A 72,089-nucleotide genomic window follows, 5' to 3' on the forward strand; every position below is an offset into this window, starting at 1 on the left:
CACCATCTTCCCCCTAAATTTGTGTGTTCATTTTCATTTGTTTACAGAAACTTTTTTATTTCTTCCTTGATCTCATTCTTCATCCATTCATTGTTTAATAGCATGCTATTCAATGTCCATGAGTTCAAGTGTTTTTGAGTTTTTTCCCTTGGGGTTGGTTTGTAGTTTCAGGCCTTTGTGGCCCGAGAAAATGCTTGATATGATTTAAGTTTTCTTGAATTTGTTGAGGCTTGTTTTGTGTCCTGTTATGTGGTCTATCATTGACAATGTTTTGTGTGCATTTGAAAGGAATGTATAGTTTTCTTCTTTGGAATGAAAGGTTTTGTATGTATCTGTTAAGTCAATTTGATGTAGGGCATTGTTCAATCCCACCATACCCTTGTTGATATTTTGTTAGGAAGATCTATCCATTTTGACAGTAGGGTATTAAAATCCCCTAGTATAAGTGTGATGCTGTCAATATCTTTCTTGTAGTCCTCCAGGATTTTGCTTGTATATTTGCATGGTCCTATGTTGTGTGCTTATATGTTTAGAATGTTTATGTCTTCTTGTTGAATTCTTTTCTTGAGTATTATGAAGTGTCCCTCTGGGTCTCTTTTTATGGTCTTTGTTTTGAAGTCTATTTTGTCTGATATAGGTATTGCTACACCAGCTTTATTTTCCCTGACCATTTGCTTGGTAAATTTTTTCCAACCCTTTCACTTTCAGTCTGTGTAGGGTTTGTTTTTTTTTTTTTTTTCCTGAGGTGGGTCTCTTGTAGGCAGCATATGTCCAGGTCATATTTTCTTATCCATTCAGCTACCCTATGTCATTTGATTGGAACATTTAATCCATCAATATTTAAAGTTATTATTGATAGTTACTCATTCATTTTCCCCACTTCAATCTGTGTTTCTCTCTGTATCACTCTTTTCCTTCCTCTTCTTATAGCAGTCCTGTTAGCATGTCTTGCAGTGCTGGTTGGAGGATGTGTATTCTTTTAGCTTTCTTTTTTTCTGGGAAACTCCTTATTTTGCCTTCAATTTTAATTTAGAGCCTATCTGGGTGGAGCAGTCTTGGTGTCAGGCCTTTGCTCTTCATTACTTGGAATATTTATTGGCATTCTATGCTGGATTGGAATGTTTCTGTTGAGAAATCAACTGCTACCCTTATCCAAACCCCTTTGTGTGTTACTTCTTGTTTCTCCCTTGTTGCTTTTAAGAATCTCTCTTTGTGTTTAAAACTTGGCATTTTAATTATAATGTATCTTGGTCTTTTTGGGTTCATTTGATTGGGACCTTCTGTGCTTCTTGGACTTGTGTTACATTTCCTCTCCTAACTTAAAGACATTGTCCATCATTAGTTTTCCATACAGGTTTTCTATGCTTTGCTCCTCTTCTTCTCCTTCTGGTATTCCTGTGATTTGAATGTTGTTGCATTTCATGTTGTCTTGCAGTTCTCTTAGGCTATTGCCATATGTTTTGAGGGTTTTTTTGTGCATCTGCTCCACCTTGGTATTTCTTTCTACTTTGTCTTGTGCCTCACTAATTCTGTCCTCTGCTTTATCTAGCTTGCCTGTAATTCCTTCTAGTGTTTTATTTTTAATTTCAGAAATGATATTATTCATTTCTTCCTGGTTCTTGTTCTGGTTCTATTTCCTTTTTCATACTGTTGTAGTTCTCACTCAGTTCTTTGTAGAGTTCCTTGAACATCCTTATAACCATCCTTTGAATTCAATATTTCATAGTTTGCTTGCCTCTATTTCATTTAACTCTTTTAGTGGGGAGTCTTCCATTCATTTTGATTCCAGGTTCTTTCTTTGTCTCCCCATTTTAGGTGACTTTGTTTATTTCTATGATTATTGATGTTCTGCTTTGCTAGCTGTCTTCGTAGGGTGAACTTATTTGACAGGAGCTCCATGGGAGTCAGTGGTGTGGTCTCTTTGATCTCCTTGCCTGGCTGCTCTAGTGTTGACCCATTTTTTTCTGTTTGAGTGGGCTTTCTATTGTACTTGGGTTTTACCTGTTGGTGACTCCTTTGTTCTTGGGATCTCTTCTCCATCAGCTTTACCAGTATTCGCAAGTCCCACCTTATCTTGTATGTGATTTGGGGCAGGGCAAAGGTGGAGTGGATTATGCCAGTGGTTAGGTATTCTATGGGGTTTAAAGTACCAACAAGTGTAGAACAGATAGGAAATCCTTTGGAGAACTACAGCAATGACATGATAGCTTATCCAAATAGCCACTTTTTGTAAAAGGAGAAACAGAGATAAGACCCTTGATAGAGGGGAAAAAGCATGTGAGCTGACTCCAGAAAGTGGATCATTTATGCTAGGTTAGATGGTATGCTATAGTGACAGTAAGAGATAGAAACTTGGTGTAGTGTGTGAGAGAATGAAGTTAATACCAACAGTAATAAAGCTCAGGAAGATAGTACAATGGACCAGGACCAGGGAAGGGTACTGTGTGAGAATGGGCACAACAATAATATGAAAAGAAATATATATCTAAAAACAAGGAACAATGAGTAAAAGACCAAGAATAGTGTGCTATGGGAATATGAATAAAGGAAGGGAAATTAAAATGTAATATGAAAAGGGGAACAAGGAAAATCAGTCAAACAATAAAATCAAACAAAAAGAAAACTACACAGAAGGAAGAGAAATAAAATAAGATAATAAAAATGATAACGAAAAATAAAAGTAAAAAAAATTACAGAATAAAATGCTAGTTCTGTAGGATAGCAAAGTGAATTTTGCCTCAGTTGTTAGCATTAGTCTTCTGATTTCTCTCTGGAGCTGTCTTTGATTCTTTCACAGCTCCAGGTCTTATTGTCATACACTTGGAAGAAAACAGAAAAATAAACCCAACACCTCCTGCTGACTTTAAACCCATCCAGTGGGTTCTGCTGTTCTTCCTGGTTGTTGCAAGCAGAGTGGGGCTGGGCTCCATCTTTTTCCCTGTGGTTCTGCATTGGGGGCTTGGTCTGGGCTCCAATATTCACAGGTGTCCATCTTCTAACCCAAGCCCTCCAGGTGCTGCAGGACCCCAACTGTCCATATGCACCAGGCTGGTACCTTAATCTACCTTGATGTGCTACCCTTTGATTAGTCCATGAGTGTAGCAGACTGTGGCCATAAGAATCTGCCTGTTGTGACTGAAAGAGAAAATAGATGCACAGGAAACAGAAATCCTGTGGATAAAAAGGGAATGGCATGGCTACTCTCTCAAGCAGGGAGTGCTTCTGAGTGCCTCGGCTACTCTCTCAAGAGGAGAGCGCCCCGACCCTTGCCTAGACTGGCTTTTATTGCTTTGCTTGGGTCTTACAGCAAAGAAGGATTTATTATCTATTACACAGAATATTATTGTCTACATTTTAGGTACATTCAAGGAAATGAAAAGACATGCAGAAGAGAAAGGCGATGAGCTGATTAGCTCTGTCCTTGGGAAAATTCACACAGGCTTTGAAAATTACCTTGAAGACAGACAATACACATTTGTTGTTTTAGACCAGGGTGATGGAGTTTTAGCAAGAGCAAGCAATAACAGTCTGTATGCATTTTCTAGGCCTGATTCCCATGGGAAAACTCAGTTTGAAGGTCTGGCTCCTGCCCACCACTTTGTTTCTGTAGGTTTTTCATACAGAGCTGAGTCACATTTGCCAGACTAAAAAAAAACTGGTTCCCTACATGTGAGGTGTACCAAGTGGGAGCAACTCACACCCCTCCTCCCTCTTTGTTGGTCTGGGCACCACACACTCACAAAGTCCCTTCAGAGCATTTTAGTTACCTGTTAAAATTAAGCATCTCTGGGGATTTCTACCCTTCTGAGCCCCCGCTGCCCCACTTTGATCAGTCTGTGTGGTGCCCTAATTTGGAGCAAATTGCACCCCGCCTCTTCCCTCTTTGCTGGCCTGTCCAGGCATGAGAGTTCCTTAAACAGCAGCTGAGAGCCTTATTTGAGTAAATTCCTCTTGTTTGCATCTGCCATTCTTAACAGGTGCCTGGCTTTTTATACAGCCCAACTCTCTGACCAGTCTGGAGACTATCTGGGTCAGGGTCCCTCATGGCCCAATTTTTCTCCCATCTCCAGGTGTCACCCAGCTCCCCAGTTTCTCTGTTACTGTCCCAGCCAGGTGACCACAGACCCAGCAGGGCAGCACCACCTCTGTGAGTCTCCCACTGCATTTCTCTTCCACATTGCAACTTCAAGTACCATGTCTCTCCTGGTGCAGACTGCCTTCCCTTCTCTGGGAGGGAAGGGAGCTGAGAAGTTACAATTGCTGATTCAGATCCCCTCCAAAGCTCCTGCAGCAGCTGCCAACTCTGGCACCAGGTGCCAAGCTGGGACTGCAGCAGCTTTGGTCTCCAAGCAGGACTCAGGGATTTTACTGTCTTTACTCAATTCCTTAATGTCTGTTTTTCAATGTCTTTTTCAATCTTTGGCTTCCAAACTTCATATAAGCTGGGATTCCATTGGCTGTTTACTATGCTCTTCAGAAAATTGGCTAGGTGTTCCAGTTGGGTGCATGAGCAAGTGGGTTCAGCTCCCACCTCCCTCACTGCCATCTTTGGGACCTCTATATTGTTGACAATTTTTTTTTTGCTGTGCCAAACCTTTTTAGTTTGATGTAGTCTTATTTGTTTATTTTTCTTTTGTTTCCTTTGCCTGAGGAGATATAGCAGAAAAAAGATTGCTATGAACAATGTTTAAGAGTTTAATGCCTATGTTTTCTTGTAGGATTTTTATGGTTTTGAGTCTAATGTTTGTCTTTAGTGAATTTTGAATTTATTCTTGTGTGGTGCATGAGTAGGTGATCCAAAGAGATGATACACCATAATCAAGAGGGATTTATTTTGGGGTATAAGGTTGGTGCACCATTCACATCAATAAATGTCATACATCACATAAACTAAATGAAGAATAAAAACTCCATAATTATATCAATAGATGCAGAAAAAGATTTAAAGATTTAAAAGATTAAATCTAGCACCCATTTATGATAAAAACTCTCAGAAAAGTGAGAATGGAGGGAACATACATAAACATAATAAAGACATATATGACAAACCCACTGACAGCATCATACTCAATGGGCAAAAACTACAAGTATTCCCCTTAAAACCAGGGACGAGACAGGGATGTCTGCTTCCAACTCCCTTATTCAACATAGTAAATTGAAAAGGAGGAAGTAAAACTGTCATTATTTGCAGATGACATTATACTGTACATAGAGAACCCCAAAGATTCCACCAAGAAACTACTAGAACTTTTAAATGAAGTCAGCAAAGTACCACAATGCAAAATGAATATCTAGAAATCAATTGCATTTTTATATGCCAAAAATGAAATGCTAGAAAGGGAAATTAAGAAAACAATTGCTTCAAAACTTTATAGAAACATAATCCTACAAAACTGAGTCAAGAAGAAGCAGAAAACCTGAATAGAGCAATAACAGCTAGCACAATTGAAGCAGTAATAAAAAACCTACCAGCACACAAAAACCCTGAATGGTACTGATTCACAGAATTTTACCAAATATTTAGGGAAGAGCTAACTTTTATCCTTCTCAAACTGTCCCAAAAAATGTAAGAAGAGGAAAATCCCCAAACTCTTTTTATGAGGCCAGCATTATCCTAATTCCAAAACCAGGTGAAGACACAGAAGAAAGGAAATGACAGCCTAGTATCTCTCATGAACACAGATACTAAAATCTTCAACAAAATATTGGCAATCTGGATCCAGCAATACATTAAAAAAGATCATACACCATGATCAATGGGATTCATCTCAGGGATGCAAGAAAGGAACAACACACAAATCAACATATGTAATATATCACATAAACAAAATGAAAGACAAAAACCATATGATCATATCAATAGATACTGAAAAAGCATTGATAAAGAGCAGTACCGATTTATGATAAAATACTCAGCAAAGTGGGAGTAGAGGGATCATACCTCAACATAATGAAGGCCATATACAAGAAACCTACAGCCAACATCATATGCAATGGGCAAAAACTAAAATCTTTTGTCCTAAGATCAGGACAAGGCAAGGGTGTCTGCTTTCATCACTTCAATTCAACACAGTACTCGAAGTTCTAACCACAGCAACCAGACAAGAAAAAGAAATAAAAGACATCCAAAATGGGAAAGGAGGAAGTAAAACTTTCAATATTTGCAGAAGACATGACAATGTATCTAAAATCCTGTAGACTCCACAACAACAACAACAACGAACAAACAAAGAAACCCAATTCAACCAAATAAGTGAACTTGGCAAAACAGCAGGATACAAAGTCAATATTCAGAAATTGAAGGCATTTTCGTATACTAGCATTGAGATATCAAAAACAGAAATAGGGGAAAAATCCTATTTATTATAGCAACAAAAAAAAATACTTAGGAATAAACTTAACTAAGGAGGTAAGACACCTGTACTCAGAAAACTACACAACATTGAAGAAAGAAATTAAGGAACACACAAATAAATGGAAGCACATACCATGTTCATGGATTGAAAGAACTAACATTTTTAAAATGTCCATACTACCCAAAGCAATTTATAGATTCAACACAATCTATAAAATAACAATCATATGTTTCACAGATCTAGAACAATTATGTCAAAATTTATATGGAACCATAAATGACCTCAACTAGCCTCAGCAATTTTGAGAAAGAAGAACAAAGAGGAGGGATCACAATTCCTGACATAAAACTATATTACAAGGTCATGGTATTTGAAACAGTCCAGTACTGGCATAGGAACAGACAGATGGGTCAATGGAACCAATATAGAGAGCCCAGAAGTAAAATAATATCTCTATGGCCTATTAATAGTAGACAAAGGGGGCAGGAATATAAAATGGAGTAAAAATAGCCTCTTCAATAAATGGCATTGGGAGATCTGGACAGCTACATGAAAAAAATGAAACTAGATCAACAACTTACGCCATACACTAAAATAAACTCAAGATGCATAAAAGACTTAAATATAAGTTTTTACACCATAAAAGTCCTAGAGGAGAACATAGGCAGGAAAATCTCAGGTATTCCACACAGTAATATATTCACTGATATGTCCTCTAGAAGAAGGGACATAAAGGAAAGAATAAATGGGATTTCATCAAAATATAAAGCTTCTGAACAGCTAAAGAAAACATTAGCAAAATGAAAAGGGAACCAACTGTATGGGAAAATATACCTCAGACAAGGGTCTGACTCCAAAATACATAAAGAACTCATACGATTCCACTCCAGGAAGATAAACAATCCAATTAAAAAAGGGACAAAAGACCCAAACAGACACTTCTCCAAGGAAAACATACAGAGGGCCCAGAGACATTTGAAAGAATGCTGAGCATCACTAGCCATCAGAGAGATACAAATTAAAATCACTAAGAGACCTGTTCACCGTGGTCAGAATGGCCATCATGAAGAATCAACAGACAACAAGTGCTGGCAAGGTTGTGTAGAAAAGGGAACCGTAGGGCAATGTTGGTGGGAATACAGACTGGTGCAGCCACTGTGGAAAACAGTATGGAATTTCCTCAGAGAGTAAAATTAGAGCTGCCTTTCACCATGGTAATTTTGTTGCTGGGACTATATCCTAAGAATCTTGAAAGACCAATACAAAAGAACCTATGCACCCCAATGATCATAGCAGCACCATTTATAATAGTCAAGTGCTGGAAGCAACTTAAGTGTCAATCAGTAGATGATGGGATAAAAAAAACTGTAGTCCATTTACACAATGGAATACTATGCAGCAGAAAGAAAGAAGGAGCTGCTACCCTTCATGACAGCATGATGGAACTGGAGGGCATTATGCTAAGTGAAGTAAGCCAGGCAGTGAAAGATATATACCATACGATCTCACCTATAAGTAGAATCTAATTGAGAAAACAAACAAGGAACCAAATACTACCAGAGACATGAAAATAAAGACCAAAGTGACAGTGACCTAAGGGAGGGTAGGGGGATTATTGGGAATAGAGGGAAGGGGCCAGGTCAAAGAATATGCATAAAGACCCATGGACATGGAGAACAGGGTGCAGATTGACTGTGGAAGTGAAGGGGATTGTGGGTGGGGCAGGTGAAAGCAACACAGAAAAAGGGGGACAACTGTAATTGAACTACAACAAACAAAAAACACTGTGGAGTAAATTTAACTAGAATGTAAAAGACCTCTACTTGGAAAATTATGAGACACTGAAGAAAGACATTCAAGAAGATACAAATAAGTGGAAGCATATACCATGTTCACAGATAGGAAGAATTATCATCATTAAAATGTCTATATTACCCAAAGCAATCTATAGGTTTATTGGAATTTCTATCAAGATACTAATCATGTAGTTCACAGAATTAGAGCAAATATTTCAAAAATGTATATAGAACCACAAAAAGGCTCCAAATAGCAATAGTGATCTTGAGAGAGAAGAACAAATTTGGAGGAATAATGCTATCTAATATCAAACTAATCTATGAGGTCATAGTAATCAAAACAGCATCATAATGGCATAAAAACAGACACCATATATCAATGGAGAGGCCAGAAGTAAACCCATGCCTTTTTAGTCAATTCATATTTGACAGAGGAGCATGCACATACAATGGCCTAGAGATAGTTTATTTGATAAATGGTGTTGGAAAAATACTTTTACTTCTTTTTGTTGATTTTTTATATTATGACAAAATTATCCAGGACTTTATTTCATAATAATTTACAGCTATATGTAACCAATCCATTTTACTTACTTGGAACAGAATCTTCAAATGTTTAGATATTTGAATTCTCTTTAATAGGTCCTCATGTTATAAACTAAACGTGCCACCATAGGTTTTTCCCTCCCACATATTTCAAACAAAACAAAACAAAACAAAACAAAACCCTCCACTCTCCTAAAGTTAAAAAATTCCTCAAACATATTTTAGTAATATAGAGTTAAAACACTTATTTTAAAATTGAATTTATTTGCAGCATTGAAATCCACTATAGGGTGGCCTGGGACATGGAGGCTGAGGGTAACTTTCCAGGGGGAAGAGGGAAGGAGGGTGATGGTGGGTGTATTTGGAGTCCATGGGTCTGAGACATGCTAGGGCCATAACTGGCATGTGGTTGCAGAAATTAGTGAGAAGACTCTTGGTTGTGAACATGATCAGAAGCACAACCCCCAAAGCAAGTAATTGATAAACTGGACTTCATCAAATTACAAACATCTGCTCATCAACAAATGGTGCTCTGGCATCTGGGTATTACACATTCAAAAGAGTGATGGTATGTGGTGATGAAGGTGATGTGACTTTGGGTGGTGGGCACAGAATGTAACAGACAGATAATTTATCATAAAATGTACTCTTGAAACCTATAGGATCCTATTAGCCAATGTCACCAAAATAAATTAAAAGACAAAAAAAATTCCCCCAAATCCACTATAGGCCTACTATTATTATTATTTTATTAATAGCAAAAGAAAGCTTCTTATTAGAGACACCAGAAAATAGACCAGGAGGTTTCCTATATTGTCTTTAGTCTATGAAATAATTTATGTTTTCATTTCATATTTCCCAGATTAAAAAGTGAAAAAAGCTGAGTAGAATTTTTTTATTGGTACATAAATAGTACTTTTTAAACACTAGTCTCTAGGGGAATATTTTACCTATCCTTGTTTTCTGACTTCAATATGTTCCCTTGTGTCTTTATTGAGCCAAAAGATAAAATTTAGTTAGAATCATGGGATATGTTAAATTTCTCTACTTAAGCTTGGAATTTCTTCCTAGTTTTTAATCATCTGTGATGTAACACTTCCAGTTAAAGATTAAAGAAACTTAAAACTTAGTGACCATTAAACCAAACTGGAGAGGATGATGTAGATACATCAGTGCTCTTTAGTATTTGAATACTGAGATGTATTGTGAGTGTGAACTTCAGTGAAAAATAGGGCATATTTTGAAAAAATAAATAAAATATATTCTACCTTTTATTTGAATACTTTTTTGAAGATATTTGTTTTGTAAAAATTCTTTTAATAATGGAATAAAATCCTCAAATGATTATCATCACTTTTAATTTATTTAGTTCATATATTGTACTATATACCATAACAAAACAAGAAATCTCAATATGCCCTGTGTAAGGTAAGTCAAGTTTTAAGTTTAACATGCCTTTTTTTGAATCAGACATTAGAGAAATAATTTGGAAGTACAAGAAAACTAAATTTGTCTTTAAATTGTCTTATGGATCTATTCCTTTTGATGGAGAATTAAAACTCCTACATAATGTTGTTAGGAACATATATAAATATATTAACATATATTTTCACATGTAAAATCAGTAATTAATTTTCTTTATCATTTATGAACATAACCACATTAGATAAATCACAAAGCAAAAATTAGGTAGAAGGTATTTTTCACATTTTTGGAAAAATTCAAAAAATATTTACACCAGTTCAAGGTTAAGGACAATTGGTGTGACTAACAAAACTCAAAAAATAATGATGATGAAATAAAATAATGTATTTAATAGTAAATTTAGTTTACCACATCATAATGTTCTACAGACAGTGAATAAAAATGTGTATTTATATTTTAATGAGAGGAAAGTGATTAATGGAAAAACTTAAGGAACAATGAAATAAAAATATTTATGTTGGACTGCAAGGACAATCATTATTTATGAACAATAGGCAGATTAAATTTGGTGGAAGTATTCAGGTGTTTAACACAAATATTCTAAGGATTTAGTAGTTTTAAAAAGAGTATGTGTGAGTAAAATAATTTCAAGTTATCAGGCAAAGCAGGGAATATGTTTGAATAACTTAGTTAATAAGAAAAAAATACTTACCTGGTGTTTTATTTTTTTGTTATAGCTTATATTTTAAAACATGAGGAAAATGGAAGCCCTTAAAGAATATCATCTGGCAATTTTGAAAATTTAGCTAAGACAAAGAGTCTTGCTCTACTACAAAGAATATAATTAATAAAAAACAAATTACAATTAGCAACTATGGAATATTGTTATAACACCAGTCAGTGACAAGAACTGTGCTTAAAATCATTTTATACTCAGATGAAAAGATGTCATTTTTTAATGTAATCTGCACAACCATAAAGAAGGTAATATGAAACTATTGTAAACTGAATAAAGTAAAGATGGATCATAATATAGCATGACCAATTTCAGTTTTTCCGTTTGTTTTCTTTCCCAAGCCATGCAGATTTGAGTTATTGTTGATGATTCAATGGAAATTTTTCTAAGTGTTGAGTGTAAAGGTCACTGGTAAAATATGTGAATAGGCAAGTAGATGGAATTTTAAAAATTTAAAAAATGTAAGAAAGGATATATAAAATGGTGCTCAGTGATGAATAAATGGAATAAAATTACTTGAAATACTGAATTGTATAAATAGAAAATATAAACTACTTACATAGTCTTCTAGGGTAAAGTCTTTGAAAGATGGGCTATAGATCAATACTAAATTGTGTAGCTAAATTATGAGTTATAATATTAATAAGCCCCCTATGGTAAGATATATTTCAATCTTGTCAAGGAAGAAATAAATACTCAGCATTTTTAGAAAGATGGCTGATATGAGATGAGATGTTCATTTTGATGAACTGAAAGTAGATTTTGAAAATATTTGCACATTGATAAGTTTCTGAATATGAAACATTTTATAGCTGAAAATAAAGAAAGCTGCTTTCTGATATATGCTTTAATTTTTGTTTCCTCTAGCTTCCATAAAAAAAAAAAGAGAAATGAACCAGTCAACGAAAATAGAGTTCATTTTGCTTGGACTGACAGATGATCCTGTGTTGCAAATTGTGATTTTCCTGTTTCTGTTTTTCAACTACACCTTGAGCCTGATGGGAAACTTAATTATCATTCTCCTCACCATAATGGATCCCCATCTCAAGACTCCAATGTATTTCTTCCTCCGAAATTTCTCCTTAGAGATTTCATTCACAACTGTCTGCATTCCACGATTCTTAACAAGCATTTTTACTGGAGACAAAACAATCTCCTACAATGGTTGTGCCACTCAATTATTTTTTTTTCTTTTATTAGGAGTTACAGAATTTTACCTTCTGGCTGCCATGTCCTATGACCGCTATGCTGCCATCTGCAAACCACTGCATTACTCCACCATCATGAACAGCAAAGTGTGCTCTCAGCTAGTCGTCAGCTCTTGGGTAACTGGATTCCTAATCATATTTCCCCCTTTGGTCTTGGGACTCAAGCTCGATTTCTGTGATTCCAAAACTATTGATCACTTCCTCTGTGACTCTTCTCCTATACTGCAGATCTCTTGCACAGATACACAGGTTATAGAATTGATGGCCTTCGTCTTAGCTGTGGTGACACTTGTCATCACTTTGTTGTTAGTGGTCCTTTCCTACATATACATCATCAAAACCATTCTAAAATTCCCTTCTGTTCACCAACGAACAAAGGCCTTCTCCACCTGTTCCTCACACATGGTGGTCATCTCTATTACTTATGGGAGTTGCATCTTTATGTATGTGAAACCTTCAGCAAAGGAAAGGATGACTTTAACTAAAGGTGTAGCTGTGCTCAATACCTCTGTTGCTCCATTACTAAACCCCTTCATTTACACTCTAAGGAACCAGCAGGTGAAAGCAGCTCTCGAGGATATGCTTCAAAGGTTTTGCCAATTTGAAATCAAAGACAAAATTAGGATGTAGTATGTTGTTGAAACATGAATGAGGAAATTGAAAACAATTTTCAGTTCATTAGTTCATAGCTATGCCATTTCTCCCCTCAATGATTTTTATCATATTAGGTTTACTGAGTCTTCCTGATCACTTCTCTCTGTTGTTCCTGAAAAGATCTTTTCATTCATTGAAGAAAGCAGTGGTAAGCTGCTTTATTCAGAATAGTAAAACACATTTTGACTTGAAATATCTGTTCCCATAAATGATACTTTTATGTACCGAATGCTTTCAAAAAATAAATCTTGCTGGATATATATAGTTAATTATTTCAACATGTGTGTGCTAGTTGCTAAGCATTGCATGTGTTCTTAAGTATTTTTTCTGCTAACTCTGTGAGAGACAAACTCAAAACCTGATAATTACTGTAACATGTAATAATTGCTATTGTGGTGAAATAGAGAGAATATCTCCCCAAGAGTGAACCATTTACTTTGACCAGTGAGAAAAGTCAGTATATACAATATTCTGAAATGCCAGTCACTGAAAGCCCCTATCATCCCACAATGCCCTTTGAAATAAGCTGTCTGCAGAAAGTAAATAGATTGTGTCTTCATGTCTTGGTGACTCTACTTCTCACTTCCTATTCTCCAAAGCAGTTGAGCTTTAGGAATGTCTCTAGAGGAGAAAAAAAAAGAAAAAAGAAGACCATGTGTGGAAGAATTCCAGTGACCATTTTATTGCTCATTTTAGAAGCCCATCTCAGTTCCAAATTGAGTTCTATGATATTTTTTAATGCAACAGATTTCAAAACTCAGTCTGCTTATAAAGAGGTAGGGGAACCATGATTGAACACTTGCTAGAATGTTGAGAAAAATAATATCGAAGGTCTCAAGTTGAAGGCCTGTGGAGACTGGTTCAGGAAACCTTGTGGGAAATGGCAGTGACTCTCAGAAGTTTCTGTGAAAGTATCTATCAGTAGTCTCAGCAGTGAAGTAGGTAGTTCTCACATACTGAAAAACCTGGAGAAGACTCTGGACCTCCCATCTGCTCACCAGTCTGACCAGAGACACTTCTGGAGAATAAAAGCCTCTGCTTCTCTTCTAACTTCCAAATTTTGCACAAAGTGTTCTCACTGACAAACTGTAAATTTGAGCTACACAGGGAAGAGGACCCTTGGAGATGGTATTCTGATTTCCCGTGCACTTAGAGGACAACTAGGGAAATCATGTGTGATGAGTTGGCAACATACAGTGCAGTGACTTTGCAGTTCAATGCAATTACTTTGAAAATAACAAAAAATGTGGTCTCACAAATTGCAGATCATTGCTACTTCAAGTGGCTTTGCCAAAGAATGATGTCAGCATTAGGGCAAGTTAGGAGAGATGAGATTTATTTTGCAACTTCTTGTTTAGTTTATCTCATTAAATAGGACAGTGTTGAAGATTTTAACATTACAAATGCTTTAATCCATGTAATGTATTCATATTACTTCAGACACCTTTGGTAGCCCTGTTGAAAAGTAGGTTTCTATAGGGTACAATAGAAATAAATTATATTACTACTGAAGTAACTATTTTACCCAGGAGGCTAACACAAATCTAGCACACAATAGAAAATTACAAATTTCTATGGTGAGAACATATAAGATGCACTCTCTTAGTAACTTTTAAGTATATAATACAGTATGGTAGCAGTTATCATGCTGTATATTAGATCCCCACACTTATTCACTCATCTTGTGACTAGAATTTTGTACTTTTTAAGCAACATCTCCCCATTTCCTCATGTTCTAGTACCTGGTGATTTTTAATTTGTATATGGATTCTGTGATTGAGACAGAAACATAAATGTGTCCATCAACTATCATCTATATGTTTGATATATTATTATAAATGTTACATTATCATTTGCTATCAGTACAATATAAAAGCTAAATTGTAAGGAAATTGATCATCAATTAACACAATACAGTACTATCATAAACAATATTTTTCTTCCTTTTTCCAATATAGATAAATCAGAAAATGAATAAGTAGATATAGTGATTTCATATGTCAACAAGAAATTTAAATCAGTTCTATACATACACTTGAATGTTTTAGAAATATCATAACAGTGATGTGGATGATGACAATGGTGATAAAAACAAAGCTAAGTTTGTGGCCCTGGCAATGGAAATTTTACATTGTCGTTTACATGGTCTGAGAAAAGTTACCTGAGATGATAGCATAGGGTTAGGTTTCCTCAGACATAAAATGAATATATATAACTAAAGTGCATTTTCATAATGAAGACAAATGGTGTTATAATTTTACAGTATAACAAGAATCAGGCTGCTCCAAACATTCTGAAAGAATTATATCTCATCTGGTTGAAATCTAATCTATCTCTTCCTGCTTCCCCTCCCCCATACTTATCTACCCTTCTTTCTCTCATCTTTGTGTTCTTCCATGCTTTTTTAAACCAGATGCATAACCATGAAATTACAAAAATTAAAATTTGAAAGAAGATTGTTTCTCTAGAGAAAATAAGAGGATTGTTTTAATTTAAAAGCAAAGTTTAATTCTTATGATTGCTGAGACTGGGGAGTGAAGTGGCTCAGGTCAAAGTAATAATTGATCTGAAATCTCATGCACTTCTCTGTTCCCTCTTGAAATGTACTCCTAGGAAGTCCAGTTAAAAATGTAAACTAAGGGGTAAACTTTCCCATGACATGAACATATAACTCTGCTGAACGATTTACCTAACAAGACTCCTGGACAGATATACTGGGAAAGTGGGCAGAGGAAGATCCTGGGCATGCTATGAGAACATCACACTCACGTGTAACATCCTAAACAGAGTGAGAGTTTTGTGTTGTGGAGAGAAACTTCCATTATCTGGGGATGAAAGGGACAGGCAGCTCTGATTCCTATACTACTTAACAAAATATCAAACAGTAGTGAGCTAGAACAGTTATAATGAGTTCCTGGTTAAAAATCTATGTAACTACTCCCAAAGCTTGGATAAAGCAAAATAGTAGTTTTCCTTGCTTCTGCTTTTTGAGAAGAAATTTACTTATAGGTGAAACCACACACGTATATCCATGCACAAATGAACTGCTAAAATTCTTGAAAACAATTAGAACCTAAGCTAACTCCAATATCTATCAAAGCAGAATGCCGCAAAAAATATGCATAACAAATAAATGATAAGAATATCTTTTTCTTCCATTTGTTTGTGTCTTCCTTAATTTCTTTATTGTTGTGTACTTTTCTGAGTACAGGTCTTTTACATCCTTGGTTAGGTTTATTCCTTAAAGTACCTTATTTTTCTTGTTGCTATATCAAATGGGATTTTTTTTTCTGATTTCTGTTTCTGATATTTCATTGTTGAGGTACAACAATGCCTTTGATTTCTGAATATTGACTTTATATCCTGCTGTTTTGCCAAATTCATTTATTACATCGAATAGTTTTTGGTGGAGTCTATAGAATCTTCTATGTACACTATCATGTCATCTGCAAACAATGACAGTTTACTTCCTCCTTTCCAATTTGGATGCCTTTTACTTCTTTTTCTTGTCTGATGCTGTGGCTAGGACTTTTAATACTATGTAGAATCGAGGTAGTGAAAGTGTTCATGAATTGGAAGCATTAACATAATCAAAATGTCCATACTACCCAAAGCAATTTATAGATTCAATGCAATCCCTATTAAAGTAATAATGGCATATTTCATATATAGAACAGACACTTCAAAAATTTATATGGAACCATAAATGACCCCAAGTAGCTGCAGCAATTTTGAGGAAGAATAACTAAGTTGGAGGGATCACAATACCTGATGTCAAACTGTATTATAAGGCCACTGTAATCAAAACAGCCTGGTACTGGCATAAGAATAGAAACATAGAACAATGAAACAGAATAGAAAGCCCAGAAATAAATCCAAGTCTCTATGGTCAATTGATTTTTGACAAAGGGAGTAGGAATGTAAAATGGAATACAAATAGCCATTTTCCAAAGTAAAGAACATGTATAAAGGACACATGGACAAAACCAAATGGGGTAGGTTTGAGGGTGGGAGGTGGGGATGGGTGGGGCAGGTGGGGGTGGTTGGTGGAAAATGGAGACAACTGCACTTGAACGACAATAAAAAAATAAGAAAGACAAATATCATGTGATTTCACTTTTATGTGGAATCTAAAGAACAAAATAAACTAACAGACAATACAGAAACAGATTTATAGACACAGACAACAGACTTGACAGCTGTCAGGGGGGATGGGGTAGGAAGGCTGAGTGAAAAAAATGAAGGAATTTAAGAAAACCCCTCACAGACACAGGCAATATTATGGTGACTACCAGAGGGAAAGGGGCTGGGGGAAGGTAGAATAAGGTATACAGAAGATAGTAATGAAAGGAAACTTAACTAGGGGTGGTGAACACAATACAATATATACATGATATATTATAAAATTATACCCCTGAAAGGTATATAATTTTATTAACCAATGTCACCTCTGTAAATTCAACAAAAACGAGAGAGCACCACACAAATGAGTGTCATGATTAATGTTAATGCATCACAGGTAATGATCATTTTCTATATGAACCATGTAACTGATCATGAAGTCTTCAGGAGAGGAGATGGATCACTTCCAAAATGACCAATCAGGTTGGAGCCATAGATTTCTACCTAAATTTTAGAGAGTAGAGGAAAATCAGCCAATCAACAGTGGAGGATGAGAGTACAGAACTTTTGGTCCACGATGACCACATATGCAAGGGTTGTCATCATATGACCACAAAGTAATGATACAACATGCCAGCCAGGAGAAAAGAATTCTGTTGCTCCAAAAAAAGTATAAAACATTTGAGGAGAACAAGCATTGCAAGGAATGGTATTTTCACCAGTTAACATGATACAAAAGAATCTAGGAACAAACACTTGTGAGTCTGACTTCTATGAATGAGAAATTTCTGAGAAATAAAAACAGATGGAAGTTTTAAGGTAAGAATCAACCAATGAGAGCATGATGATAGTCAAACTACCTGTTATACTCAACATAAAGGTGAAAAGTAGAAGAATAAAGGGCCATCATCTGTGAATCATGGGTCAGTCCTAAAAAGATCAGTGTGCTTTCTTATATATTACTAACTTCTGACTTCTCTCCATTTGCAAGGCAATTTGAGAAATTGAATCAGATATGAAGAGTCTCTCAATGAGGTGTGGTAATGAGCAAGAGATGAATGATAAGGCAAGTCAGATGACATGGATTTTTCTTCTCTGACTTAATCATTTCCACTAGTAGCATAATTTTGGCTCTTTATCTACTTCTATTAGCAAAAAAATTACTTAGTTCTTGTTATTGAAATACAATGTGAGGAAAAAAATGTTTCATTATTTATTTTGCTTTTCCTTTTAGGAAGAGTAACCTTTCTTAAATGAACTTTTCAAGAAAACTTTTTTTATTTACTTCAGCTTTCATTATTTTACTTAATCTTAGGAGATAAGATTGACTTACTAGATGGTACACTGGAAAAAAACAAAAAATATAATTGACTTGGCTCCCACTTTTATCTGATGGAATGGGCACTTTTAAAAAATATTATTTTATTGTTCAATTACAGTTGTCTGCATTTTCCCCTCACTCCAGCAAAACCCACCTCCCTCCCTTGCTTCCAACCCCCCCTTAGTTTTGTCCATGTGTCCTTTACAGTAGTTCCTGAAAACCCTTCCTCCATTATCTTCTCCCACCTCTCCTCTGGTTACTGTCAGATTGTTCTTAATTTCAATGTCTCTGGTTATATTTTTCTTGCTTTTTTTCCTTTGTTGATTAGGTTCCACTTATAGGTGAGATCATATGGTATTTGTCCCTCACCACCTAGCTTATTTCACTTAGCATAATGCTCTCCATTTCCATTCATGCTGTTGCAATGTGTAGGAGCTCCTTCTTTCAATCTGCTGTGTAGTATTCCATTGTGTAAATGTACCATAGTTTTTCGATCCACTCATTTACTTATGGGCACTTAGGTTGCTTCCAGCACTTGGCTATTATAAATTGTGCTGCTATGAACATTGGGGTGCATAGGTTTCTTTGGATTGCTGTTTTAGGCTTCTTGGGATATATTTCCAGGACTGGAATTGCTGGGTCAAAGGCAGTTCCATTTTTAGTTTTCTGAGGAAGTTCCATACTGTTTTCCACAGTAGTTGTGCCAATCTGCATTCCCACCAGCAGTTCACTAGGGTTCCCTTTTCTGCACATCCTCTCCAGCACTTGTTTGTTGATTTGTGTATGATGGCCATTCTGGCTGATGTGAATTGGTATCTCATTGTGGTTTTAATTTGCATCTCTCTGATGGCTAGTGCTGCTGAGCATCTTTTCATTTGTCTCTGGGCCCTCTCTATGTCCTCCTTGGAGAAGTGTCTGTTTAACTCTTTTGCCCATTTTTTAATTGGGATTTTTGTCTTCCTGGAGTGGAGCAGTGTTTTTCTTTATGTATTCTGGAGATCAAATCCTTGTCTGAGGTATCATTGGCAAATATATTTTTCCATATAGTTGGTTCTCTTTTCATTTTAATGCTGTTTTCTTTAGCCATGCAGAAGCTTTTTAATTTGATGAGGTCTCGTTTGTTTATTCTTTCCTTTATGACCCTTGCTTTAGGTGACATATCAGTGAAGATGTTGCTGTGTGAAATGTCTGAGATTTTCCTGCTGATGTTTTTCTCTAGGGCTTTCATGGTGTCACAACTTATATTTAAGTCTTTTATCCACCTTGAATTTATTTTTGTGTATGGTGTAAGTTGGTGATTGAGTTTCATTTTTTTTTTGCATGTAGCTGTCTAGCTCTCCCAACACCATTTGTTGAAGAGGCTATTTTTTCACTCCATTTTAAGCTTCTGCCCTCTTTGTGAAGTATTAATTGACCATTGAGACTTGGGTCTATTTCTGGGTTCTCTGTTCTTTCCATTGGTCTATGTGTCTGTTCTTATGCTAGTACCAGGCTGTTTTGATTACAGTGATCTTGTAACACATTTATTATCAGGTATTGTGATCTCTCTTACTTAGTTATTTTACCTCAGAAATGCTGTAGCTATTTGGAGTTGTTTATGGTTCTATATAAATTTCTGAAATGTTTGTTCAATATCTGTGAAACATGTCATTGGTACTTTAATAGGGATTGCATTAAATCTATAAACTGCTTTGGGTAGTATGGACATTTTGATGATATTAATTCTTCAAATCCATGAGCCTGGTACATGCTTCCCTTTTTTTGTGTGTCTTCTTTAATTTCTTCCTTCAGTGTTGTGTAGTTTTGTAAGTACAGGTCTTTTACCTCCTTGATTAGGTGTATTCCTAGGTACCTTATTTTTCTTGTTGCTTTATCAAATGGGATATTTTTTCTTGATTTGTGTTTCTGATTTTTTATTTTTGTTGTACAAAAATGCCTTTGATTTCTGAATATTGACTTTGTATCCCGGTGTTTTGCCAAATTCACTTATTAGGTCTAATAGTTTTTTTGGTGGAGTCTGTAGGGTTTTCTAGTACACTATCATGTCATCCACAAACAATGAGAGTTTTGCTTCCTCTTTTCCAATTTGGATGTCTTATATTGCTTTTACTTGTCTGATTGCTGTGGGTAGGATTTCCAATACTGTGTTGAATAGGAGTGATTAAAGTGGTTATCTTGTCTTGTTCTTGATCTTAGTGGGAAATGTTAAGTTTTTGCTCATTCAGTATGATGTTGGTATAGGTCTCTCATACATTGCCTTTACTATGTTGAGGAATTCTCCATCTATTCCCACTTTGCTAAGTGTTTTTTATCATAAATGGAATGAGTACTTTTTTAAAATGATTTTTTATTTTTATTCTATTACAGTTGTCCCAATTGTTCCCCTTTGTCTTCTTCTGCCCTTCCCAGGTTCCACTTCTACAGTCAATTCCCATACTTTTGTCCATGTTCATGGGTCATTCATACATGCTCTTTAACTAGAACCCTCCCTTTTTTATTTAGCACTTTTCTTAGTGTCTTCAGGACAGTTTTCAGACTTGAGGACACTACTCTAACCTAGTATAGTTTTTGTAGTTCTGGGATTAATGTTAGGAATTTAAACCTGAGAGTAAACCTCAGTGTCATTCTTCTATTTTCAACTTTTTTTTTTTACACTTGAAATGCAAAAGTTAAAATTGTAGTGATATTTTCCAAAATTTACATATTCAGTTTATCTAGAATTGTCCTTCTCTAACCATTAGCTCTTTTGTGTTTGCTTGTTTAAAGAGCAACTGAAATTCCCCCAGTGAAAAGTCATGTCTCTGGTCTCTTTCTTTGTGAATTCTAAACTTTTCTTTTCTTTGCTTCTTTTTCTTTTTTATTGTTCAAGTACAGTTGTCTCCATTTCCCCCCACTTCCCCCCCCACCCATCCCCACCTCCTACCATCAATCCTGCCCCTCTTTGGCTTTGTCCATGGGTCCTTTATACATGTTTCTTGATAATGCTTCCTCTAGTTCTCCCCCACCTCGTTATTCCCTTTCCCCTCCCCTCTGGTTACTGTCAGGTTGTTCTTTATTTCAATGTCTCTGATTATATTTTGCTTACTTGTCTGTTTTGTTGATTAGGTTCCACTTATAGGTGAGATCATATGGTATTTGTCTTTCACTGCCTGGCTTATTTCACTTAGCATAATGCTCTGCAGTTCCATCCTTGCTGATCTTTTCTTTAAGTACTCACAATATATCCTAGGAATCTTTGCACATGTAGGTTATTTTGATCTTCATTGAGAAAGAAATGTTGGCTATAGGATGAGTATCATTACAAAATTTGCATACTTTCATACAGCTTGCCTCAAGTTGAGATTTTTTCAGTTACTTTGGTTTAAGTATCACCTAGGTAAAAATCAAGTTGCCTATCCTAAGCACATTAGTTTTTCATTACCTTTTTAGCTCTATGCAGTTTACTCCCTACTATCTTTATTTCCATGTCACCATCTCAACCATTTATCCTCAATTCACAACATTTGGTAATTTTAATAGCCAGATATTCATGACTAAATTTCCTCTCTTTAATGTCTGTATTATGATTACCTAACTTTTGGTGTCTCTGAGTTTACTAATTTAGGTGTCCTATTTTCTTTTCCTCATGTAGGTAAATAGAATTCTAAGGAAATATGTTTAATTGGGACAACTTTAGTAGAACTTATATATAAGAAAATAGATTTCTGGACAAGGTGGAGGCATGGGTAGATACACTGTGCCTCCTCACACAGCCAAAAGAAGGACAACAAATTTAAAAACAAAAAATAACCAGAACTGCCAGAAAATCAAACTGTATAAAGGTCTGACAACCAAGGAGTTAAATAAGAAACACTCATCCTAACTGGTAGGAGGGGCAGAAATGGGCAGCTGTGTGGAGAGGACTTGTAGCAAGGCAGCAGCTGGGGGACCAGAGTGATCAAGGAGGTGGTTAGCAGAGTGGATGATCCCACATTTGTGTGTGGATAAACTGGAAGGAAAAACCAGGGAGTGAGACAGACTGTACAACCCAGGGTTCATGTGTGGGAGTATAAAGCCTCAAAACCTCTGACTGAAAATACCTGTGGGGGTTGAAGTAGCAGGAGGAACTCCCAGCCTCACAGGAGAATTCATTGGAGAGACCCACAAGGTTCTAGAATGTACACAAAACCCACACCCAGGAATCAGCACTGGAAGGGTCCAATTTGCTTGTGGGTAGCAGGAGAAGTGACTGAAAGCTGGCTGGGAGCTGAGCAGGTGGCATTGTTCCCTCTCAGACCCCTCTGTTATACACAGTGCTACACCAAAATGAAGTGGGTTGATCATCCCTGGTGAATTCCTAAGACTCTGTCCCTTACTACATAACAGGTGCACTGAGACAAAAAAAAATATGACTCAAATGAAAGAACAGATCAAAGCGCCAGAAAAAAAATACAACTAAGCGATGAAGAGATAGCCAACCTATCAGATGCCCAGTTCAAAACACTGGTAATCAGTATGCTCACAAAAATGATTGAGTATGGTTGCAAAATACAGGAGAAAGTGAAGGCTATTACAAGTGAAATAAAGGAAAATGTACATGGAATCAACAGTAATGGGAAGGAATCAGGGACTCAGATCAATGGTTTAGAGCAGAAGGAAGAAATAAACTTTCAACCAGAACAGAATGAACTTGTTGTCAAGTTTCCTCACATAGTTAATTATTTTCTAATTACTTAAAGCAGAAAACATGTGCATAAACTAGTTATTCCAACGGAACTAGAAAGAAAATTCTATTTTCATCTTGTTTTCTTTGTTTTTCTGTATGTACACATGTATGAGTACTTGCATGTATTTGTCAGGCAGGTGTGGTCTAAGTTTTTCTCATTTCCAAGGAAATCTTATAATTATTCTGACTTGCTTCCATCTTTTGTGTGTCATATTTGTTTCCATATTCCTGATATTTATTTTCTTACTTTGGCTACAATATATTTTATTTTATTTTTTTAATTTCTTTTCCTTTTTTTCACAGTTTTTTATTGTTGTTCAAGTACAGCTGTCTCCACTTTCCTCCCACCACTTTCCCCAACCCCTGCCATCCCCATTGCCCACCCTTGATCCTATCCCCCTTTGGTTTTGTTCATGTGTCCTTTATGCTTGTTCCTGAAAACCCTTCCCCCGTGCCCCCATTATCCTCTCCCACATCCCCTCTGGTTACTATCAGTTTGTTGTTGATTCCAATGTCTCTGGTTATAATATATTTTAATTTTACTTGATATTTCTATTTGAGTTATTCTATTTTAAAATGTGTATTATACTACCTTAAAACAAAGATGAAATATTTCTTCCTGTATTTTAAATGTTTTTTTTCAGCATATTTACATATATGAATCAAAGGAATTTAGCATAACTATCAGTCTAAAAATTTCCCAGGAAACATAAATACTATATTTAACACATTATACATTTTCTTTTTAAATAATGTTAGGGAAGCTTAATGAGAGATGAGGGAAGATTTTGTTTACTGGAAACAAATTTTGAATTTTTTTTAGTAATAGAACAATTTTGATTGAGATTAAAGATAAAAAGAAATGATTTATTCCAAGTAGGTTCACAAATCAAGATTTGGAGGATTATGTAAAGGTTAACCTGATTAAAATAGTTAGAACTTCTAGAAAAATGTTAAATAAATCTTTCATTTTTGTTTGATTATTCAATATCAGTGTGCTCTTACTTGTGTAAGATAAATGCAATTTTTTTGATTGTGTCATTGAAAGCTTGTTTTACTTGCTTGTTCCTTAAGGTATAAATAAAGGGGTTCAACAAAGGGGCAACAGATGTAGTGAGCAGAGATACCCCTTTATTGATGTCCACCTCTTCTTTAGCTGAAGGTTTGATGTAGATAAAAATACAGCTGCCATAAGTGATGGAAACAACAATCATGTGAGAAGAGCAAGTGGAGAAAGCTTTTTTTCTTTGCTGAGCAGAAGGGAACTTTAGAATTGTCCTGATGATATACATGTATGAAAGAATGACACCTATGAGTGTAATAATGAATGTCAATATTGCACAGATTATAACCATTTGTTCTATGAACCATGTATCTGAGCATGATATTTTAAAAAGGGGAGATGCATCACAGCCAAAATGATCAATGGCATTGGAGTCACAGAATTCCAGCTGGAGGCCCATGCCAAGTGGTGTGATGATGATCATCAACCCAGAGATCCAGCAGCAAAGGATGAGGATGGTACAGACTCTGTTGTTCATGATGGTCATGTAGTGCAGGGGTTTGCAGATGGCCACGCAGCGGTCGTAGGACATGGCAGCCAGGAGAAAAAATTCTGTGGCCCCAAAAAGTCCAATAAAAAATATTTGACTGGCACAAGCATTATAAGTAATAGTATTGTCTCCAGTTGATAAACTGTACAGGAACCTGGGAATACAGGCTGTTGTGAATGAGATTTCTAAGAAGGAGAAATTTCGAAGAAAAAAATACATAGGTGTTTTAAGATGAGCATCCATGAGTGTAAGAATGATAATGGTCAGATTTCCAGTAATGCTCATCATGTAGGTAAGAAATAAGAAGATAAAAATCAGAGCTTGCATCTGTGGATCCTCTGTAAGTCCCAACAGGATAAATGTTGTAATTGCTGTGTGATTTCTCATGACTACCTTTGATGTTTCAGGCAATCTACATATAAAGAGTCAAAGAAGAAACACCTAAATAGAGGAAAAGAAAAAGTAAGGCAATAATTAGTACCATAGAAAATAGAAAAATAAGAGAAAAGATTAATGAAATCAAAAGCCGATTCTTAGAAAAGATGAATTGGCAAGACTGTTATGAAATTGATCTGGAAAAAACGTAAAATTCATCAGGATGAGAAATATGACATGATTACAGGTTATACAAATATTAAAATGATAGAATATTTTTAAAAGCTCTGCAAAGTGGATTTGGCAACTTAAATAAAATGTACTAATTATTTGAAAGATTCAATTTATCAATACTAATTCAATATGAAATATCTAACCTATATATGTCTATATCTATTAAGTAAAAATATATATATTTAAATCATCCTAAAAGGAGAAGTCCAGGTGCAGATGTCCGTCTTTATTGTTCCACCAAATTATTTTACCAAACTTTTTAAAATAAAAAAACAATTCTACACTTTTTTTCATAAAATAGGTTGTTGAAATAAAAAATTATAACACTATCTAGTGGGGTTTCCAATGTATATAGAAATAATTTGAATAATAAGCACAATAGAAAGGGAAAGAGTAAATGATTCCAGAGTAATATATGTTCTACATTCTATCTTCAATGATTAAATATTGGTGTATGAAGTATGTGAAAAGTTCAGTTGTATATTATAATTCATTGACAACACATTTATAATGTTAAATGTTTATATTAGAAATAAGAAATGTTTCATGCATGTATATAATCTTTGCAAATTAACAAAACTAGGAAAAAATAGTAAAATAAGCACAAAACATGAAAGGCAAGCAAAGATAAAGATAAAACCAGAAATCAACAAATTTGGAAACAAAAAGACAATAAAATTAGTGAAACCAAAGTTGGTTCTTTAATGATTAATAATATTGATGAGTTTATAAGTTATAACCAGATGGACAAGCAAAACAAAACAAAACATTGGGAGAAAGAAAGCATACTATAAATATCAGAAGTGAAAGGCATCATTCCAGATCTCAGATATTGAAAAGATAATAGGAAGATACTATGAGCAACTCACACAAATATTTTGGACAACTTAAATGAAATAGATGAATTTTTTAAGTCTTAAAACACATACAAGGAGAAACAGCTGAATAATCCTATGACTATTAAAGAAATTAAATTTGTAGTTAACAGACTAATGCAAAATTTTCAGGACTAAATATTTAAACATAAAATGTCACGAATTCTGAACAATCTCTTCAAGGAAAAAGTAGTAGAGAACATATCCTGCCTTGTTTTATTCAGGATTGAAAAACAGTTGTAAAATTTACATAAAGTGCAATGGTCAAAATTAAGTCACATTTGAAGATCATAAAGAGTGATGGGGAATTTATGGATATTAAGACTTACTTTAGAGAAACCATAATTAAGATAGTATAATGCTAAAATAACTAGCCAGATTTCTTCAGAAAAACAGAAGTTATTAGCATACTCCATCTCCTTTTATAAAGTAGTATTTTGATATCAAAACCAAATGAAAACATTACAAAAGAAATAATTCTAAACAGAACCCTCTATGAACATAGATTAAAAACTTCAATGAAAGAATAGCAAATAAAATTCAATAACATTATAAGCATAATACATTATGAGAAGGTGAAATTTATCCTAAGAATTCAAGGTTAGTTTAATATTTTAAATTAATCTATTTTATTCTCCATAATGACAGAAAAAGAGAGAATCCATGTTTTCTTCTGAATAGTTTCAGAAAAAAATCCTTGATAAAATTCAAAACCTATTTTGCTAAAAATCTTTCAGTAAAATAAAGGTAGAAGAAACTTCCTCAATGTGATAGAGGAAGCCTACTTATAAAAAACAAAACAAAACAAAACAAAACTGTTAATACCAAATATAAAGAGAAAAGCGTTCAAGCTTTTCTTAGAGAGGATGAACAAACTATGCAAGATGACTGCTTCAAACTCATATTCAACAATGTTCTAGAGTTCCTAGCTAATAAAATAAAGTGAAAAAAATGGTGACATTGTGATTAGAATTAAAGGAATTAAATTGTTTTCCCTTGTAGATAGCATAATTGGTCGATATAGAATCCCAAGTAATCTATAAAATAACTACTTGAATAACTGAGCTTAGCAAAGCCATGAAATAGAGCATTTGGAACTTGAAAAAGTTCAAATTGTCATTTACAGCATCATTTAAACAGGAAATACTGAGTATAAATTGAAGAAATTCAATAGAATAGCAATGCAAAGAAAATTACAAAAGAGTGATATTGAGAGAAAGATAAACATGTATTTCATTGGAAAAAAATGTATGCTGGAATAGAGTAACAAAAGGCTAGTTGATGGGAAAACTAAGTCTTATAACAAATGGTGTTGCTGCCGTGTAATGTACAAATAGATAAAAGCAAGACAATAACAACAACAAAAACTTGAAATAGATCATAGACCTAATAAAAAACTCTCTGCTTTTTGAAAGATAGTGTTAAAAAGTGAAAACAATCATGCAGTAAAAAAATTATTAATACTAGGAAACATGTCTCTGACAAAAATAATGTATTTTGTATATATGTATGAAATGTTACATGTATGAAATGCATGTTAGTAAATAGATATTATGTGTACAATGCTATAAAATTAAAGAAATATATCTATATATGTATATGTACATAAAATTTACTCATAAAAATGGTTTATTAAAAAATGGTCAAAGATTTGAACATATACTTCCCAAAGTAAGGTGCATGAACGGCAAATGTGCACAAGAAGAGATGCTCAACATCGTTAGTTATCAAGGAAATGAAATGTAAAATGACAATAAGATATTACTAAACATTCATTAGGATAATCAAAATTAAATGCACTAACAAGAACAAGTGTGGGAGAACATGAGGCAACTGAGGTTTTATATGTTGCTACTAGAAATATAAAATGATAAAACCACTTGGGGATACATTTCTGCAGTTTTAATTTTATAGTATTTAAAAAAATAAATTTTCTTTCTTTATAAATTCTTTTAAAAATTTTTGTAGTTTTTACAAGTTCTTATAAAATTAAAAATGTACCTGTTATATGACATGGTAAAGCCATTTTGAATGATTTACCCAAAAGGAAAAAAACCATAGGTCCACAGAAGGACTTTATAATTGCAACTTTATTCAGAATAACCAAAAGTGGAATGAAATACAAGTAAACATGTGAATAAATAAACACATTGTGATATATTGATACAAGTAATGCTATATAACAATAGAAAGAATAAAGAATTCATGTGAAACACAGATAAATCATAAAGTAGTATTCCAAGGGAAAATATATACACGATAAAGAGAAAGTACTATAAATTTTAATTTATTTACAATTCTAGAAAAGTCAAAGTATTATGAGGGATTAATTGAGAAGTTATATAAACTTTTTTATATATCTTGATTTCATTGTGATTTTAGGGATGTATGTACACATTTGTCAAAAGCCATTGCAATGTCACACTTAAAACACATACATTTTATTGTATGTGAGTTGCACTTTAAATAAAATTGATTTAAACCAGACATCAAGGATTGGAGGAAGATACTTTCAACAACTGTTGAGGACTGCAACCAACATTTATAAAAATGCTACCACAAATCAATAAGAAAACAAAACCCAACCTAATAACAATGTATTAGATGTATTTCTTCACAAAAATATATCTAAAGGTCAGTGAGTATATTAAAAATGTGATGTTTTAGCACTTAGGGAAAAGGAAATTAAATTCATGACTAATGCACAACCTTCAGAACAACTAACATTGAGTAGGTGAACCATACCAACTATTTTGAGAACATGAGATAAATAGCACAGTAATACCTTGAAAACTTGTGTGTAAATTCCTATAAACACTATCAAAATTTTTTGAACATATTTATTAAGCTGAATGTCCAGCTATCCATAAAATAAGATATTAAAATTCTACAATGGATATTTACCCAGTAGAAATGTGTACATGTGTACACTAAATATATGCATATTTAAGGAAATTAATAGGAGTATTATTTCTGATAATGTCCAGACATAGGAAACTAAAATATCCATTAATGATAAAAACAATTTTTTAAATTGTGATATATTCATAAATTAGAAGAATAAAGAGTAATACTGCTACATGCAAGAACATGGAGCATTCTTACACTTGATATGAAACATTCATGTTCTGAATGGACTTTCTGTCTCCTGTTTTGATCATTTTAATCCATTTTTTCTCACTGCATCTACAATAAGTTCTGAGATAACATCTCACTTTCTCCAGGCTGAGCTAGATACATCTCCATTGTATTTCTGTATCCGTCATCCTTATATCAGAACTGTATCATATTGCTTATTGATTATTTGTCACCCAATTAGACAGTGATAGTCTTGAGACCAGGGCCTATGTTGTTCTTAATAGTTTATCCCAATCATCACATATCCTGGAATATAATAATTTCTCAGTATATTAATTAAACACATAGATATTTCTGAACTAAGACCAGGATATATTCTTTTTTTTTTCAGAATATACATTTAACTTATATTTCAAGATTCTGCTTGACAGAGCTTTTACTTCTGTGGTTCATATAGAAGATAGTTGAAGGTACTTCTTTCAAGTACCTTCACTAGTGTTGAAGGTGCTTCTTTCAATATAAGAGTTTGTGTCATTCTCTCCTGACCTGTCAGGGCACCAATTTTTGAACCGTAGAATATAGCAACTCAAATTGCAAAAGGTCTATAGGACTTCCCATTTAAATTCTTCTAATACAGATCTTGTGAAGGGGATAGAAAAAAGTAGAATGTAATGAGGTCTTTAAATAGTTCAAGATATGAACTAGCAATTATTTTTCATTGTATCACATTTATCTGATCCTTTTTCTAGAATGTTTTTTAGTTGTGTGGGGATACGCTTTTCAAATTTACTGGTAGTATAAAGCACAAACTATTTAGGCTATAGTCCAGTTAGATTAGAATTAGTGTTTCTTTTGGGTGGTGTGTTTCAACCAAATCTTGTTTCTAGGTTCCTTCTTTAACAAAATGGTCTTAGATGGAAACTATGTAACAAAAAGAAGCTTTCAGAGTATCTAGACACCATCAGAGAGGACAAACACTGATATAGGCTCATGGGCAATAAAATTGGCCTAAATGCTATTATCCTATCCAGTTCTGCAGAGCCACACTTGAAATGTCTGCAATAGCTCAAATTGAGAAACGAAAGATTGCTGTTACCCAGAGCCCACCTTTTTTTCTTCCTTTCTTCTCTTCATGCCCTATTGGAACCTCCAGCAAAAGTCTCTGCTGATTCTGTGTATTATTTCAGGGTACAAAACAACGCTTTTTGTCCTTTTACTTACCTATGTCAGAATCATGTCTCAGAAACGTTCTGACAAGTTACTGACAATGAAGTTGTAACAAATTTTTGTTTAATATACATTGAAAAGTATTTATGTTTTTAAAAAGACAACATTTTTAAGATAAAATGTCAAATCAAGCTTCATTTAGTTGAAGGAGATGTATCTATATAATTGAGATTGTACATTTATACACTAACACGTGTGGTAGCAATAGAGGGCAATAGATGTTGCATTTATATGCCCATCAAACTAGACTATTTTATTGCCCACATAAGTAACATAAATCAGGTATAGAGACATCCTTATTTACTTCTATAATTAATACATTTGAAAATAAAATTACATTAAAAATGAAATTAATTTCTCATCTTTATGAACTACCCAAATTTAAAAAAATACACACTCACATATATTTATATAAGTACATGTGTGTTTATACTTTATATATATATAGTTATATATATATATTTAGAGGAGTGACAAAATATTTTAATTATTTTTTCAAATTTTAAAATAGAAAAAATTGATTTGAGAAAAATGAACATACTTACTCTTTAGTCTTTTATTTGAGCTTTAGTGTTATTTTACTTACAGATCCTTTGTGGAACTCACAATTAAACAAGAATTACTAGTAGTGATGTGGATGCAATCTAGTCATGTTTTCTCACTTAACTTTCACTCAAAAGTAGCAATGGAAATGTATCCACAAGCTATATCAACTTTTGTATCCTTATGTCAAACACTTATTATGAATTACAATACCAATCTAAATTTAAAAACGAACTATTGTGTATTGGTATAATCTCAATAGCTAGGTAGAAGGAAAGACTGGCAAAAAAGCAAAGGAAAACAAGAAATTCTCTTTGTTTCTTGAAAAGTTGCTGATTTCACCTAACAGTTTTAATATATTTTTAACACAGAATGCCTCCCTTAAAAGTTTTACCACAGATACAATTGAAGATGTTTTATATGGCCAACTTGTATTAGGTAATACCAACTAAGTTTAAAAAAAAGTGTTATTAGTAACCCTGCTTTAAAGTGACTAATGAATGTAAAATATAATACAGAAAATAAAACAAAACAAAAGCTAGTTAATTAATGCACATAGGAATTGGGACAATGTCCTTGGAGGGTTAGAAGGTATGTTAATAACACCAATGTCAAAATGTATTGTAAGTGTTCTTAAATCTTTACTGAAATGATGATTCAAACATTGTGTTCTTTTGTTTAATTTAATTCCTATTTTATTGTTAATGACATATAGGAATTAAAAATTTATTTTTTGCTAATTTGTGTTTTATTTATGAACAGTATATTACTATTCTTTCATTGTTTTTGAAAAAAGTAATTCCTTATCCTTTTCTAAGATATTTGTACATATTCATGATGTTATAACTTTGCAGGTATTATCTATTAAACCTTATTGAATGATATGTTATTTAGCATTTAAGACAATTTATGGTGGTGGTATAAGAAAATTCAGTTAATATTCAGGTAAACATATTTCTCTTTTGTTTTATTATTTCAGAATCTGTTGCCATTATTGGATACACTACCCATCTTGATCTTGTCTATATTTTCTTCCAGTAATTTTGTGACTTACTTTACTTACATTAACATCTGCACTCTACTTGGATTATTGTTGGTATAAGGTATGTAAAGTATGAATATATTAAATTTTCCCCCAATGATTAGGCAGTCATTCAATGCATTTAATTAAAAACTAGCCATCATATTTCTTCTTTGATTTCATCTTTGAATTTTTTTTAGATTTTATCTTAAATTTCCTTATTTGGAAAGGAATAAAAAGAGCCATAATTAGTTCACAAGTTTTAAAAAAGCTTCTAAAAGACAGAAGAGAGAGAAGCTTCCTTATGTACCCCTGTCTCAGTTTCACTCCATGTCTATATCACCTTATTTATATCATTAGTGGATAGGATCCAAGGGAAAAAATAAGGGATACCTGATATCTAATATTTGATTATCCAATATTAGCCATTTGGTCAAGAATAAAAATATATTCTTTGCAAGTGGAAATTGATGACTTCATGGAGAAATGTTGGATTCAAGGAAGCATGGTGAGACAATAAAAGGGGATGCAAATGATAATTCAAGCAAGAGATGATTAAATAATTGTAATGTGTTTTTTTTTGTTGTTGTTGGATAAGAAGGTAAGTAGAGGAGTAGAAATTACAATGGCCTAGACTTGAAATTTCTAAAAATATTAAGTAATTGATGTGAGTAACTTATTTGAAATTCCAAATCTTCATTCTATCAAAAAGGGAAATCAAACCTCCTATGTACCATCCTGGCTGATGTGGCTCAGTAGATTGAGTGCTGGACTGAGAAGCAAAGGGTTGCTGGTTTTATTCCTAGTCAGGGCACACACCTGGGTTGCAGGCCAGGTCCTAACTTGGGGGAGTGCGAGAGGCAACCACACATTGATGTTTCTCTCCCTCTCTTTCTCCCTCCCTTCCTTTCTTTCTAAAAATAAATAAATAAAATCTTTAAAAAAGCTTGTATGTATCAATTGGTAGTTAGAGAATAGTCACAAGGATGTAAAGTATAGCATAGTGAAAATAGTCATAATATTATAATATGTATGTTGTCAAATAGTTACTAGATTTATCAGAGTAATCACTTAGTAAGTTACATAATGTCTAATCACTTGGTTGTATATGTGAAACTAATATAATATTGTATATTAACTGTAATGGAAAAATGGAAACAATTTAAATAAAAAAAAAGGTGGAAAGAAATCCAAGAGGGCAGAGAAGTAAGTGGAAGTTACAGAAGAAACAGCTTCAGCACAACGTAACTGGTAAGGAGGGCAGAAGTTATGAGAGAGGGCTGACTGGGCTCCCAAGGCAGCAGCTAAAGTGCCAGAGGGATACTTCAGTGGCTGAGGAGTTCCCCCCTGAGATGTGCGGAGTATAAACTCCAAGCTTGGATCTCCAGGCTACAGAAGCAGATCCCAAAAAGTACACAGAAAACATCCACCTATAAAAAGTGACAAGGTTTCTCTCTGCCAGATATAGGTGGTTGGAGATGCAGAGAGCTATTTAAGGGCTAACACATAAATTTCCATATGCAGCTACTTACCCTGAGCTCTGGCAAAGATTGGGCGGGGGAGTGGACTAGAGACATTTGAGAAGAGACTGGGGACTGAAGCTTTGGGGTGAGAACTGAGAGAGCAGCTGCTAGAATCTGGGTTCTGTGTCATCTCCCATACTGCAGGAGCCATCTTGTTTAGGCAGACCACGCCCCTCTGAGTGGCATCAGCCTGAGGGGAAGCAATAGTCCTGCCCCAAGAGTTACTTGGCCCCACTCTGTGGAGCTTAAGCTTGACTGCTGGTTGCAGAGTGACTAGATTAATAGCTGAAGGAGATAGCCACAGCAGTAGGTCCCTGGTAGTCTTAAACAGGCTGCCTAAGGCCAGACTGGGACACCATTTGACATCAACAGAGGCAGATCCAGAAAGAAAAAGTAGTGGTAAATATTAGATGCTACTGAGATGAAATCCACTGTGTTCTTCTCCATAGTTTGCCATATTTTCTTTCCTGCATAGTTTTTAAACATTCATTTCTTTCATTTATTTATTGTTGTTCAAGTACTATTGTCTCCATTTTAACCTGACCACACCCCCTGCCCCAACGATCCTCACCTCCCACCCTTGAATCTACACCCTTTGGCATTGTCCATGTGTTCTTTATACATGTTCCTTTATGGTCCTTCCCCTATTTTTCCCTATTATTCCTCTCTCCAATCCTCTCTGGTTACTGTCAGCTGTTTATTTCAATGTCTTTGATTATATTTTGCTTGCTTGTTTGTTTCATTGATTAGGTTCCACTTATAGGTGAGATCATATGGTATTTGTCTTTCACTGCCTGGCTTATTTCTCTTGGCATAATGCTCTCCAGTTCCATCCATGCTGTCTTGAAGGTAGGAGCTACTTCTTTCTGCTGCATAGCATTCCATTGTGTAGATGTACGAAAGTGTTTTGATCCACTCATCTACTGATGGACACTTAAGTTCCTTCCAGTACTTGGCTGTTGTAAATTGCACTGCTAAGAACATTGAGGTGCATAGGTTTTTTTGAATTGGTGTTTCAGGATTCTTAGGGTATATTCCCAGAAATGGAATTGCTGGGTCAAAAGGCAGTTCCATTTTCAGTTTTCTGAGGAAATTCCATACTGTTTTCCATAGTGGCTGGACCAGTATGCATTTCCACCAACAGTGTACTAGGGTTCCCTTTTCTCCACAACCTCTCCAACATTTGTTATTTGTTGATTTGTTTATGATGGCCATTCTGACCAGTGTGAATGGTATCTTGTTGTGATTTTAATTTGCATCTCTCTGATGGCTAGTGATGCTGAGCATCTTTTCATGTATCTCTAAGCCCTCTGTATGTCCTCCTTACAGAAGTATCTGTTAAGATCTTTTGCCTATTTTTTAATTGGGTTGTTTGTCTTCCTGGAGTGGAGTCATGTGAGTTCTTTTATATATTTTGGAGATCAAACCCTTGTCCAAGGTATCAGTTGCAAATATGTTTTCCATATAGTTGATTCCCTTTTCATTGTAATATTGTTTTCTTTAGCTGTGCAGAAGGTTTCCTTTATTTTGATGAAATTCCATTTGTTGGTTCTTTCCTTTATGTCCCTTATTCTGGGGGACATATCGGTGAAAATATTGCTGTATGGAATATCTGAGATTTTCCTGCCTGTGTTCTCTTCTAGGACTTTCATGGTACGATGACTTATATTTATTTTGATTGAAGAAATCAAAGAGGTTCTGGAAAAAAATGAAAAAAAAAAACCCAACACACAACAGTCTAAAACTTATGGGTCACAGCAAAGGCACTCTTGAGAGGGAATTTCTTTGTGATATAGGCCTACCTAAAAAATATAGAAATATTTCAAATAAACAACCTAACCCTACATCTATAAGACCTGGGCAAACAACAACAAAGATAGCCCAGAGCAAGTAGAACAAAGGAAATAACCAAGATCAGAGCAGAATTAAATGGCATAGAGGCTAAAAGAATAATCCAAAGGATCAATAAGTCCAGGAGCTGGTTCTTTGAAAACATAAACAAAATCAACAAGCCTTTAAGCAGATTCATCAAGAAAAAAAGAGAGAGAACCCAAACAAAATCAGAAGTGAAAGAAGAGAGGTTACAAATGATACCACAGAAGAACAAAGGATGGTAAGAAATTCCTACAAACTATATGCCAAGAAATTTGAAAACCAGGGTGAAATGGACAAATTTCTAGAAAAATATATCCTCCCAAAACTGAATGAAGCAGAAAGCCTGAACAGACCAATAACAGCTGATGAAATCAAAGAGGTAATCAAAGAACTCCCAGCACACAAAAGCCCTGGACCTGATGATTTCACAGGAGAATTTTACAAAACATTTAAGGAGGAGCTAACTCCTGTTCTCAGACTATTCCAAAAAATCCAAGAAGAGGGACCTCCAAAACTCTTTTTATGAAGCTAGCATCATTCTAATCCCAAAATCAGATTAAGACACAACAAAGAAAGAAAACAATAGGCTGATATCACTGATGAACATAGATGCTAAAATCCTCAACAAAATATTGGCAAACTGCATCCAGCAATACATCATAAAGGTCACACACCATGATCAAGTGGGATTCATCCCAGGATGCAAGTATGGTAGACTATTTGCAAATCAATAAATGTAATACATCGCATAAAAAAAAGCAAAGACAGAACTCACGTGATCATATCAATAGATGCAGAAAAAGCATTTGATAAGGTACAGCATCCATTTATGATAAAAACACTCAGCAAAATGAGAGTAGAGGGAACATACTTCAACATAATAAAGGCCATAGATGAGAAACCTACAGCCAACATCATACTCAATGGGCAAAAGCTAAAAACTTTCCCCCTAAGACCAGGAACAAGACAACGGTGTCTGCTTTTTCTATTTCTGTTCAATATAGTGTTGGAAGTTCTAGCCATAGCAATTAGACAAGAAAAAAGAAATAAAATGCATCCAAATTGAAAAGGAAGAAGTAAAACTGTCACTGCAGATGACATGACAGTATGCATAGAAAACCCTATAAACTCCACAAAAAAACTGCTCAACCTAAAAAAACTACTGGAAAAACAGTAGGATACAATATTTATAAATCAAACGCATTATTGTACACCAATAATGAAATATCAGAAACACGAATTAGGAAAAAAATCCCATTTGCTATACTAAGAAGAATAATAAAGTACCTAGGAATAAACCAAACCAAGGAGTGGAAAAATCCATACTCGGAAAACTACAGAACACTAAAGAAAGAAATTAAGGAAGACACGAATAAATGGAAGCATATACCATGTTCATAGATGAGAGGAATTAACACCTCTAAAATGTCCAAACTACTCAAAGCAATTTATAGATTCAACAGAATCCTTATTTAAATACCAATGACATATTCCACATATATAGAACAAATATTTACAAATTTTATGGAACTGTAAATGACCCTGAATAGCCTCTACTATTTTGAGAAAGAAGAACAAAGTAGGAGAGATCACAATACCTGATATCAAACTATATTACAAGTCCATGGTAATCAAAACAGTCTGGTACTGGCATAAGAACAGACACAGGTCAATGAAATAGAATAAAGAGACCAGAAGTAAACGCATGTCTCTATGGTCAATTAACATTTAACAAAGGGTGCAGGAGTAAAAATGGGGTAAAAATAGCCTTTTCAGCAAATGGTGTTGGCAGATCTGGGCAGCTACATGCAAAAAATGAAACTCAACCATCAACTTACACCATACATAAAAATAAACTCAAAAGGAGAAAGGACTTAAATATAATTTATGTCACCTTAAAATTCTTAGAGGAGAACACAGGCAGGAAAACCTCAGATATCCCACAAAGCTATATTTTCAGCAATATGCCCCCTAGAGCAAGGGGCATAAATGGAAGAATAAACAAATTAAACTACATCAAATTATAAAGCTTTTGCTTGGCTAAAGATATCAGCAAAATGAAAAGGGCACCAACCATTTGAGAGAATATATTTGCAATGATTTATAGGACAAGGGTCTGATCTTCAAAATATATAAAGAACTCACACAACTGTACACCAGAAGACAAACAATCTGATTTAAAAAATAATCCAGGTGGTGAAAGACAAATAACATGCAATATGACCTATAAGTGGAACCTAATCAACACAACAAACAAGCAAGCAAAATATAACCAGAGACATTGAAATAAAGAACAAACTGACAGTAGTAACCTGAAGGCAAGGGGTGGAGGGTAACAGGGGACAGAAAGGGAAGGGTCGTTATGGAACACATATAAAGGACCCATGGGCAATGTCAAAAGAAGGAAGGATTGAGGGTGGGTGGTGGGGTAGGTGGGGTAAGGGAAAGTGGTGGTGGGAAAATGGAGACCAATATACTTGAACAACAATACAAAAAATGAAAAAGATAAAAAAAGGTGGGGCAAAGACCTGAACAGATACTTCTCTAAGGAGGTCATACAGAATTCCCATAGACATATGAAAGGATGCTCAACATCACTACCCATCAGAGGGATGCAAATTAAAACCACAGTGAAATAATACTTCACACTGATCATAATGGCCGTGATAAACAAATCAGGAAACAACAAGTGCTGGTGAGGATGTGGAGCAAAGGGAACCCTAGTACACTGTTGGTGGGAATGCAGACTAGTGTAGCCACTGTGTAAAACAGTATAGAATTTCCTCAAAAAACTAAAAATGGTACTGCCTCTTGACTCAGCAATTCCACTGCTGGGATTATACCCTAAGAATTCTGAAATACCAATTCAAAACAACCTATGCACCCCAATGTTCATAGCATCATTTTCCAGCCAAGTGTTGGAAACAAGCACTTTGAATTACCAGTAAGTGCTTACCAGCGCTTACCAGAGCTAATGAGTGGGTCATCACTTACACAATGGAATACTACACAGTATAAAGAAAGAAGGAGCTCCTACCTTTGCGACAGCATGGATGGATCTGGAGAACATTTTTCTAAATGAAATAAGCCAGGCAGTGAAAGACAAATATCACATGGTCTCTCCTGTAAGTGGTACCTAATGAACAAAGCAAACAAGTGAACAAAATAAAACTGAGACATGGAAATAAAGAATAAACTGACAGTTATGAGAGGGATGAGGGAGAGGGATAAAGGGGGAATGAAGAAGAGTCAAGTCAAGGAATAAGTCAAGTTAAGGAATATGTCCTCCCTATGTACAAGGACACAGGGAGGAGGATTGAATGTTGGAGAGAGGACATTGCTAGGCACCAGAGATGGGGAGAAAGTGGGTACCACTGTAATTGAATAACAATGAAAGATATTATAAAACATCAAAAGAAGAGGCAGAATCTCCTATGTACCTTCCTACTCACCATTCCACATCATTAGAGAAGGCTTGATGTCCAAGTTATGTAGGATAAAGTGATAGCATTTTAAAATGAAATGCTGTCACAACTGATACAATATTAAAGTAAATAAAGTCATCTTTTTAAATTATGAAAAAGGAAAATGCCTTCTTATATTTTACTTAGATGTAACTGGACTGTAGTGAAATTACTTGTGGTCTAGTTTCATACTGATACTAGTGTCTAATACAGAAAGTCTCAAAGCCAGAATAAAGTGCTAAAAGTAAAGTTTAGTTAAGTTTCTCAAGTGAAATAGTGGGAATCTTAATGCATAATCCATTGCCACACTTTCTGCAATCTCTTTAACTTTTACTTAACATTTTTCACACATATTTATCTATGATAGTTTTATTTTGTTTTCCTCTTCTCCCTTGACACCCATTTCCCCTAAAAATATTGCTCATTGCCTCTTGACATCTTGTATTTTCTTTCCAGCAGTTTCTCTTCAAATCTACACATATTGTAGCCTGATTTTCTTTAGGGTTGAGAAAGATAAGATGTTATCAGAAAAACCTGTGGTGATCATTTGCCCGGTTATATAGAATGCTAACTTTATCAATATATTAGCTAAAGTTAAAAATTGAAAAAAAACATTACATCATGGATTGATAGTCGACACTAGTTTCTCATATGCTATGAATTTAATCTCAATATGCCAAATATAAATAAATAAATAAATAAATAAATAAGGTTTTAACCAGAAAAGTGGTAATGGAAATGATGAAAGATGGTTAAATTCCAATATATAGATGGAATTTTCAAACATAAGACTGAATGAGAGCACCTTGGGAATAAGCATAGAAAGAAAACAGAAAAACTGAGTCTTGGGTCAATCCAACAATCAGAGGTCAGAAATATAAGTAGGTATCAGCAGAAAACACACAAAAAGATCACATAGTGAGGTAGGGGGAACAAACACAAGGTAAGCATGGAATTTAAAAAACTACTGTATATTTTGGACTATAAGACGTCTCCCCCCCCACCCGCCCCGGCACGTTTGGGAGGAATAATGTTTGTTAATGCTGCTGTTGAGTTCTGTTTACATTTACATTGGTGAAATATAAGTTACTTATGTTATTAAATATTTTACCACACTTTTTGCTTCAAAACTTTTTTTCCTATTTCTCTCCTCCAAAACCTAGGTGCATCTTATGGTCTGAAAAATACAGTAATTAAAGAAAGGGTTTCGGGCAGACAAAAGGGTGCCCATTTTCTCTGACTCAATGGATAAAGAAAAAAATATCTCTGGAGGACATAAAGTCATATTTATCCCCCCAGATTTTTTCTGTAAGAAAAACTTCTAACACATTGTCTAGCAAATAATCACACATGAAACAATTAGGAAACCCCCCAAAAATACAGAAACAAAGAGTGTCTCCAGATGTTGGAATTATCTGTCTAGTTACTATAATAAACTATGTGTGCTGCGTTCAAAGACAAAAGCTGAAATCTAATCTTTAGATGGTTAACCTATGTTTTTTTTTAAAAAAAAGATTTTATTTATTTTTAGAGCTGGGAATGGAGGGAAAAAGAGCAGGAGTGAAACATCAATGTATGGTTGCCTCTCGCACATGGCCTGCTAAGGACCTGGCCTGCAACCCAGGCATGTGCCCTGACTGGGAATCGAACTGGTGACCCTTTGGTTTGCAGCCCATACTCAGTCTATTGAGCTACACTAGCAGGGCTCCTTTCTTTTTTCTTCCTTCCTTCCTTCTTCTTCTTTCTCTTTCTTTTTTTAAAGATAGTATTTTTTTAAAGATTTTATTTATTTATTTTTAGAGAAGGAAGAGAGGGAGAATGAGAGAGGGAGAGAAACATCAATGTGTGGTTGCTGGAGGTCATGGCCTGCAACCTAGGCATGTGCCCTGACTGGGAATCAAACCTGTGACACTTTGGTTCACAGCCCGCACTCAATCCACTGAGCTACACCAGCCAGGGCTTCTCTTTCCTTCCTTCCTTCCTTCCTTCCTTCCTTCCTTCCTTCCTTCCTTCCTTCCTTCCTTCCTTCCTTCCTTCCTTCCTTCCTTCCTTCCTTCCTTCCTCTCTCTCTCTTTCTTTCTTTCTTCTCTCTCTCTTTTGTCCTTTCATTCTTTCTCTTTTTAAAATTTTTTTAATTTCATTTTTTATTATTTTAATCATTGTTCAAGTACAGTTTTCTGCCTTTTACTCCCATTCCAGACCACCCACCCATCCCTCCCCACCTCCCTCCCATTACCCACCCCCCTGCTAGTTTTTGTCTATGTGTCCTTCATATTTGTTCCTATAAACCCTTCCCATTCTCCCCTGAAATTCCCTGTTCTCTCCCCTCTGGTCACTGTCAGCCTGTTCCCAATTTCAGTGTCTTTGACTATATTTTGCTTGTTTGTTGGTTTTGTTGTTTAGGTTCCTATTAAAGGTGAGATCATACACTGCCTGGCTTATTTCACTTAGCGTAATGCTTTCCAGTTCCATCCATGCTGTTGCAAAGGGTAGGAGCTCCTTCTTTCTTTCTGCTGCATAGAATTCCATTGAGTAAATGTACCATAGTTTTTGGATCCATTCATTTACTGATGGGCATCTAGGTTGCTTCCAGCACCTAGCTATTGTAAATTGTGCTGCTATGAACATTGGGGCGCAAAGGTTCTTTTGGATTGGTGTTTCAGTGTTCTTAGGATATAGTCCCAGCAGTGGAATTGCAGGGTCAAAAGGCAGATCCATTTTTAGTTTTCTGAGGAAGTTCCATACTGCTTTCCATAGTGGTTGTGCCAGTCTGCACTCCCACCAACAGTGCACTAGGGATCCCTTTTCTCCACAACCTCTACAACACTTGTTTGTTGCTTTGTTTATGATGGCCATTCTGTCTGGTGTAAAGTGGTATCTCACTGTGGTTTTAATTTGCGTCTCTCTGATAGCTAGTGATATTGAACATCTTTTCATGTGTCTCTGGATCCTCTGTATGTCCTCCTTGGAGAAGTGTCTGTTCAGTCCCTTGCCCATTTCTTAGTTGGGTTACTTGTCTTCTTAGAGTGGAGTCGTGTAAGTTCTTTATATATTTTGGAGATTAAACCCTTGTCTGAGGTATCATTGGCAAATATGTTTTCCCATACATTTGGTTCTCTTTTTATTTTAATACTATTTTCTTTAGCTGTGCAGAAGTTTTTTATTTTGATGAGGTCCATTTGTTTATTCTTTCCTTTATGTCCCTTGCTCTAGGGGACATGTCAGTAAAAATATTTTTGCATGAAATATCTGAGATTTTCCGACCTACGTTCTCCTCTAGGACTTTAATGGTGTCATGGTTTATATTTAAGTCTTTTATCCATCTTGAATTTATTTTGGATAAGGTGTAAGTTGGTGCTTGGGTTTCATTTTTTTGCACATAGCTGTCCTGTTCTCCCAACACCATTTGTTGAACAGGCTATTTTTACTCCATTTTATGTTGCTGCCTCCTTTGTCAAATATTAATTGACCATAGAGACTTGGGTTTATTTCTGGGCTCTCTGTTTTCTGTTCCATTGGTCCATGTGCCTGTTTTTATGCCAGTGCCAGTCTGTTTTGATTACAGTGGCCTTGTAATATAGTTTAGTATCAGGTATTGTGATCCCTCCTACTTTATTCTTTTTCAAAATTACAGCAGCTATTCAGGGTCATTTATGGTTCCATGTAAATTTCTGAAGTGTTTGTTCTATGTCTGTGAAATATGCCATTGGTACTTTAATAGGTATTGCACTAAATCTGCAAATTCCTTTGGGTAGTATGGACATTTTGATGATATTAATTCTTCCAGTCCATGAACACGGTATATGTTTCCATTTGTTTGTGTCTTCTTTGATTTCTTTCCTCAGTGTTATGTAGTTTTCTGAATACAGGTCTTTTACCTCTTTGGTTAGGTGTATTCCTAGGTATTTTATTTTTCTTTTTGCTATTTCAAATGGGATTTTTTTTCTTGATTTCTGCTTCTGCTGTTTCATTGATGGTGTACAGAAATGCCTTTGATTTCTGGATATTGACTTTGTATCCCGCTGTTTTGCCAAATTCATTTATTAGGTCAAGCAGTTTTTTTGGCTGAGTCTATAGGATTTTCTATGTAAATTATCATGTCATCTGCAAACAGTGACAGTTTTGTTTCCTCCTTTCTGATTTGGATGCCTTTTATTTCTTTTTCTTGTCTGATTACTGTGGTAAAACTTCCGGTCCTATATTGAATAGAAGTGGTGAAAGTGGACAGCCTTGTCTTGTTCCTGATCTTAGTGGAAAAGATTTTAATTTTTGCCCCTTGAGTATGATGTTGGCTGTAGGTCTCTCATATTCTTTTTTCTTCTTTCTTCTGCCAAGAAGTATTCTATTGTATAAATATGTACCTTTAAAGAAAATTTGGATTTTTAACCATATTATTATTTTATATATGTTGAAGTTTAAACTGCCATGTTACAAGAGAAAAACTACAATGAATATAATAAGAGCAAATAAAGAAACAGTATTTCACAATGAATAAGAAACCAACGAGGTATTCCTTTTTTTGTCATAATAATTCACATGTTTGGAAAAAGCCACCAAATCCTCCAAAAGAACTATCTTCGCATCTTGGTCCATATGGATTACCAGTGATTCAAAATAATCTGCTAGTCTGCAGCGTCTACATGATTGTCTTGAAATGAGTATTTTCATTTTCTTGGCTTTTATTATTTATTTATATTTTAAATTTATTTTTATTGTATTCTATCACCATTTATCCTCCTTATACCCTCTTCTACTCTCTGCTCCCCACAATTACCACACTGTTGTCCATGTCCAGGAGTTCTTTTTCTTTTTTGCTGCATCCCTCTATCCCCTAACAAACTCCCTCCCTGCAGAGCCTGGAAGACATTATGCTGGAGAATATTATGCTAAGTAAAATAAGCCAGTCAGAGAAAAACAAATAATATATGATTTCACTTATATGTGGAATCTAATGCATAAACTGAACTAACAAGTGAAATAGAGACAGACTCTTAGATAGAGAGCAGACTGGTAGTTGATTTGACTTTTAGTTGGGGGCATGGGTAAGAGGTGGTCCCCAATCAGTAAACTCCCCTACTCCAACTGTGAGCTGAGGACTGGGGCTGCACCTCAGGTGAGTCTCCTGTGCTTTCTGCTCCCCTACAGAGCTCCTTTCCCACAGGCTTGGAGGACAGGAGGGACTGCAGTAGTCACTCACTTGGACAGGACATCAGATGACTCAGGCACCAGCTTCCCATTGCGGGTCCCAATCTTCTTCACAACCACCATGTTGGAGGAGCTGGAGTTGGTGTGGCTGAAGGAGCCAGAGCTCCTGCCAGAGCCCAAGTTGGCCTGGAAGCCCAGGCCATGGTTGGGGTTCCCGTAGCTGGTGGTCTTGGTATTTCTTTAATTTCATTTTTATTATTTACACTATTACAGATGTTCCCATTCTTCCCCCACTTTGTTCACCTCCACCCAACCCTCCCTGCTACTTCCCTCACGCCACCACCACACTGTTGTCTCTGCCATGGGTTATGTATATATGTTGTTTGGCCATCCCTTCATCTTGTTGGTTTCAAATTATTTAAAAGGAGTGAATGATTCTCTATAAGAAATCTAAGGGGATAGTGTCTCTAAGGAGAAATAGGAAAGATGAAAAAATATTCAATAGTGCTTACACCAGTTTGCCATGTTTCAGGCTAATCAACTCAGCGAGAATAAATTTTAGGAATGTTTCCAAAGTGGGATTAGTTGGACACACCTAAGTTATTTTGGTATTAAAAGAGAGAGTTTATCAGAGATCTTTGTTATCCAAAGCATAGATACTACCATATGTTCAGATATACTTGATAGAAAAATTGCATCATTAAAATAGTCACTCTTTAGGTCTGTGATTTTAATGAACTTGAGAAGTTGTTTTATATTAATTTTCCTGCCTAAAAAATTAAATATTGATTTCGGGTAAGTATGTTTGGCTTTTGTTATAGCTGATCCTTTCTCATGTAATCTAGAGAAAAAGAAGAAAGATACCAACATATACTGCCAATGGTAAGCAAAATAGTGGTGTTACTTTTCTTTCAAAAATTTAAGAATAATTACAAATACCATTTAAATTACATACAAATAAATAGCAGTGATTTAAAGGTGATATTTTATTAGTGCTCTTTGAATAAAACATTAATTCTCATTTGCTTTTTATATATCCTCAATGCAAGAGCATGCATTTTTGATGTGTGCACTTGTACCTGCCTTTCTAATACATTAATGTTTAAACCAGAAACCACAATGTAGAATGGTGGAGAGAATGGTGATTATTTTACTGCTCTCTCTATAAAAACAGCCTGAACAACCCTAGAAATAGATAAAAAATATCAAGGTTGGAGGAGATCTTTTTCCTGGAGAATTGCCTTCACATGTTTTGCTACATTTTTAAAAATAGAAATAAAAGTAGCTCTTTTGGAAGTGCTAATTTTAATCAACATTTTGAGCAATGACAACAACACTGATAATTATTGATTGCCAAATCTGCACTGGGTTGTAGAACACATATCTGCTTTGTGGTTTAAAAGTACTCTGACACCAATATTGAGCCTACAGAAATGTTCAATGTGTTTAGTATAAAAAGTGGAAGTTAGAATAAAGGCATATTAAAAGTGGACAGGGCCAAATGAAGATAAGATCAAGGAAGAGAGATTTAGATTCATCACGGTTATACAAAACCTATCATTTCCATCAATAGGTAATTGATGTAGTGAATAGGAGGTAATTATTTTAATTTCCCAGTGAATAGGAGGTAATTTACTGGGAAATTAAAATAAGAGGAGAAGAAACACGCTAAAAATATAAAATGAAAAACTATGATTTGCTAAAGGAATATAATTGTTAATCTAAATAATGTGAACTTTGTGAGTTCAGAACAGGCAAAAAATGATTGGGAAAATTTAATTAGTATGAAGGAATGTAATTTAAATAATTTATTTAAAAGAAGAAAATGTATGCTATATGACATTATTTATTTTTTTTCTGTCAGTGCTTATGGTCTAAGTTTATTTAGAAATAGTTTACCTGTTTTACAAATTGGAAACAAAGATTTCCTGAGATTAAGAAGAAAATGAAGTGCATCACTGGATTTATTTTAGTTGAAAATATGACTCTAAAATATTAGGCAATCAGTGCTCTGAATTCACTAATAGTTTTTTTTATAAATTAGAGAAGTTTAAAAAATAGGTTTTATTGAATAATATCTTTTGATAAGCTGTTAACAAGCATGTTAACATGAGTGAATTTTTATGAGAAATATAAATAAACTATGATTTAATATCTCACTAAAAGTATTATCAATAACTATTTTTATGTATTTGCAGAAATCATAACTAATGTGCCATATTAGATGTTATAAAATGGGCTTAATTTTTATGAACTTTTTGTGATTTTTGTATCTAAAACTTGTTAAGAATATTTTAAATGAGAATATAGATTCATCAATGTCCTCATTTAAAAATGTAATTATCTGAATGAATAAAATTATTTAAAGAATTATTATGTTAATTATTTAGATTGCTTTCTATTTTTCACTCTTAAAGTATGCCATGTCATATAGCTTATCTGTAACATGAATATTGAATTGTCTTTTACAAAAGGTAAATTTTCCCTTATGTATTCTAAACATTTGTTTTCTCCTTAGAAATTTATTTAGTCTGTTCACATTACTGGACTCTCTTATTTTTATAATAGTTTCAGGTCAACTGACCCAATCAGATCAATACAAAGTGAATCTACTTTTTTTAGCAATCAAGTGTTTAAATTAATTTTATAATTTATAGTTTTCTCTTTTTAATCTTGTTTAATTGGTTAGAGATTTTAGGATACTGCTGAACAATAGGGGTCATTAGCATTTTTGAGTAGGTCTGATTCCAGTAAAAAAAAATCTGCTGGAATTCAGTAATTTTTAATGTCCACCCACATAGTCTTCCTATTGTCAGAAATTGGTATTGCATTAATTAAAGAATCCATATCTGACACTGAAGTATGAAGTGACATCCTCTAGAAGACTGCTACACACTCATGGTTTTTCTGTGTGCTGATCTCTTCTCTAATTGTTAAACAGTTAGTAGACATTGATATATTCTGTATCTCATTTAATTCCGATGATTGAGGTCAAAATGATTTCATCTCCTTTTTAGCGATGAAACTTTAAAATGAGGACATTAATTTTCTCAAGATCCTATAACTAGTAACTTGATAGAATAAAATTTGCAAAAAGATCTCTCTTTGATTCTAAACTCTGAACTTGGCCACATTATGTTGTTTCTTATGTTTTTATTTTCATGTGTGATACGTAATGTTAAAAGAATCATTCTTAAACAATGAAAGGTGAGTCTAAACTCTTAACCTTAAAAGTGGATTGTCATTTGTCTCATTAGCCATTAATATGTTTTTGTTTCTCAGATAACTAGATACATAACTAGATTTTGTGTGGATTAGCAGTTTTAAATCCAGTTGCTAATTCCTAACCAGTTTCGACAATTGGGATAATTTGGCTCTGTTATTCACTCTATTTTCATTATTGGCCATTCAAGATTCTGAAAACCTATAATCACAAACATAAAATACTAGCAGAAAATAGTTGTTTTATCCAAATCATTACATTCTTTCTTTGCCAGTACTTCCTTGGATTAAATCACTGATTAGTTATATGAGTCATTTGCTGGGGCCATGAAGACACAGGCAATGTGTCGAGAAAACTGATTTTCACGGACACAGAGCTGCACCTGGAAAACGGGTGTACGTTCAGGATACCTGTAAATGGGTGGAGATTGTGAAGAGATGTAATGCATTTTCTGCATTTTTTCTTTTAGTTATTTTATTTGTTTTTGAACCTCAAGTTTTTTTAATGTAGGAATGAGATAGATTTAAGATTTCAACTTAATGTTATAATTCTAAATCAGTTACTCAGTTACACATTTCAAGTTGCATTTGTAATATTATCAGTCTAATAGACCAATTTCTCTTAAACATGTACATGTTTTTATTTTAATAGTATACACATACATTTGTTTTAATAATAATTTCAAGTGTGCTGAAAAGTTGCAAAAATTCATATTTTGTTTCATTGGCTTTATCATTCTCTCCTTCGTGGTGTGTGTGTGTGTGTGTGTGTCTGGTTTTTTACATGAGTTATTTTTTAGAGTCAGTTACAGACATTATGTACCCCTTTTCCTAAACATTTCAGTGAGTATTTTCCTAAGAACAAGACATAACCTTCTTTTTATAGTTTCAGATTTTGTTTTCATAATTATCTTCCCATAGTAGCAATAATCTGCATTTCCATAACAACACATTTAATATTCTACTCATCAAAGAGCTGGAAAAAGTAGGAATAAAGCACAAATACCATACTCTGCATCTATACAAATAAACTTAATACATTAAATATATTTTGTAGGCTGGCTGTACTTGCAGTATAACAGAACTCTGAGTATTAGATTCTGAGCATGTTCATGCTGACCTCCACTTTGGTGAAAGTAAGGACAATGTTTACTTTTGTAAACACGAGTTCTCCACTCTGACTATTCTCTGAAAGTAAAGACTTATGTTAATGGAAAAATTAAATGTGTAAATATGGAACCAGTGCTTTTTACTGGACACCACATAGAATAACCCTGACATCCACAAGTCCATTCCTTAAATGTGAGCAGGGAGGGTGGCAAGAGGGTGCACTTGTATACGACTTTCAGGTTGTTTAAGACTCCCTTGCATTGCTGCTTCAGAAGGCACTGAATCGCTCCTCATTTTTGTTTAATATGTGAGTAAAGAGTGAAAGTAAAAAACAATTCCAAGGCTGCAATTGATAATATGGTCTATGAACAAATGGTGTAAAATATCTTGTAAATGCTACCATGTCTGTTTAATCAGATTATTAATTGCTCAAATGAGCATTAACACAAGACTCTGGAAGCCTTGTGTTTCTCCCTGGACCTAAAGGGTACAACTTTGAAATATTAATATGTCATTAAATACAACTGCCTAAATACAGTTTTAGTAAGACTGTTCAAAGTTAATCTCCAAACAATGATTGAAAATTAGCTGCTACCCGCAAAATTATGCAAGCAATTTAAGGAATCAAAACATCAAATTGATTAGTGTTTTGAATCAGTCCTATAAAAATTTTTATCCTGATATACACCCCAAGCACGCAAATGAGGATGTTATAAACTGTCTAAACTCTTGAACAGAACCATCTGTGACTAAAACCACTTCTGATAATCTACTTTAGTGTTTGCAGGAAGTCTAGCAAAACTAAGCGCAACAGTAGCACTCTATGAGGAGAGGGACTGGGTGCAAACAAACAGGAAACCTCTCTACGCTGCATCTGCCTGCAGAATGCACACTGCTGGTGTTTGGAGCCTCTTTCAAATGAATAGATTAGGAGATGCATCTAAACCACATCGGGTGAAAAAGGAATACTTCAGAATAACCTTTTAGGTAATTCCTACAAAGAATCAAGATACTGGCAGCATAGTACTCTAAATGTAAGTACTTCAAAAACAGTCCTCTCATTTGGGCTGAAATTTGGTGGTATGCAGCATTTCCCATGTCACATTACTGGCCTGTTACAACTCTAAGTGAATCAAATTATTTTGGAAGAAAAAAATGTATATATAAATTGATGGAAGCATCACCTCTTCTGTTAGAGTGTATAAAAAGGTCCCCATTAGTTCCTGTTTAGTGAGCAACCATGTGGTTTGGAGACAGTCACTATGTTGTTTTTTGTTTTGTTTTTGGTGTGGAAAATATCCATATTTCACAGAGAACTGAAGACATTTACAGAATCACTTCCATATGCTACCTTCAGAACTTTCAAACTTCAGATCCATCTTTTATTGGACTAAGTAATATTGTAAAGCTTAAAATAGCTTCCTATCCTAATCTTGCCTCTGAAAAGATTTAATTTAATAATTTAAATGTAGGTAATATGACAGGGAATAAATTTCCTTTTCAAAACATAACAAACAAACACTTAAAATATTATTTGGTTTAACTAATAAGCCTTTAATTTTAGCAGCAAATATCAAATAAAATGCAAGGAAAATTCTCTAACAGAAAGATTACAGGAGAGCCCTAGCTGGTGTGGCTCAGTGGATTTAGCATGGGCTGCGAACCAAAGGGTTGCCAGTTCAATTCCCAGTCAGGGCACATGCCTGGGTTGCAGGTCAGGTCCCCAGTGGGGGCCACATGAGAGGCAACCACACATTGATGTTTCTCTCTCTCTCTTTCTCCTTTCCTTCCTCCCTCTCTAAAAATAAATAAAAAGATTAAAAAAAGATTACAGGAAAAAGAATATGCCTTTGTCCCTTTTGTTTGGAACATTTCGTCTAGAATTTGGCTTGCAAACTTTAAAATCAACTACATTAAAATGTGACAGTACTTTTTCTGTTAATTCCTTCTGATGTCTTTAGAAAGCAAAAAAATGATTCACAAGTAGTGGGTACAATGGGTGATTTGGGGAAATGATAATTAAAGAATTAATCTTTCTTAGCATTCAAAGCCATGACTGGAATGAAGTCTGGATTCCCTTAGACAAGTTCCAAGTCCATGAATGGCACATCAGGATTTTCCCCTTTCTTTCTGTAAAACTTAGCATAGCCCTCCTGCAATTCATCTTCGAATTCCTCTGTAGACATGGCAGTGGTGCCTTCAGGCTTGGCCTTTGGTGTTGCTGCTGCTGCTTTCTCCTTGATTCCCCCTCCTGGAACCACCAAACTCAGGCCTGGATTAGCATAATCATTGTCTCCATGTATTTGAAAAGAGGCAAGTTGCAGATCTCTGACACTTGATCTTGGTCTTGCTGGTCATACCCTTCAAGAAGCTGCTCCAGTGCAGCACAATCTTCATAGCTCTCCCTGACACATCTCTCTGCAGCCACAGAGTTATTTCTGTGGAAATGAACTAAGACTTGAGGGATTGTTTTCTTATAACAAGTTGGATACTTCTCAATTTCCTTATAAATATTTTTTCTTTCTTAATAGGGAGTGCTGCCTCATCAAACCTTGTGTCCTTCTACTAGGAGTCCAGAAGCTTTCCCTAGTAATTCAACTGCCTGATGTAAATGTTCCTCATTTTCAAACCCATTAGCTGTCTGCTGACAGAACTGTATAGCCTTTTCTGAATCTACATTTTCTATAAGCTTTCCAGCTCCCTCCAGCTCTATGGCTGCTGTGTCTGGGGTGCCATTTTTTCTATACATCGTGTTGGCTTTTTCAATCAGCTGAACAGCCCCTGGTAGTTTCTGCATCTCCTTCAACATCATGCCTGCTTGCTCATAAGCCTTGGCAGCCTGAAAAAGAGCCCTGTTATTCTCATGGGCAACAGCTTCTCTCAGACAGGTGTCTTTTGCTTGCTCAAACTGTTTGGCATTTTTAAAAGCTACAGCTGCTTTTCCATATTCACAAGCAGCACTGTCATAATCTAGCTTCCACTTTAAAAAACCAGTTTTCAGGAATTTCTCAGCTTTGGTGAGGTGCTGCAGCCCATTTATCTTCTGAGTCACCGTCTCCACTGTCCCAGACCTAGAAAGCAGGACATAATCTTATAGTATGACTACAATACTATTTGAATCAGGAAATTTAACATTGATATAATGCTATACCCACTTTACGATCCACGCTGAAATTTATATAATTCTTTATTTTTATGGTGTCAGTTGCATGTGCACAATGTTGAAGCCCTGAATGAATTATTATTTTTTGTAAATGTGTCCATATCTGCTTTATATGCAGTTTTAATCTTTTCTTAGATTCAGTTAGCAGTTATTTTGTTATGATATTACAGTCTTATGTCCTTTTCTTGGTCATTTCCTATGAATTTATTAGTAGTTCACAGAGAAGTTGTAAGAAGTTACAATGGGCATTAAGAAAATGTCACTTCAATATAAAATCAAAAGTTTTAGAATTTATTTATAGATCTGAATTCATTATGTACTGGTATAATTTTATTTTAATGGTTAATGAAAAATGAATGGATTATTTTTTAATTCTAAATCAAGATTTTATCTAATTTATATTGCAAATGAACACATTTTGAATTAGTTACAAATGACTAAAAGTTTGTAAGGGGGGGAAAGCCAATTATTATGGGTTTTGCTGGTTCAGTTGATTTCAGTAGTGCTTTATAAAGTAGTTTTGGTTGCACAGTTCTAGGTCATGTCTTCAGATCACAGAGCATTACCTCATAAATGGATATGTTTGCGAATGTGAGTCTATTTATGCATCATTTACTGGATATAAAACTACTCATATAGTTTCTTATTTTTATATCTTTTTATTTGTAGAATTTGAAATCTCAAAAGAGAAATGAAGAACCATACAAAACAGAGAGAGTTTATCCTTCTGGGACTGACAGATAATTCTCAGTTACAGATTGTAATTTTTTTATTTCTATTTCTGAGTTACCTGCTGAGCATGATAGGAAACTTAACCATTATTGCCCTCTCGCAAATGGATCCCCATCTCAAGACCCCAATGTATTTCTTCCTCCAAAATTTCTCTTTTCTGGAAATATCATTCACAAGTGCTTGCATTCCCAGATTCCTAAACACCATTGTAACCAAGGAAAAGACCATTTCTTATAGTGGTTGCATATCTCAGTTATTTTTTTACTTTTTCTTGGGGGCTACAGAGTTTTTCCTTTTGGCGGTTATGTCCTATGACCGCTATGTTGCCATCTGCAAGCCTTTGCATTACACAACCATCATGTGCACTAAAGTTTGTCACCAGCTTGTACTCAGTTCTTGGGCAACTGGACTCTTGGTGATTTTCCCACTATTGAGTTTTATTCTTAACCTGGATTTCTGTGCTTCAAATATCATTGACCATTTCATTTGTGACATTTCTCCTGTCCTGCAACTTTCTTGCTCAGACACACATTTACTAGAACTGATTACTTTTTTCTTAGCTGTGATAACCCTCCTTGTCACCTTGTTAGTAGTAATCCTTTCTTACTCTTACATCATTAAGACAATCCTAAAATTCCCTTCAGCTCAGCAAAAGAAAAAAGCCTTTTCTACCTGCTCTTCTCACATGATTGTTATAACCATCACTTACGGAAGTTGCATATTCATCTACATAAAGCCATCAGCAAATGAAAGAATCACTTTAAGCAAAGGAGTAGCTGTGCTCAATACTTCAATTGCTCCTTTGTTGAACCCATTCATTTATACTCTAAGGAACCAGCAAGTTAAACAAGCCTTCAAAAATGTGTTTAGAAAGACATTTTATGCTTTAGACAAGTAATAATATTTATTGAAATAATTAACAGAAAAACATAAAAGGAACATGGAACAAAACCTATTTTGACTTTTCTAGTTTAAGAATCAATCTCTAATATTTAGTTAGGTAGATCACTTTACTAAAGCTTAGAAACTCTTTCACTTTATCAATTTAACTTTCTGTTCTTCCAAGTGAAACCTTACTATGTATAGACATAAGAGAGTATGCTCAACATCACTAGCCATCAGAGAGATGCAAATTAAAACCATAGTGAGAGACCACTTCACAATGGTCAGAATGGACATCATAACCAGATCAACAAACAACAAATATTGGAGAGGATGTGGAGAAAAGGGAACCCTAGTACACTGTTGGTGGGAATCCAGACTGGTGCAGGCACTGTGGAAAACGGTATGGAATTTCCTCAGAAAACTAAAAATGGAACTGCCTTTTGCCCCAGCAATACTACTGCTGGGATTATGCTCTAAGAATCCTGAAACACCAATTCAAAAGAACCTATGTACCCTAATGTTCATAGCAGCACAATTTAAAATAGCCAAGTGCTGGAAATGATAGGGGACTGAAGAGTTGGAAAATTTTAGTTTAAGGTAAATAGTTAATAAGCCTAGTAGATAATGCATATGTTAGAGCTATTGTTCCGGAACTGCAGGTATGGCCCACCCTGGCTCCCCGTGAGACAGACGACCTCCTGGGGCACAGCTGGAGATATCCGAGTCATTGTGTTCCAGGGAGAGACAGACTACCACCAGAGACAGCTAATGGGGCAGGGCAAGAATTCTGCAGCTTTTAATCTAATTTTCCCTGAATTTCAAAACCCCATACCACACTTTGTTCTCTGTTATAAAAAGGCTGGCTTGAAAGGAAATATAAGATGGTCCGTCAGGGTAGAAATCTGCCATCTTCTCAGATTGCCGGCCACGTGGATAAAGCACCCGTAAACATTCAATTCCTGTCTCTGCTTATTGGGTCTGGTAGGTGACAGGCAGCACAAAAGCCTCCTTTTCTGGTTTTAGAAACAGTCTAAGTGTCCATCAGTAAATGTAAAAAGTGAAAAGTAAATGTAAAAAGTAAAATGTAAAAAGTAAATGTGTGGATCAAAAAGCTGGTATATTTACACAATGGAGTACTACACATAGGAAAGAAAGAAGAATTTCTTAGCCTTTGCGACAGTGTGGATGGAACTGGAAAGCAATATGCTTAGTCAAATAAGCCAGGCAGTGACAGACAAATACCATATGATCTTATTTATATGTGTAACCTAATCAGCAGGGGAAATAAGTGAACAAAATAGAACCAAGTGAACATAGAGAAATGGAAATAAAGAACAAACTGACAGTGACAAGAGGGGAGGTGGGATGGGCATAATGGGGAAAGAAAGGGAAGGGTCAAGTCAAGGAACATGTATAAAGGAACCATGGACATGGACAACAGGAGGGAGGATTGAATGTGGAAGGTGGGGGTGGATAGGTCAGGAGAGAGTAATGGGGAAAAATGGGGACAACTGTAATTGAACAATAAAAAAATTAAAGAAATATGAAAGTACAAAATTTATTTCCTCTAAAAGCATGTGAGAATAAAATGAATGAAAGGTTTTAATTGTATTATAGAATATAAATTCTTGGAGAGCTGTAATTGATAATTTATATAAATATACCATGTTTTATTTAAAAACCATGTTCTTTGAAGTCCTTAGATGGAATAATTTTGTCATTATTGAATATGCTTAAAATGCTTCAAGAGACCTTATACTTCAGAAGAATAATTTAGAGAAATATTTTGTAGTCTTTTTAAAAATTTAATCTTTATTATAACTTTTCTCATTACCATTTAATCCCTTTATATACTCCTCCCCTCAGCAATCACCACACTATTGTCCATGTCCACGAGTACTTTTTCTTTTTTGCTCAATTCCTCTCCACCTCTTCCCTGCCATCCCACTAGCTGTCATCCTGCTCTCCATCTATGAATCTGTCCCCATTTTCCTTGTTAGTTTGGTTTGTTCGTTAGATTCCACATATGAGTGAAATCATATGGTATTTGTCTTTCTCTGACTGGCTTATTTCACTTACTATAATGTTCTCCAGGTTCATCCATAGTGTCAAAAAGGGAAAAACTTTCTTATTTTTTTTTTTTTTACAGCTGAGTAGTATTCCATTGCGTAAATGTCCCACAGTTGTTTATCCACTCATCTGTTGATGGACCGACCCTTTGGCTGCTTCCATATCCTGGTGATTGTAAATAACGCTGCAGTGAACATAGGAGTGTCTGTGTTCTTTTAAATTAGTGTTTTGTGTTCCTTCAGATATATTCCCAGGAGTGGAATCACTGAATCTAAAGGCAGGTCCATTTTTAAATTTTTGAGGTATCTCCATACTGCTTTCCACAGTAGCTGCACCAATCTTCACTCCCACCAACAGTGCAAGAGGATTCCCCTTTCTCCACATCCTCACCAGCACTTATTTGTTGATGTATTGATGATAGGCATTCTGACAGGTGAGAGATGGTATCTCATTGTGGTTTTAATTTTCATTTTTCTGATGATTAGTGACATTGAGAATTTTTTTTAGTATTTTAACTGATTATACTATTATGGTTTTCCCAATTTTCCCCCTCTATCCCCCTTCTACCCCCCAACCCTCCAGCATCCCCCCACTTAGTTCATGTCCCAGGGTTGTACATACACATTCTTTGAGTCCTCTGTTTCCTATACCACTTTTTATCTCTCCCTGTCTATTTTATGCCTACTAATTATGCTTCTTCCCTGTACCTTTTCCCCGCTGTCCCTCCTCTCCCCTCCCCACTGAAATCCTTTGGTTTCTCTGATTCTGTTCCTGTTCCTGTTGTTTGCTTAGTTTTTGTTTTCACTGTTTTTCTTTCCTTTTAGGTTCATTTGTTGATAGTTGTGAGTTTGTTGTCATTTTACTGTTCATATTTTTTATCTTCTTTTTCTTAGATAATTCCCTTTAATGTTTCATATAATAATGGCTTGGTGATGATGAACTCCTTTAACTTGACCTTATTTGGGAAGCACTTTATATGCCCTTCCATTCTAAATGAAAGCTTTGCTGGATAGAGCAATCTTAGATGTAGGTCCTTGCTTTTCATGTCTTCAAATACTTCTTTCCAGCCCCTCCTTGCCTCTAAGATTTCTTTTGTGATATCAGTTGATAGTCTTATGGACACTCCTTTGTGGGTAACTCTCTCCTTTCCTCTTGCTTCTTTTAGGATTCTCTCCTTGTCTTTAATCTTGGGTAACTTAATGATGATGTGCCTTGGTGTGTTCCTCTTTGGGTCCAACTTCTTTGGGACTCTCTGGGCTTCCTGGACTTCCTAGAAATCTATTTCCTTCACCAGATTGGGGAAGTTTTCCTTCATTATTTATTAAAATGAGTTTTCAGTTTCTTGCTGTTCTTCTCCTTCTTGCACCCCTATAATTTGGATATTGGAACATTTCAGGTTGTCCCAGAGGTTTGTAGTTTTCTCTTCCCTTTTTCTGAATTCTTATTTCTTCATTCTGTTGTGGTTGCATGTTTATTTTTTCCTTTTGTTCCAAATCATTGTTTTGCATCCTGGTTTCCTTCCTGTTACTGTTGGTTCCCTGAATACTTTGCTTTATTTTATTTTGGGTATCTTCCATTTGTTTTTTCATTTTCAACCAAGCTCAGTCAGATCTGTGAGCATTTTGATTAACAGGGCTTTAAATTCTCCATCAGATAGGTTGGTTATCTCCTCATCACTTAGTTTTCTTTCTGAGTTTTGCTCTCTTTTTTCATTGGGGCCATATTGCTTTGTCTTGGCACAGCTAAGAAGTTGTAAGGGGGTGGGCCTTAGGTATTCACCCCAACAGGGAAACCCTCTTTGCTGCGCTGTGTGCTGTCTGTGGGGAAGGGGCCAGAGAGGGAACAATGCTGCTTGCCTGCTGGTCTCTAGTGTATTTTCCAATGGACTCTTGTGTGAGACTAGGAGTTTCTCCCACTGCAGCAATCATCATAATCCACAGTCAGCTCTGAGGCTCAGTTTTGCCTTCAGCCAGCCCTGCCCACCTGGTCCACTGCCTCGCCTCCGTTTTTCTGAGTCAGTCCAGCCAGAGTAGTCCACTGACCTACTCGTGTGGTTGTTCTGATTTTTTCTTTAATTCCTTGGTTGTCAGAGTTCCAGGCATGTTGAATTTTTGGTGCTTCAGGTTGTTTATTGATTTTACATTGGTTGTTATCCTACTTTTTAGTTGTGTGAGGAAGTGAAGGGTTTCTACCTATGCCTCCATCTTGGCCAAAACTCGAGAACCTTTTCATATGTCTATTGGCCATCTATATGTCCTCTTTGGAGATGTATCTATTCAGGTCATTTGCCCATTTTTTAATTGGATTGTTTGTTTTTTGGTGTTGACTTTTGTAAGTTCTTTATAAACTTTGGATATTAACTCCTTATAAGATTTATTGCCAAATATGTTCTGACATTCTGTGATTTGTCTTTTTATTTTGTTGATTTCTTTTGCTGTGCAAAAACTTTTTAGTTTGATGTAGTCCCATGTGTTTATTTTTTCTTTTGTTTCTCTTGCCTGAGGAGATATATATGACAAAATACTGCTATAAGCAATTTCTGAGATTTTACTGCCTATGTTTTCTTCTATGATTTTTATGGCTTTGGGTCTAACATTTAAGTTGTGACAGGACATACTGTGCAGTAGCCATTCTCAGATAAGCAGTTCAGGACATACTGAGAAGTGGCCATTCTCAGATTGTGACAGGATATAGCTGAGCAGTAGCTGTTCTCACAGAGCAGCTGAGCAGTAGCCATTCCCAGATAGCTGTTATCTCAAGGTCGCACGCTAACCCCCGCTTTCTGCTTCTGTAAACCTGGGCTTCCCAACAGTGACTGCGCTCTTTCCTTCTCCTGCAAGAATATAAGCAAGCCCCCACCTGAGCTCGGGACCCAGAATTTGGAATTTATCTCCTCTGGGTCCGCATGCGTGAATAAACCCCACTTCGCAAACTCCGAGGCTGTCTGAGTCATCTTTTCCGTAACAAAGTCTTTGATCCATTTTGAGTTTATTATTGTTTGTGGTGTAAGAAGGTGGTCTAGTTTAATTTTTCTGTCCATATGTGTCCAATTTTTCAACACCATTTATTGAATAAGCTATCTTTAGTGCATTGTATGTGCTTGCTTCTTCTGTTGAGTATTAATTGACTAAAAAGGCATGGGTTTATTTCTGGGCTCTCTATTCTATTCCATTGATCCGTGTGTCTGTTTTTATTCCAGTATCATACTATTTTGATTACTGTAGCCTTATAGTATAGTTTCATAGTAGGTAGCGTGATTCCTCCAACTTTTTTTTTTTCTCAGGATCACTTTTTCTATGTGAGGCTTTTTGTGGTTCCATATAAATTTTTGAAATATTTGTTCTAGTTTTGTGAAATATGTCATTAAAATCTTGAGAGAAATTACATTGAATTTATAGACAGCATCAATTATCAACATAGCAGTAAAGCATAACTTCCTTTGAAATGAATCATACATTTCAATGGTGTGATTTTATTTTAGTTTTTATTTGAGTAAATTTTTTAAAATGCTATAGCAAATAAAATATGATTTAATACACAAGTAGTTGATTTCTCACATAATTTTTCAAGAACATATAAGCAACTTTAATCTCTTGAACATGTCAATGAATATATTGAAGAAATCAAAATAGATGATAAATTTTATGTGTGAGGTCCCAATGTTCCTACATTAAAGGGGACTGAGGCCATTGTCCTATGTACAATATTTCTAATTTCTTGTATCTTCTTCAATACATGTCTCTATTTTTCATATTATATGGCTTGATACATTGTGTACTGACCTTATACAATGGAATACTACTCAGCTATAAGAAAAGATGAAATACTGCCATTTGTAATAACATGGATGGGCCTTGAGAATATCATACTCAGAGAAATAAGTCATACAGAAAATATCAAGTACCATGTGATTTCACTCATATGTGGAATGTAAAACTAAAAACAACAAATGAACAAATAAAAACTCATAGACACAGAAATAGACTTATAGACACAGTATGGTGATAACCAGAGGGAAGGGGATGGTGGAGTAGTAAAAGGTAAATGGAGTCAAATATATGGTGATGGAAGATTTGACTTTGAGTTGTGGGTACACAACACAATATACAGATGGTGTATCATAGAATCATATACTTGAAACTTATATAATTTTATTAATCAATGTCACCCCAATAAATTTAATTATACAGATATAGCATAAGTCAGTCTGGATATGTTTACACAGTTGCTTTGCAAGAAATGTTTTTTTGGCTTTCCGGCCAAGATGGAGGCATAGGTAGGCACACTGTGCCTCCTTGCACAACCAAAATAAGGACAACAGAAATTTAGAAAAAAACACAAACAACCAGTACTGACAAAAAATTGAACTGTATGGAAGTCTAACAATCAAGGAGTTAAAGAAGAAATATTCATCCAGACTGGGAGGAGGGGCTGAGTTGGGCAGCCAGGTAGAGAGGACTCGTGGCAAAGCAGCGAATGGTGGACCCCCAGGCGCACAAGGTGGCTGGCGAACCAGGTAGTCCCACACTCGAGAGCAGACAAACCAGGAGAAACTGGGGAGCGAGACAGAGCATGCAACCCAGGGTTCCAGTGCAGGGAAATAAATCCTCAAAACACCAATTGAAAACACCTGTGGGGGTTGACGTGCTGCAAGAGACTCACAGCCTCTCAGGAGAGTTCATTGGAGAGGCCCACAGGGTCCTAGAATATACACAAACCCAACCACCCAGGAATCAGCACCATAAGGGCCCAGTTTGCTTGGGGGAAGCAGCAGAAGGGACCAAAATCCAAGAGAGTGGAGCAAGCACCATTGTTCCCTCTCAGACCCCTCCCCTACATACTGCATCACAACCCAGTGACTGGGTTGCCCCACCCTGGTGAACACCTAAGGCTTGGCCCCTCACTACATAACAGGCATGTCAAGACAAAAAAAAGGCTCAAACAAAAGAAGAGATCAAAGCTCCAGAAAAAATACAACTAAGCAACAAAGGGATTGCCAACCTATCAGATACACAGTTCAAAGCAATGGTGATCAAGATGCTCACAGAACTGGTTGAATTTGGTCACAAATTAGATGAAAAAATGAAGGCTATACTAAGTGAAATAAAGGCAAATGTTCCCACCAATAGTGATGGGAAGGAAACTGGGACTCAAATCAATGGAGTGGGCCAGAAGGAAGAAAGAAAACCAAACAGAAAAGAAGGAAGAAACAAGAATTCAAAAAAATGAGGAGAGGCTTAGGGACTTCCAGAACATCTTTAAATATTCCAACATCCAAATTATAAGGGTACCAGAAGGAGAACAGGAAGAGCAACAAGTGGAAAAGTTATCTGAACAAATAATAAAGGAGAACTTCCCCAATCTGACAAAGGAAAGAGACTTCCAAGAAGTCCAGGAAACTCAGAGTCCCAAAGAATTTGGACCCTAGGAGGAACACATCATGGCATATCATAATTGCATTAGCCAAGATTAAAATGAAGGAGAGAATCCTAGAAACAGCCAGAGAAAAGGAGAGAGTTACCTACAAAGGAGTTCCCATCAGACTGTCAGCTGATTTCTCAAAAGAGACCTTATAAGCAAAAAGGGGCTGGAAAGAAGTATTCCAGATCATGAAAGGCAGGGACCTACATCCAAGATTGCTTTATCCAGCAAAGCTTTCATTTAGAATGGAAGAGCAGATAAAGTGCTTCCCAGATAAGGTCAAGTTAGAGGAGTTCATCATCACCAAGCCCTTATTACTTGAAATGTTAAAGGGACTTATCTAAGAAAAAGAAGATAAAAAACATGTATAGTAAAATTACAGCAATCTCACAATTATCAACATCCACACCTAAAAAAAAACCCCCCAAAAGCAAACTAAGCAAACAACTAGAAGAGGAACAGAACCACAGAAATGGAGATCACATGGAGGGTGAGCAACAGGGGAGTGGGAGGAGGATAGAGAGTGAAAAGATACAGAGAATAAGTAGCATAGATGGTAGGTAGAAAATAGACAGGGGGAGGATAAGAATAGTATGGGAAATGTAGAAGCTAAAGAACTTACAAGTATGACACATGGACATGAACTAAGGGTGGGGGGAATGTGGGTGGGAGAGGGTGTGCAGGGCAGAGGGGAGTGAAGGGGGGAAATGGGACAACTGTAATAGCATAATTAATAAACTATATTAAAAATAATAAAAAATAAAATTGAAATAAATGCTTTCCCCCGTTCTTTCTGATGAAACCTATATAATCTTATTAACTAATGTTATGGCAATAAATTTAATAAAAAGAAAAAATAAAGATAAAGCTATGTTTCATTTTCTCCAAAACTGGTGCATGGAATTATATTTTTTTCTACAAGTGTCAGCTCTTAGAAGATATAGATGCCACCGCTCTTATAATTTTACTAAGGGAGATGCCATGGTACCACTTGGTTTATGCCATAGTGGTAATTAAACTATTAGCACAAGTTTATCTTCTGTATGTGATACTAATATTTGTTATTTTCTCTGTTTACTGTTACTATGCATTTATCTAGTCAATATTCTTGAAAATTTTAGCTATTAATTTTAATGACAATGGGAAAACATGAATGGAGCAACTAAAATTTATTACTAGATTATTGGTGGACTTTGATCTTCACACTAAATTACAAGAAGAAAAGGATTTTTAGAAAGATATATACAGTTAAAGAGACATTATTTCTCAAATATCAAGATAATGATTGTTGCTGTCAATCTTCCTAGATTAACTAGGGGAGATATGCATAGAGTGATATGCTGCATAAACTTTCCATAATTCTAATTTTTCATTATCTGTACAGCCTCATTGGATAAGAAATAAAGCAATGTGTTTTTGTATTCCACCTTTACCTCTGTGATAGACAAGGTTTCCTAAATGACAGTGACACAACAATATCTTTCATCCAATATCCTCTTACCATATGACTGACCCTCCTTCCAAAGAGACATAAGGCAAATTCCTTCTCTTGAATTTTGGCAGAAGGTAGTAACTACTCTGCCCAGTAGAGTTGATGCTATGTGATTCCAAGGCAGGGTCATAAAAGAATATATTTCCTGTCTAGATCTCTCTATTTTGGGACACTTACCATTGAAATACTGTGAAAAATCCCAAACCAGCTTTAAGGAGAGAACACATAGAAAAGTGCATAATAAAAAAATCCCCCAAACTGAGGCCTTAAACTGACAACCAGCTTCAACGGATAGACTTGTAAGGGAAGGAATTTTAAAATGATTCCAGTTTTCAGTCTTTAAGCTTTTCATGTGAGGTCCTGGATATCATGAAGCAGAAATAAGATCTGCTGTACTCTCCATATAAATTCCTGATGACAGAATGTGTAAGCATAGTTAATGGTTGCTTTATGAAATAAAGCATTGACATAATTTTTAATGGTGGTCTCTGACATAGGTGCTTACAATTGACAACTTCTTTCCTATAGAAATTATAACAAAACTAATTCACATCTCAAAGTAGAAACATTCAATCAACTGGTTGATCTTTCCAATTAATAGAAATGTAGGTTTTATCTGTCAAAACACATCAAATTGGATCATATTAAGATATGTGTGTTTTACTGGATATAAATTTTACATAAAAATTGCTAAAAATTGAATTCTAGATATTAGGATTACTTTTCATAGTGGTATGGATTATCAATTCTGTAAATGCTGTTATCCCCTTCCCCCACCCCTCTGATACTGTCAGTTTGTTCTTTATTTCAATGTCTCTGGTTATATTTTGCTTGCTTGTTTGTTTTATTGATTAGGTTCCACTAATAGGTGGGATCATATGGTATTTGTCTTTCACCACGTGGCTTATTTCACTTAGTGTAATGCTCTAACACTGTATTCTGAGAGGGCTTATAACCAATAATCCATCAATGCAATTGGTACCCACATCTTGGTTTTTAAATATTATTATTAACTAAAGGAATCTGAGATTCTTGGAGAAATGACTGTATTATTTAGGGCTGGATCAAGAAAAGTATGAGAGCTGAAGTTATGAGAGTATGAAGTTTTTTTGGTATAGGGAAGTACTCAAAAAGTGAAAAGTACATATAAACAAAGTTCAAAATTAATTCAAAGAGGTTCCAACATATCTTATTTGAATAATGTGTATATTAACATAAATGATAACATTAATGGATTATAACTTATTGAATAAAATAGGAATCTTTGAGTCAATATTCTTTTGTAATACATAAATAATATACACAGGAAAAAAGAAAGATCATCTTTATAGTAAAATATGCTGATTAGTTGGTAAAGAAATTATGCTTAAGTTAGCAAATCATCAATAGATGCTGAAATTTGTGGATGAAAGTTTCATGAGGAACAGGATTTTTAAATAGTCTTGAGGGGGAAAACAGAGGAAAGAGGGGAAGGGTCAACTCAAAGAACATGCAAAACACCTGTGGACATGGGCAATGGGGCAAGGATTGTCTTTGGGAGTGGGGGAGAAGGGGGAGATGGGTAGGGGAAAGCAATGGGGGAAAATGGGGATAACTGTAACTGAGCAACTGTAAAAAATATAAAAAATCTAACAAAGTACATGGAGAAAATAATAACTTTATAGTGTAGAGAGATCTGGAAGAGACAACTTTAACCAAATGATCAGTTTACTATCACCAGTGGAAAAACTAACATTACCAACATTATGTGTTCTTGATAATATGAACTAAGAAGGATTTATCATCACTTCTGTTCCATTCCTGCAAAAAAATCAAAACCTCAATTTAACTTTGAAGAAAAAGCATATAAGCTCAAATAACAAGTCCTCCTCAAAAATCTCAACACAATAAGGTGAAACTGTTCCAGATTAAAAGAACTAAACAGAAATGAGACTAAATGCAATGTGTAATCCTGGATTATGCTGGACCACAGGAAAAAAATATTTAAAATATATTACCAGGAAAATTTATCAAATTTTAATGGGGTTATGAATTAGAAAATATATCCCTACTGGAGTTTTTGATTTTTATCATTATACTTTGGTTATTTAATTCAATGATCTTATTAGAAAACATACCCTGAGATAAGGAGTTAAGTAGGCATAAAGAGACACAATGTCCAGCTCACTGTCAAATGGTTTAGAAAAACATAGTATTTATACATAGAAAGTATAAAAAGTATATACATACAGTATATATAGTATATGTAGTATATTCATACAGTATATATAGTATGTAAATATATAGAGAGATTATATATGTGTACATATATATAGAAAGAGGGAAAGATAATGATAAGATAAATCATACATAATGTAAACAATTGTGACTCTAGATAAAGGGCAAATGGAGTACTTTTACTATTTTAGGAACATTTAAGTTTAAATACAAAATTTTACAAAAACAGGCTTGCACTAAAATAATCATTCTCAAAATATAATATTGAAACTGGAAAAGACACTAGCATTCAGGCTGCCTGTCACTACCAAACCCAAAAACAATGACCGCAATTGATTCTTTATGGGCACTTTATTCAGATGGTCAGTGATCTGAGAAGATGGTGGGTTCATACCCTAACAGACCATCTTTTCTTTCCTTTCCCTGGCCTAGGTTTTTATAGCAGGGAATAAACAAGGTACACTGAGGGGTTTTGAAGTTCAGGGAGGATTAGGTGAATGAAACTGCAACATTCCTGTCCTGAGCAGTTAGCCTTTCCCGGGGGCAGGTGGTAGTCTGTCACTCCCTGGAACACAAAGGCCCGGATGCCTCCACTTGTCCCCAGGCGGTAATCTTCTATCAGTGCCCCAGGAGACTGGCTATTTTCCCAGGAGCTAGGATGGGCCTTATCTGCAGTTTCTGAAACAAAAGCTTTAACATGTATATTACTTACTAGGCTTATAACTTTTTACCTTAAACTAAAATTTTCCAACTCTTGAGTCCCCTATCTAAATGACTCATTGTGTGCTTGCTTTGTCAGTGTAGTCGTGATGGACTGTGGACTCTCCAAAATCACCCAGTCAGGTTTTCACTTGTGAGCAGTTGACTTACAACTGACTGAAAACTATTGAATGCCTTAATAATTGACTAATTAAGAGTTTCTAGAATTTCTTGTTTATATACAAATATTGGAATATTATAGAGTCTTTTGAGGTCTAATATTTGGTATTTTATTAAGAAGCTTGGATGTTATACAATGTGTGGGAAGATTTTATCTGTCCTCAAGTATTAATAAAATGATACTGACCTCAAATGTTTTAAAAATGGTATTTTATTTTCCAATAATCTGGAGTATGTTGATTAAAGTTTTCACTTGTTATTATTTCTCTTTGCAATGTAAAACTATTATTTCATTAAATTTACCCTTATTAATTCCCTTTCAAGTTTTTATGGGTAATCTTAAGGGCACATAGTAATACTAATGGCATGTAGAAACAATATTTTAATTATTTTATTTAATTATAAATTTCTAGGTACAAGGCATTTGAATGCAGTTCAAATATGATTCATTTATATGTTTATTGCTAAAGTGGTGTTGCTATCTCAGAAAAACAAGAAAGAAGGTATGATATATGATCATCCCTCAAATTTTTTTATGCCCCTTTAATATCATGACTGGGTCTTCTAAATAGTAGAATATGTAACCAGAAAAGACACCGGCATTCAGGCTGCCTGTCACTACCAAATCCAATAAGCAATGACAGCAGTTGAATCTTTTATGGGCACTTCATTCAGATAGCCTGCGATCTGAGAAGATGGCGGGTTCATGCCCTAACAAACCATCTTGCCTTCTCTTTCCTGGCCAGATCTTTTATAACGGGGGTGGGTGAGGACAAGCAAGGTGCGGTGAGGGCTTTGAAATACAGGGAGGATTAGGTGAGTGAGGCTGCAGCCTTCCAGTTCTGGCAGTTAGCTGTTCCCAAGGGGGGGAGGTGGTCACACAAAAGGCCCAGATGCCTCCAACATGTCCCCAGGCAGTAATCTCTAGCCAGTGCCCCAGGAGGTCGGCTGCTTTTCCCAGGAGCCAGGATGGGCCTTATCTGTAGTTTCTGAAACAAAAGCTTAACATACACATTACTTGCTAGACTTACAGCTTTTTACCTTAAACTAAAAATTTCCAAGTTTTGAGTCCCCTATCAAAAGCACATCTAAATGTGTTATGATTCAAGCAAAAACTTGTACACAAATGTTCATAGTGGCATTGTCCATAGCAGCTAAAAGCGGAAGTAACATAAACTGGTGAATGGAGAAACAAATGTGGTATATCCTTACAATTCATCTATAAAAAAAATGAAGTATTGATAGATTCTACAACATGAATGAATCTTGAAAACATATGCTAAGTACAAAAAAACAGACAAAAAAGGCCACATACATCGTGTAATTCAATTTATATGAAATATCTAGAATAGATAGATATTTCTATTCTAGAGACTGAAAGCTATTAATGGTTGCCAGGGGCTAAAGGAAGGGAATAACACAGAGTCACTCTTTAATAGATATGAAGTTTCTTACTACTATAATAAAAATGTTTTAAATTTAGGTAATGGTGATGATTGTGGAATTTTGTGAATGTACTGAGTCACTGAATTGCACACAATGCCTAAAAAAGGTAAATTTTACATTATATGAGTTCTACCTCAGTAAAAATATACTTCGATAGCAAAGTGAATTTTGTCTCAGTTGTGGGCATTAGCCTTCTGATCTCTCTCTGGATCTGCCTTTGGTCCTTTCATAGCTCCAGATCCTATTGTCCTACACTTGGAAGAAAGGGAAAAAAAGCCTCCTGCTGATTTTAAACAGGGTCCTCACCCACCCTGTGGGTGTCCTCACCCACCCCCGTTATAAAAGATCTGGCCAGGAAAGAGAAGGCAAGATGGTTTGTTAGGGTATGAACCTGCCATCTTCTCAGATCGCAGGCTATCTGAATGAAGTGCCCATAAAAGATTCAACTGCTGTCATTGCTTATTGGATTTGGTAGTGACAGGCAGCCTGAATGCCGGTGTCTTTTCTGGTTACATATTCTACTATTTAGAAGACTGTTTGTCTTCCTGAATGCTGCAGGCAGTTGGGAATGCAGACTGGTGCAGCCATTGTGGAAAACAGTGTGGCATTTCCTCAGAAAACTAAAAATGGAACTGCCTTTTGACCCAGCAATTTCACTACTGGAATTATACCCTAAGAATCCTGAAACACCAATTCAAAAGAACCTATGCACCCCAATGTTCATAGCAGCTCAATTTAAAATAGCCAAGTGCTAGAAGCAACTTAAGTGCACAGCAGTAAATCAGTGGATCAAAAAACTGTTGTACATTTACATGATGGAATATTAAGCAGCAGAAAGAAAAGAAGGAGCTCCTACCCTTCACAACAACATCCATGGAACTGGAGAGCATTATGCTAAGTGAAATAAGCCAGGAGGTAAAAGACAAATACCATATGATCTCACCTACAAGTGGAACCTAATCAACAAAATAAACAAGCATGCAAAATATAACCAGAGACATTGAAATAAAGAACAAATTGACAGTAATTAGAGGGAAGAGGGGAGAGGAGAGGGGGATAATGGGGGAAAATAGGGGAAGGTCCATCAAGGAACATGTATAAAGGACACATGGAAAATTCCAAAGGGGGCAGATTCAAGGGTGGCAGGCGGAGAAGGATGGGGTGGAGGGCGTGGTGGGGTAAAAGCAGAGATAACTGTACTTGAACAACAATACAAAATAATTATTTAAAAATATACCTAGAGAGGGATATTTAAAATAAATATAGATGGAACTGGAAGATCTAAGAGCCTTCAGAACACTAACTTCATCATCGTTAGCCCACATTACGAAAAATCCTTGTCTTGTTAGGAGAAGAGATTGAAAAGTGAGAAGATATGATAGAATGTGTTGCTAACAAGAATAATATTGATTGCATAGCCGATGTACTTGATGGTAGTGCTTTTTAGTTTAGAAGAATCACAAGGAATCAAAGACAGAGAGGGTTTATGTTCCAGTCACTATGCCAGCTCTTTACCCAGGAACACAGGTTAATAACTGCTAAATGTATAGCTAAGAAAAATCAAATGCTAGCATTTAAAGTGACTGATTTCCTACTCACCACTGATAAGCAAGCCATAAAGCAGCCAGAACTGAGACTAGCAGAGAGAATGTGACAGTGATGAGGACATGGCATATTGATTGCATGTAAAAGGGTGAATTAATAAGAATGATACGTCTATATAGAATTAAATACAGGTCCTCCTCAGCACCAGTTCAGCCTCCAGGTGACAGGCTTCAGGCTACCCCCATGGATATAGGCCCCACACCTGCCTTCATATGGCAATGTCCCAGGCTTACCATAATGGAATCAGTTGCCAAGCTTAACTCAGTGGTCCTGGGCACCAGACCCCCATGAGGACCAGGCATCAGGTCAGCCCCTGTCCACCTGGGCAGCAGGCCCACCCACTTGCTAAACCAATTAAAAGTCCAGTCTACCCAAGGATTCCAGCAGCAAGCTCACCCAGGAACCTCACCAGGTGGCAAGCCTAGAACCTCTGGATAGGCTGAGTGGTGAAGAGCTTTCCCTGGCAATGCCAGTCTGTGGAGACTGGCAGAGGGGCCTACTTCTTCAAATGTCCAGACACTAATGAAGGTCACAAGGATCACAGATAATTAGGGAAACATAACACCCAAAAATAAAAAAAATAAAGCATTAACAAGTAATCCTAAAGAAATGGAGCTACCCAGTGTTAGCTGTCTTTTTCTATTTCAAACTATAACACTTCTGCCATTGTACATCTTTCATTTCCAGTTTAAAAGAATGCTACTTTTCAACCCTGAGTGAAATTGTAATACTTCAAACATTAATAACTAATTATCATTGCTTTGTATTTATTTGTGGATATAATGCTTAATTATGTAGAGAAGACTAGAGTGATACTATTCAACTCAGTTTCTTGTCTCCTACTCTTATTACCTCCTTTGATTTTTCATATTGATAGATTTTATAGAGCATTATTTAAATTAAGTATTTAAAATCATTTGATCCTTTTTTTGCAAATATACCAACTACAATAGTTATATTATTAATTATTAACTTGTCATTAAATTAAACATATTAGTAAATGTACCATAAATATTTTGGTCTCAATAATGTATATTTTAGAGTCTCTTGTGCAGATTTATTAAGATAAAACCTGTAGTGATTTTAGTGCATAAGAACACTTTGGTGAATGCTCCATGAGATCATATTGATAGTAAATATGCTTCAAAGTTGACAGGGAAATAACTGCAATTTTATCTCATCTTCTTTTTCCTTATCAAACCATAAAATCTTAAACATGCTGTGGTAGGACAATTTATGGTGCATAAAATTCAGTAACCAAATTTTGAAGTGTTTAGACAACTTAATTTTTCCTTTGATGTCAATTTAATAACAGAGATAAGCAGTCATATTGATAAACCAAGAATGTATTACGGCAGTGAGAGATCCCTACTGCTATGCTAGCTTATATATTTCTATTTAGTGTCTTTTCTCACCCCTCCCCCCAAAAACTACACTTCTGCTTGAAAGGTAGTGTATTGTAGTGGGTGGAACATGACTCAAAGTAAAAATTCAGGCTCCATTATTTGCTACCTATGATAGGCTGTCAATTTACTCATTCCTCTGTCTATGTTTTCACACAACTAAAACATATTTGTGGGACCAGTAAAGGCATTAGTAATAAAGTTTGAAAAGCCTTTGATGATTTGGGCCTATTACTACATAAAATAAGGATTACTTGAACATAAACACTGCAAAATTGGTAGTTCAAAAAATAGTTATTTTCAAAATTTTATCAGTAGAAATAGTTTAAAAGAATGTTTAATTGCAATTGCAAAGCCCACTTTAAATATAAATAGTCCTCATGTACCTATGTTTCTGTTTCTATTTTGTTTGTTAAATTATTTGTTGATTGGATTCCAAATGTAAGTGAGATCATATTGTATTTGTCTTTCTCTGGCTTATTCCTCTTAACAAAACAATGTCCAACTCCACAGCTGTCAGAGGGGAGGGAGGTTGGGGGCTGGATGAAAAAAGATGAAGGGATTAAGCAATATATATATATATATTTCATATATTTCATATATAATGACATATATGTATATATGTATTATAGATACAATGTCAGATAGACACAGACAATAGTATGGTGATAGCCAGAGGGAAAAGTGGGTGGAGGAGATGGAAATGGGCAAAGGCGGGATAAATGGTGATGGAAGGAGACTGGACTTGGGGTGGTGAAAGCATGATGCAGATGATGTTTTATTTAATTGTACACTTGAAACCTGCATGCTTTTATTAACCAATTTCACCCCAATAAATTCAATAAATTAAAAAAAAGACAAAATAGTCTCTGAGATTTTAATTTAATATCAGAGGTCATTTTAAAACTTTTCTTTAATGATTCTTTGTCCTTTTTGTCAGTTAGCTAGTAGAAATAATATTTTACTTTCAAAGACAATTAAAAAACTGTTAGTATTATTAGTGGTATTATTTGTTTTCTTTTCTCTCTTTCTCTTCCCTATCTCCCTCCTTCCCTCCTTCCTTCCCTTCCTTTCCTGCTTTCTGTTGACAAGCACACTGTTACTTGCTTCAAACTCTAAGTTCTTCAGTTCTTCAGGAATATTTTCTTCAATTTTCCTCTTGATCATAATCCCCTTAATTATTCCCTTTTGCAGTTTCTTCCCTCCCACTATTTTTGCCAGTTGTATATTGATGATTTCCTCTTAAATCATTCATGAGGCTTATGTTGATGTAAATAGTTTATTTCATCAACATTTAAAATTTGGAGTTACAATTTGCTCTTACGCATTTATTCTAACTTTGTAACCCATAATAAATGACATTATGTTTATGTTTATTTTAAATTAAATGTATGCCTTTTCACTGAATTTTTCTTATGAATATGATTAAATCATTAATATAATAGTTTCCCTTATATGTAATCTCACTTAGTGGTTTCAGTCATCTGTGGTCAACTTTGGTCTGATAATATAAATGAGAAATTACAGAAATAAGCAATTCATATGATTTAAATGTCTCATGTTCTGAGTAGGGTGATGAAATTTTATGCCATCCCTCTCCATCCTGTCTGGACCTGAATCATCCCTTTCTCCACACGGTACATACACATCACTTGCCCATTAGTTGCCCATTAGTTGCTGGTAGCCAGATTGACTGTTGTGGTGTCACAGTGTCCATGTTCAAGTAACCTTTATTTTATTTAAGAATAGCTTCAAAGCATAAGAGTAGTAATGCTAGCAATTTGAATATGCAAAAGAAAAGCTGTAAAGTGCTTCCTTTAAGTGAAAAGGTGTGTATGCATAGGAAAAAAACACAGGGTTCTGAACTATCTTAGGTTTCAGACACCCACTGATGGTGTTGGAACACATCACCTCTAGACATGGGTGACTACTGTACATCTTACTAGTGATTGTGAAGATGTTTCCACTTCTTCATTTCTTGTTATTCCCAAACTCTCACTCATATCTCTTGTTGTTTTCATTATTTTAATTAGCCTAGAATGCCTTAGTTGGTTTCATTTATTTTAATACATCTTTGATGTTGCTGTTTTCTTATTTGATTCTTAGGTTTATGATAGTAATATGGATAACTTTGCCTTGAAGGGAGAAAGTAGTACTATTACTACATGATAGTATCTTCTATATAATTTATGTACTTTTAAATATCATTACTTTCCTTTCCAGAGCACTGATGAAAATACTAAGTCAGAAATGGAGGCAAGTTTAATTACTTGGAAATATATTTTACGTTTACAATGAGGACAAACATGATGTATGTTTGGCTTGAAAGAATAGGAAGGAGTCTGATTAAGGTAAGATTAGAATGCAATATCAATGTCTTTGAGAAAGTTAGTAAATTATAGGGACAAAGCAATGAAATAAGTTAGAATGTGGTTTTAAATATTTAGAATCTTCCTTATTGTACCCTGATTAATCAAAACTTCAGTTTCTTTGAGAGAAATTTTATCCTCTTTATGGAGTCAGTAAAAGCTTGTTTCACTTGCTTATTCCTCAGAGTGTAAATGAAGGGGTTCAACAAGGGTGCAACAGAAGTAGTGAGCATCGCAACACCTTTATTTATGGCCACCTCATCCTTTGCTGAGGGCTTGATATAGATGAAAAT

At 35.2% G+C, this 72,089-nt stretch overlaps 4 protein-coding genes and 1 pseudogene across 4 annotated transcripts in view; 2 read left to right on the forward strand and 3 right to left on the reverse strand.

Annotated features, from left to right (window-relative positions):
- The first annotated feature begins 11,749 nt into the window (after positions 1-11,749).
- On the forward strand, positions 11,750-12,719 carry LOC123812592 (olfactory receptor 6C6-like). The gene is given in 2 exon segments (XM_045829373.1): positions 11,750-12,672; positions 12,674-12,719. Coding segments are annotated over 2 exon segments (969 nt in total).
- An 11,151-nt stretch (positions 12,720-23,870) lies between these two features.
- LOC123812686 (olfactory receptor 6C2-like) lies at positions 23,871-24,809 on the reverse strand. Its single transcript, XM_045829486.1, has one exon. It carries the CDS (start codon positions 24,807-24,809, stop codon positions 23,871-23,873), a length of 939 nt encoding a protein of 312 aa, XP_045685442.1.
- A 25,383-nt stretch (positions 24,810-50,192) lies between these two features.
- On the reverse strand, positions 50,193-51,848 carry LOC123812593 (annotated as a pseudogene).
- Positions 51,849-51,968: 120 nt separating this feature from the next.
- Positions 51,969-52,907, forward strand: LOC123812730 (olfactory receptor 6C70-like). Its single transcript, XM_045829564.1, has one exon. The coding sequence runs from the start codon at positions 51,969-51,971 to the stop codon at positions 52,905-52,907; it is 939 nt and encodes a 312-aa protein (XP_045685520.1).
- An 18,993-nt stretch (positions 52,908-71,900) lies between these two features.
- Positions 71,901-72,089, reverse strand: part of LOC123812714 (olfactory receptor 6C2) — a 948-nt gene continuing 759 nt past the window's right edge. The window contains exon 1 of the mRNA XM_045829540.1: positions 71,901-72,089. This exon is cut by the window's right edge and continues 759 nt beyond it. Coding sequence (XP_045685496.1) covers positions 71,901-72,089 — 189 coding nt within the window.

The sequence above is a fragment of the Phyllostomus hastatus genome, unplaced genomic scaffold, assembly GCF_019186645.2.
Source record: "Phyllostomus hastatus isolate PE091 unplaced genomic scaffold, TTU_PhHast_1.1 phas_scaffold_93, whole genome shotgun sequence".
Taxonomy (NCBI): domain Eukaryota; kingdom Metazoa; phylum Chordata; class Mammalia; order Chiroptera; family Phyllostomidae; genus Phyllostomus; species Phyllostomus hastatus.

Excerpts from the sequence above, each read along its gene's own strand:
- LOC123812730 (XM_045829564.1), top strand. The coding sequence starts at position 51,969 with ATGAAGAACCATACAAAACAGAGAGAGTTTATCCTTCTGGGACTGACA.
- LOC123812686 (XM_045829486.1), bottom strand. The coding sequence starts at position 24,809 with ATGAGAAATCACACAGCAATTACAACATTTATCCTGTTGGGACTTACA.